The sequence below is a fragment of the Nilaparvata lugens genome, chromosome 10 (assembly GCF_014356525.2).
Source record: "Nilaparvata lugens isolate BPH chromosome 10, ASM1435652v1, whole genome shotgun sequence".
In the NCBI taxonomy this organism is placed as follows: Eukaryota; Metazoa; Arthropoda; class Insecta; order Hemiptera; family Delphacidae; genus Nilaparvata; species Nilaparvata lugens.
The window spans coordinates 35,666,799-35,722,683 of record NC_052513.1 but is presented as its reverse complement, the minus strand read 5'-3'; the positions used below and the strand labels follow the sequence as shown (position 1 = coordinate 35,722,683).

Sequence of the window (55,885 nt, the reverse complement as noted above, 5' to 3'; positions counted from 1 at the left end):
CGCTTTGCCTGTGCAAACGACCCTAAATGGGTTTAATAGTTTGGAGTAAACTTTGGAGAAAGCGACCCTAAGGGTCGTTTGCACACTCAAAGCGTAAACCGAATTCAATCAACTGGTGGATTACACTTGAAATAAGCAACATTATAACGAACAAGACCTAATATGGATTTAATCCAGTTTAAAATTAAATTTCATTTCGTGTGCAAACGGCATTAAGTCGTAAAAAATATTAAATAAAAATACTAAGAAATTGTCAAAAACTACAGATTTATTGATAGTCAGAAAGACTGGTTTCGGTTGTTACACCATTGTCAATCTCAGATAAAATAAACCAGTTTTATTTTATCAGAGATTGAAAATGGTGTAACAACCAAAACCGGTCTTTCTGATTATCGATAAATCTGTGGTTTTTGACAATTTCCAAGTATTTTTATTCAATATGAATAATTACCACAATATCAACTTCTCAACTACACAAATCGTGGAAAATATGTTATACTAACAATATTTGAAGCGAGCCGGGACGACGTCATGTCGAGCTGTATGGGCGAGAGGTTTGGCGGCCGAAAGCCGAACTTGGCGACGGTCCACTCGACGTAGACGGCAGACCCTATGCCCAACACATCCGACAGGGTGTTGCCTAGGGCGGCCGCCGCCATGGTCGACAGAGTGATCACCGAGCCCAGCGACATGTCGATGTAATCACCCTAGGCGCACGGAACAGAAACAAAAGTATTTCGATTATTTACGCCAGAATTTAGTAGCAGAAACCAATCAACAAATTCAATTCAATTCAACACAAATACTTGATAAGAATCAAAATACAAAACAATACAATAAAAAGGCTTCATGGTGGAGTGTGCTGAATATAGTCTGTGCAAACCTTAGTTTGCAGCATTGCTCCTATGGAGTACAGCGCTGCCAGATCTCACAGAATCCAGAGAGCCTATAAGCTAATTATGTGAGAGAAAGAGCGAAGATGAGAACATAGGCCGTTTTGATAGAATCAGTATAAAAACGGCAACAGTGTGCTCCTATTGTTATATTGAAATAACATTGACCATAAAGCCTCTTGCTGCAAATTAAGGTTTGTACGGACTATAGAATAAAAGGAGGAAAAATACCAAGCCAACTGTGGTTTCCCACGTAATAGACTGTCCCAGTCCCTGGGTCGATTTGTCCCTTTCACAGCATCAAGAAGCTACTATGCGTAGCAATAACATTTGATCATCCAGTTGATTTGTATCCAGCTAAGTTAACTAGCCAGCTTGCCGTAATTTTATAACCTATACTATAATAAATGAAAGAACTGGCTCATACACGAACGGGATAGGAAAATTATGTTTGAAACGTCATCATGTCTCAACTACTCAACTCATTAACTTGTAATTTTTCATATAGATTCTTAATTAACCGAGGATGGTAATAGAGCTATTTTCAATTCTTCAAAATTTCATTACGTCAAGTTTCTAATTGGACCCTTGCAGAGCAGGGGTTACCTGCTAGATAGGAATAAAGCAGTCAGGCATGCACAGTTGGCTTCCTTCTACCTCAGCCCTCCTCTGCACCGAACTACTACAGATCAGTCCACTACTTTAGCTTTGATCCTGGATCTAAATTGATCTCTCTTGAAGCCAAAGTTAATAGAGTTACCTATCACCAAAGTTGATGGAGTTGTTTTCTACCTTAGCATGATTTAATCTTTATCCACTAGCCTACATGATTATCAAATTTTAACTTTCTTTATCAGATTCATACTTCTTTAGAATTAATTTAAGAGTTAAAAGCAAATCTTAGTAAAGATATGTTGATCAATAAACCCTAATATTCCGTCTTTACAACTAATTTATTTTCGTACATAATCTAACACACATTCATTATTGCTCAATGACATGTGAAATCTTATTAAACTGAAAGTTTATTATTAGAATGATTAAAATAAGATTGAAGTTTGAGGATTTACTCACACAAATAATCATAAAGAAGTTGTCCAAAAACCCAAAGCCAATGAACGGACATGCGTTGTGAATGCCAACTGCAAAAAGCAACATGTTATTACACACAATAAAACACAGAAGGTGAAAGAAAAACCTAGTTAAGGAATATACAATAATAAGTAGTAATACAATAAAACAGAGAAGGCACAAACATTTTAATTACTGAATATACAATGAATGCAGTATTATTGTTTCCTCAATACAATTAAATTTTAGAAAGGATTATTTCAGAATATGCAATAAGTATTATTGATTTCTCCTTACAAAAATATTTTGACTAGAATAATTCTTTAGAATTGAAACTGGAGAAACCCAATTTTAATTTTTGAATGTAGCTGTAATAATAAGAAAATTCTAGATGAGCATCAAGACGATTCAACTTTATTTTATTTATAAAAGAATTATTCAAAGCATCATAAGAATTTGCTCTTATCAGACCACTTATTCAATGTCCCACTAATATAAATAATTGTTGGTGACAAAAAGATTTATAACTGAGATAAAAGCCTTGGAAATTGAAACGTATTTGAACGATAAGACAACAATTTCACAGAGTGATTATTTTTAAACTTGAATTTTTTGTTGACAAGTAGTGAGGGATATGAAATGTCTTAATTACTCTGGGTACATAATTGGTTAGTAAATTATTTCAAATTTCAATAGTATCAAATTAAGAGATAAAAAATGTGATAACATTAGTAGTGTGAATAAATAAATATTTACCTCTTATGAGTTCTGGTGTGGTTGGTTTAGGAACAGTCGCAGCTGCAAAACAAGGAAACAAAGAATAAAATAAAATATTGAATAAGAGATAGAATAAATTACGAAAAACTAGCTATAAAGCACAAAATAAATTTTATAGAATGATAATAATTGTTACTTGCCAGACTGAAATCAACAATTATTCACATAACAAAAATTTTGCATGAAAAGAACTACTAAGAGACATCATGTATAATATATTATGACATATAATTCAAAATATATGATTATTAATATAATGGTTGATTTTTCCTTAAATGAGAAATTCAGGCAACTTTGACTTGTCTGCTTTTTCTCCAGCAGATGATGAGAATACACATGGGATAAGCTCTGCACACACTCATAGATTTTTGTAGCTTCACGTATCCTCATAGATTCACGATATTTTGCCGTCCTAATGAATTCTATCAGATTAAACTTAACTTGACAAACATCATTCTGTTTAATCTAATAGAATTTATAAGGACAGCAAAATATCATACAAACAAAAATCTATGTGTGTGCAGCTAGCCTTACGCTGGGATAAATTTACTTGTCTGCTTTTTCCCTACCAAACGATGTGAAAACACATGGGTTACAGGAATTTAACTTGACTTGTATGCTTTTTCCCTATTATAAAATAAAGATTTCTACTTATACTGTAATGGAAAAAACCTTATAACTTCAGTAATAAGAAAGATTGACTTATATTATTATGAACAAACGTAGATCTCGATTTCGTTAATATGTTAGGCCGAAAAACGCATTTTGGCCATTTTGCGACTTATATGCTCATGTCCTGGCACCCTAGATATAATAAAATCAGTACCACAAGAAGTAATGAATGAACTATTCCCACTTCCTACTGGTTCTAATAGTTTGTTGAAAATATTAATTTTATATTTAAAAATATCTAAGCCACACTTGTCATGCAGTGTATTAGGTCTGTAAATGAATGAAGTTGATGTGTACAGCATCTTATATCTCTATGGTACCTTTCATTTTGACACCTGAAATGACCTGATGGGTCAAAATATGCTACATTTGTAATAAGTAGATAAGTAACCATAGAGAAACAATAGCGTAAGTAGATATCCCATGATATAGGGCGTTTATGTCGCAACTTTTACTGTTATCTCAAGTCGATTACTATCGATTATTGTAGATTTTTACTGTTCTGTTGGAGTGAGAGTGGATGAACGGCACAATATGAGAGACTACCAGCGTCACACACCTTTTTGGGAAAGAAATAAGTGGACTATCGGCTTGAGATAACAGTAAAAGTTGCGACATAAACACCCTATATCATGGGATATCTACTCAAGCTATTGTTTCTCTATGGTAAAACGGTACAGTACCATTTATTTAGAAAATAATCGATTGAACCGAATTGTGGATAACTTGGTCAACATTTTCCATGCATTTTTCAACAAAATAACTCAGGAAATTCTACAGAAAACTAAAAATGGTCAAAAACTGCAATGATTGTCATTAAAACTCTTACGATTCTCCTCTGATAAGTAGTTGAAGGACGTCATACAAGAGCAGCATGTAAAATATTCAACAAATCTTTAATCTGAATTAATAAAATATGTAGCTCATCCGTACAACCATAGATAAAGCAAACATAATAAGCTATATTTCTTGTCTCTGGTACAACATAGAACTAATTATAAACTAGTCCCAGTTATAAATGCACCCATGTCACATTAATTTACATCATTTTTCAACTCCGAAAATGTCAATCGTTCAATTGCGTTTAGCAATCTATTGAAATGGAATTAATTCTGTAAAGAACGAGTTGATGAAGAATTTCTTCAAATCAGTTATTGCTCGAAGTAAGTAACCTATGTGAAGTTCTTCTGCCCTTCTATTCTCCTACCAAATCTCCGAAAGCAAGAGACAAGCTAAGGCCCGACTGCACAAAAGCCGGTTAAATTTTAACCGTAATTAATTTTACGATAACCTATCAGAGAAGGCTTTTTTTGGAAAGACGGCTTCTCTGACTGGTTTTCGTAGAATTAATCACGATTAAAATTAAACCGACTTTTGTGCAACCGGCACTAACATGCTGTGAATCATGGCTGTAACGAGCATCTGCATCATACAGGTTATTACTCATACAAGTCAACAGAGAGGTTCAGATTTGCATTCACACAACACAAACACACGTCACTGTGTATATAGAAAGCTGTGCACTCGAGTCACCGCACTTCACTATCTAGTATCCACAGAGAAACCATCATAATTATATGAAATGCACGCTATGGAATCATCAGCCCAAAGAGTTCAGAGATTTGAAAATTGAAATAACGATACTAGAAAAAACTGGGTGATTTCTTAAGAGACAAACCAATATAAACCTGTATTATTCAAGAATCTTGAAAATACGGTAACATTTATAAAAATTAATATCTTTCAAGACATAGCATATTTATTATGTAGGTATGACATCGCTATTGTTGAAGAATAAGTAATAAGTAATTTTCCTATCTAAAACTACTACTGTAATAAAAATCTAGACATAGTGGCTTGAATTATAAGTGCCGGTTAAAGTTTAATCGTGATTAATTCCACGAGAACTAATCAGAGAAGCTGTCTTATAAAAAAGGTCTTCTCTGATTGGTTTTCGTGAAATTAATCACAGTTAAAATTTAATTTAACCGGCTGTTGTGCAACCGGCACTTATAATTCAAGCCACTATGTCTAGATTTTTATTACAGTAGTAGTTTTAGATAGGAAAATTACTTATTACTTATTCTTCAACAATAGCGATGTACTAAACTAAACTAAACTAATGCAGTCCGTCACAACTTTTTGTTTTCAACCATATTATTTGTTGATATAATTTTTTTTCAATTCATAACGGAATCTTTACGAATTTGATTTTTTATTTTGTCTATCTTACCGTATTTCCTCAGTAACCAATCCTCAGGCACTGTACAGTAGGAGCCTGTTGGGTCTACATCACCTAGTCTAGGTAAGCTGGTTGGCCGGCCGAATTTCGATCTCCAACGAAATGCAGCTAGCTGTCCTGTACAAACATAAATCGTTTTTATTTTATAATAATTCTTGTTAATAACTTTTATAATGATTTCTTAAAAGTTTATAATATCTTGACTCGAACTATGGACTAAATATGCAGTAATAAAATAGTTCAATACCAAACTCTTGAACTCCATACATAGGTTAGATTATTTCAGTACAAATTGAACTTAGGTACTTCAAGCATAGAATTTTTTGAACATTGGCCAATTCCAATTAGGAATTTTATCCTGCACTTTCAGTTCACAGTTTTAAAATAAAATTATGATTATGTCTATGAACTGTGATATTAAAATAACCTACTACTGGGTGCGGCAGGAAGGGTGGATGTTTTCAGAACAGATAGTATTCTGATTTGGGTAGTCGGATTGGGCCAGCTGAAGTGAACATGTGTTCGGTAGATCATACCATTTTTTCTAGTCATTGTTTAATCGGCATCATGGATTCGTGGAATGTGCAACATCGTGTGTTTACTTACGACAGTTTTGTGCGTAATAATGAGAGTATCATTACAGTTCAGCGCGAGTTTCGTCGTCATTTCAATCTTGCGAGAAATGAAAATGCACCCACTCGTAACACCATTTTACGTTGGGTAAAATAATTTCGTTCAGTAGGAACAGTAATGAATAAACGACCACCAGGGGCTCATCGCACTGTACGCACTCCACAAAATGTGGAAAGAGTTCGGCAAGCCATACTCCGTAGTCCTAATCGATCTGCTAGGAGACATTCTTCTGAACTGAACATCAGTGATCGGTCAGTAAGGCGTATTTTACATAAAGATCTAGGATTTCATCCCTATAAAATGGCCATGGTTCAGCAATTGAATCCTGGCGATTATGTAAAGCGGCTGAATTTTGCTCGAGAAATGAAGGCCATATTTGACCAAAATGAAAACATCATTTTGTTTACGACAGATGAAGCACATTTTCATTTGAATGGTACCGTTAATCAGCAGAACTATCGTTATTGGTCAGATGAAAATCCAAAATTAATGCATGAGAGACCATTACACAGTCCCAAGGTGACAGTTTGGTGTGCTGTGAGCAGTATATTTGTTATTGGTCCATACTTTTTTGAAGACGACAACGGGACCACTGTAACTGTAACCTCAGAACGTTATAGACAGATGTTCACTGAATTCTTCCTTCCTGAATTAAGAAGGAAACGTATTCCTATCGGGCAAGTATGGTTTCAGCAGGACGGGGCGACAGCTCACACAGCAAGAAATTCAATGGAAGCAATTCGGGCTGTTTTTCGTGGTCGCATCATTTCTCGGTTTGGTGACATTGATTGGCCTCCTCGTTCTCCAGACCTGTCCATGTGCGACTACTTCTTGTGGGGTTTCCTGAAGTCACGTGTTTACCAGCATAAACCACGTACACTTCAAGAACTAAAGGGAGCAATTCGTGAGGAAGTCGAACAATTGGCAGGGCAATGTTAGAAAGAGTACAATCCAACTTCCGAGAGCGGCTTGTAAAGTGCATTGCTGAAAACGGCCGTCACCTGTCAGATATTGTTTTCAAACATTAATTTTCTAAAATTGTAAAATAATGTGAATATTGTTCTGTAAATAAATGTTTTTTTTATGCATAGGTAACGACATATTACTTTTTTGAAAACCGTTCATCCTTTCTGCCGCACCTTGTATGATACACACAATACTGAAGCAAATATTTTTATAACATACTCAACAAATTGGTGGATAACCTACAATCTATTTCTCTAATGAAAATACTGTGAACATGACAGATAAATTCTGTGATAAGCTGAATGTAAAAGATTAGTGTTTCCATAAATGATATTCAGTTCAATTTCATTTATCATGTTATGCATCCTATATAATACAATATTAATAAAGGGCATAAACATCACATCATAAATACATTACAAATGTCACCACAATGTACATGTAATATAGTCTAAATAATTAAAAACAAAAAGAAGTTGTTAATAACTTATAACTTGGAAGTTATGACTTAGTGTTGCTACAAATTAGTGTCATATCAACTTATATTAACAAACGAATTCAAAAGAGCAAAAAAAGGAACAATTCCGGAAGAAAAAACAGTCAGTACCCTTGCAAAATATGTAGATTTCTGGTTAAAGATGATGACAGGGCAGTTGCCTGTGATTGGATGACAACCAATGGTACCACATCAAGTGTGTTGGAATAACCGACGACCATATGATACGATAATATGAAGAATCTGAGAAATCTAACAATGGCTTTGTGACGATTGCGACTTGCAATAGAGAAGCCTTGCATGGCTCAGGTAACTTGAACCTATTTAAAACAATAGCAAACGAGGACAACAATAACCCTTGGCAATTATCGTTTTAAAAGGTTGTGCAATTTCAAATATCTCGGCTCTGTCATAACAGTCGACAATAATATTGAGTCTGACATAAAAGCAAAACTAGCTGCTGAAAAAAGATGCTTAAAATTATGCTCTGATCCAATATATGAGATCCAAACCCCTGTCCAGGAAATTAAAAATACAAATATATGAAACAGTAATGAAGCCAGTTGTGTTATATGGAGTAGACACATGGTTTTTAACAAAGAAGGATAAAGATCTATTAAATATTTGGGAGCGAAAGGTTTTGAGAGGGATATTTGGCCCAGTATATGTTAATGGTTAATGGCGAATACGAACAAATCAAGAGCTGCGTGATTTGAACCAGAAATGGCAAATTGTCGACGAGATAAAAGTGAGTTTATTTGAGTTGGCTGGGACACGTTGAGAGGATGAGTGAGAGGAAGAGTTGTAAAAAGGGTCTTCAGAAACAACCCAGATGGGAGAAGGCTGAGAGGACGTCCGCGAAAGCTTTGGCTGGAGGATGTGGAGGATGATATTAGGAAGGAGGGTGTCAGAGGATGGAGACGTATGGCTGCCGATAGAGACGAATGGAGAAGCTTTTTGAAGGAGGTCAAGGCTCTGAATGAGCTGTAGCGCCAAGGAGTAAGTAAGAAATGAAAAAAATGACAAAACCAATCAATACAAACAGACAGCAGGGAGACAAAGCACAGATATTGATGCAATTTTGGGAGTATTAATGGAAGATAAATATCGGTATCGGACCTAAAAATTTAACTAGCAGCGACAAAGGTAGAAAATAGCAGACTTTCGGACGCATTTGCACGTAAGACTGATGTAATTTACAAACTGGAGAATATAATTTATGAATTTATACAGGGATACAGTACACCAACTTGGATTCAAGAAGAGACTTGGCACAGTTACAGCGATCTCAGAATTATGTAATAACATAAGCAAGTTCTGGGAGAAAAGTAAAACTGTCTCAAGTCTATTTATTGACCTCCAGGAGGCCTTTGACACCCTTTACCTTGGCCTGCACAAACGGAAACTGAAGATGTTGAACATCAAAGATAGAGCCCTGCATTGGCTGGAAGACTATCTTTCAAATCAAAAACAATATGTTGAGATAACCCATCAAAAGCAAAACATCATTATAAGCTACAAATCCTCATGATAGACATGACTGTAACACCAGGAATAGAACCAACATTGATCACCAGCAGCACAGACTTAGTAAATTCAGCAAATCGTCTGCCTATTCAGGGGCCAGACTCTTCAACCTTCTGCCAAAGGAGCTCAAGACAATACAGAACAACGGTATCTTTGCCACAAATCTAAAAACTACCCAACTATGAGGCCCTGCTATACCTTGGCAAAATACATAGATGACCACACATACCAACAACGCAAACCATGAATCCCCATTGATTGGAAAGAAAATCTGACAATTCCCGGGTCAATGACCATGGAGAAAACTACAAGTAGGTAAGTAACAAGTTTTAAAAAAGCAAACAGAGCAGAATTTTTTTCCGTTAATTTGTTAAAATAACACAAGAATGGATCTGCACAAGGACATTATTGGTTTCTCTCTGGTGTTCCACTGACGAGTGACGACCCAGTCTGGTGTATTGTGTGAGCCATGATGATACACTTTAAACATGAATTCTTTAATACATTTTAAACCGCAATTCAACTAATCAATGCATTGCTTTTTTAAAAAAAGATAAAATTAACTTAATGCTAGTTTATATTTTGTTATAAGTTTTGAAACATACCTTTGTACTCTGCCTTCAAGTCTTCCGATTGGAATTCTTGAAGAACGGTCATCAATGCATCTCTCTCATCTGTCGTCAATTTCATCACCAATGCATGCGCGTTTTCCTTCGTCAATGGAGGCACAGTTTCGGCCGGATCTGATTCATCTACAATTTTATTACTAGTTGTAGCAGTAGACAATGTGTAAGAAAACTTGGCGTCACTAACTGAACTGAATTTATCATGTTTTACCGTTGTTGTAATTTTTAGATTTCTGGAGAGATGTGAGTAACCAGCTTTTGATAGTTTTAGTGGATGGAATTTAGTAAATGGTGAAACATTCCTATTTAGAACACTCTTTTTGGAAAGAGTTGAATCGATCAACTTTACAGAAGTTAAAAGACGCACACAGTTTTTTCCACACATCATTGCTAATTGTTGATACTTCACTACATTAAAAGCTGTTGAATAACCTTTACTGAATAAAGGATACAAACTTCAAAACATCAATAAAATTGAAACGAAAACAGAAGAGGATAGTCAGTCACTGTGTTTGCTTGAAGAAATGTGGGATGAAGTAATTTAGTATTATTTAGAGGTTAGACATCTGTTTGGAATTCACAAATGATTGCATTTTGCATCATATGATTGAAATAACGGATGACATCATACCAGTGATCATACCCTAAAATCAGCTGTTTGCTTATGGCTTCCGTGCGTCCGTCTCGTTTATTGGTTATCCTGTTGTGTGTTATTGTATTTTTCATAAAAATTTATGGTGGTTATTGACGTTTTCTCAAGTGTATAAGCCAAGTTGAATTATAATTTCTACGTGGAGTGAAATTGTGATACAATTATTGTAGCATTATTTCAGGTTTATTTGGCTTGATACAGCGGTCTTTTTCCTAACCTAAATTCAACATGGCTGGATCATCGAGTGAATCTCAAACATCTATTGCTCGTAAAACATGGGAATTATCAAATAATATGGAAACTATAAGTTCGGTGGATGAAATTTATCGTTACGACAGAAAGCAGCAACAAGATATCCTAACAGCGAAACCATGGGAGAAAGAGTAAGTTTAATTTGGCGTATAGCTAGGTTAGTGCAACAACAATGAACAAACTTGATTTATAAATAAATTCCAGCCTACAATTAATAATATAATTATATAGTAATTATACAATATTATAATTATATTCTATAATTCTAATTCTTGTGGAATACTCTTCATAGATTATTAAGCCTTATCTACACAATTAAATTCTATCGTATTCTATACCGTATTTCAATCTTATCAACACAAATATTTAAAAGTACTGATAGTTGATAAATCTTTTGAAGTTATTCTTTCTAACTATATTTCATTTACTTTTCAGTCCCCATTTCTTCAAAGACATTAAAATCTCAGCACTGGCTCTTCTCAAGATGGTAATGCACGCGCGTTCTGGAGGTACTTTGGAAGTTATGGGTCTTCTTTTGGGTAAAGTAGACGCAAATACTATGATTGTGATGGATTCCTTTGCGTTGCCGGTTGAAGGAACCGAGACCCGAGTCAACGCTCAAGCTCAGGCTTACGAATACATGACTGCTTACATTGAAGCGGCAAAGAGTGTAAGTTAAACGCTACAATTAATAAAATATCATTAGGTAGGCGTACACCTGGTGTACGCATTACCGATATTGAAATTATTGAATATTTTTGATATCGATAATATTTACACTAGATATGAAACTGTCCCCAGATCAATTTTCAAGCTACGGAAATATAATTTTTACTATGGTAGGCTAATAATATAAAGAAGTTAAGTGGTTAATAATTATATATTTTGGTACATTACTTGAAGTTACCAGAACTAATATCAAGGTATCACAAGACAATTGAGAAGAGACATATAAATTTATGGCAGTTATATTAGCGTTATTCCTTATAACTTTTGTAAGATATATGAATTAATAAATAAATATAGATTAATAATAATGTAAGTAGCCCGTACGATTCTTCTTCCAAGAAATAGAATAACAAATATGATAATAGTTATACATACAGGTTTATTCTTTATTGATTCATACAATAAGTACATCATCAAAATGATAGGGCGAGAAAAAATAATGTAACCTTGTGCTATTCCTCTCCTAAATTTAGATAAGGTTACACATAGTCTGAAATAGGTAGGTTAAGTCTTGTAGTTCACTTCACAAAATTTTCAATCATTTTCACAGAGTAAATTTTTAAATTTAACTGCTTTAAAACCAAACATGAAAGAAATATTTCACATTATTATCACTAAAATAGAAAATATTCACCTATTGAAGAAATAATTTTGCATGAACAAAAAACAAACTAGATGTAGGCTATGATCATTTTTAAATTCATTAAATATTTGATAGCCACATGTCTGTTATCATGCCTCATCCACACTATCGCCCAGTGTGAACAAATGACGACGAGCGTAAGAATGTGGACGGCTGCTTTGCCAGCGCTCACATTCACTTGCCATCGCATGCCATAGCTCCAACATTTGTCGAGCAAGGCTACCTAAGCTAAGACGAGTGGCCAGCAGAGCATCCACAAAAGGTCACATTGCAGTGTGGATGGCAAGACCAACGTTGCCAAGCTTACCATCTCGGCGATAGTGTAGACTAGGCATTAGAAATCAAATCTTAAAGAAATTCCACCTCTTGTGTTGAGGTGGCTCTTAGCACAGGAAGAAATGGAGGAAAAACAGTAAGGTACAAATCAAATCAAATCAAATCAAATTTTATTTGCCATTTCAAATATAATACAAAACAATGATAAATGTCAAAACAAAGTTAAGCAAGATAGACAATCAAAGTATTCATATAAATAAAAACTCTGTTACACAAAATAACATAATAGGCAAATGTAATAAGCATAACATCAGTTGATGAAAAGTGAAATCCGCCTGTTTGTGGCGCATATATCTGTATGCACCTAAATAATAATAATTTCCCTAATATAATACTAAATTTGTTTATCCAATATATTTTTCTATTTTTATTTATTAATTTGTTAATATCTTGTGTATTAAATGTGCATACTTTCGCCCGTTTCACAGGTGGGCAGACAGGAGAACGCGATCGGGTGGTACCACAGTCATCCGGGTTACGGTTGCTGGTTGTCTGGCATCGACGTCTCCACTCAGATGCTCAACCAGAACTTCCAGGAGCCTTTTGTCGCCATTGTCATCGATCCCGTCCGCACCATTTCTGCCGGAAAAGTTTGCCTCGGAGCTTTCAGGACGTATCCCAAGGTGATTACCCGACTAATATTCCTATTATTTGCTGAAATATTTGTAATCGATGTACAAGTAGTTAGACTTGAATTTTAAAAACACTTATGGAGTGAAAGTGCAATTACATTGGCAGTGACGATCGTTTCGACCTGTTGTTGGTTATAATCAGACTGTAGGAATTCTGATGAACTGTTTGTGTAGTTGAGAAGTTGATATTGTGGGAATTATTCATATTAAATGAAAAAGACTAAGAAATTGTCAAAATCCCACAGATTTATTGATACTTAGAAAGACCAGATTCGGTTATAACACCATTGTCTCTGATAAACTCAGAGATTAGGTTTATCAGAGATTGACAATGGTGTAATAACCAAAACTGGTCTTTCTAAGTATCAATAAATCTGTGTGTTTTTGACAATTTCTTAGTCTTTTTCATTTAATTCTGATGAACTGAAATTCCTACAGTCTGATGATGACCATCAACAGGTCGAAACGATCGTCACTGCCAATGTAATTGCACTTTCACTCCATAAGTGTTTTTAAAATTCAAGTTTAACTACTTTTACATCAATTACAAATATTTCAGCAAATAATAGGAATATTAGTCGGGTAATCACCTTGTGATACGTCCTGTTTTTAAAATTGAAGTTTAATTTTAATGGTGAAAAAGTATGGATATGCAACAGAGTACAAGTATTTGTTACAATACATGTAGGGTGAAGTGAGGTGATTGAGGAGCACAGGGCTATCGGGGATACGCTTTTTTGAGTTGAAATTGTAATAATGAAATCGAAAGAATAAGATGATGCTGTTGTCAATACCACTATACTTGTTCAAAATTAATTTAAATTACAGAACCAGGTTTCACAGCAACACCTTCCATATCTTCAGCTGAACAAATATACAGTAGTGGTATTGACAACATCAACGTCTTATTCTTTCAATTATGTAGAAATACCAAATCATCTCTTACCATACAATCAAATTATATAAATAATGATATTATTATCAATTTATGTTTTCTCTATCTATTGATGTAATAAAAGTTGATACAAAAAAAAAATATTCACAGACGGGGAAAGAGTTGTTTGTTCTCTCTACATTTTTACTCTCGGAAAGAGATGATCCATAATTTTTCATTCACTTGCAGGTCAAATGGTGGCAGCATGAAATTTGAAAGTCTAGATTTTATTTCTGTCGTAATTTCAATTCAGAAATTGAATCAAAATTCCACTTGAAGTGCTCAGAAAGCTTTGCAGTCGTGATCCTTATTACACAATGAAATTTAAATCATGGGGAATTTGGGATCATGGCTGTTGGGGTAATGAATGCTTCAACTCGCGGAGTTGGTCTCCACCAACGGAAACGATACAATGCGTAGGGTAGAATTACTCTTGCTTACTTCCTTAAGTAGTATTCACATCAAACTCGGCAGCTCTGCAGAGTCTGTGGATGGATGGATGTAAAAAGATCTGTAGCCGGATTAAGCAATGCAGGTGTTCACATCGCCGATATCTGCCAGCCGACGTTTCCAAGAAAACTCTGCTGGCATGCAGATGTTTTCGAATCGCTCTGGAAGCGATTTTCTCCAGCCATCCGATCGGACGTAAAGTTCTCTCATCAAAAACCCAAATCGCGTAAAAATGGAGATAGAAAAATTATAATTTCAGATTCGGATTCAGCGCCTTGAAATTAATAATTTGGCTCGAGTTTGCTTAAAAAAATGAAAAATGAGGAATCGGCAGAGATCTTGAAGAAACGCCTTCTAAACATTACTAAAACTGAGAACAGAGCGAATGTTTTTTATGTGAATACAAAATCTGCGGACGATCAGATATCTGTGCTCTGTTGCTCTGCCACTCTGCATATCAAAATAGGTTGGTCTGAATACACCTTTACTCCCATGGCATCTATATCTAAGTTGATATTTGGCCGCACCAACAAACTGTCTCTTCGTAGTTGGATCCTAAGCATCTTTTTCTGTCGCTCCAAGTCCCTCCATGTCAAGAATAACTCTAAAATTCTTGTGTAATTTCCTACAATTTTGTTTGTTTGCTCGTTTGCAGGGCTACAAACCGGCCAACGAAGAACCCTCCGAATACCAGACGATCCCGCTGAACAAGATTGAGGACTTTGGGGTGCACTGCAAGCAGTACTATTCCCTGGACGTGACCTACTTCAAGTCGGCGCTCGACCGACGTCTGCTCGACTCGCTCTGGAACAAGTACTGGGTCAACACTTTGTCGTCGTCCTCACTGATCACCAATGCCGACTACACCACGGGACAGATATTCGACTTGTCCGACAAACTGGAACAGTCTGAGTCGTCGCTGGGTCGCGGCTGCTTCATGCTGGGAGGAACCGACCCGCATGACCGACGCACTGAGGACAAACTGTTGAAGGCCTCCAAGGACAGCTGCAAGACCACCATTGAGATAATACACGGGTTGATGGCGCAGATGGTCAAGGATCGCCTGTTTAATCATATCAATAAAACTGCCAAAGCACCTGTTTAAAGAGACTCCTGTTTAAATCCACGGTTTGGTGGTTAAAGATCGGCTGTTTAATATTATATCAATAAAACTGCCAAGGCACCCGTTTAAAGAGACTCCTGTTTAAATCCACGGTTTGGTGGTTAAAGATCGGCTGTTTAATATTATATCAATAAAACTGCCAAGGCACCCGTTTAAAGAGACTCCTGTTTAAATCCACGGTTTGGTGGTTAAAGATCGGCTGTTTAATATTATATCAATAAAACTGCCAAGGCACCCGTTTAAAGAGACTCCTGTTTAAATCCACGGTTTGGTGGTTAAAGATCGGCTGTTTAATTATATTAATAAAACGGCCAAAGCGCCCGTTCAGAGATACATCTGTTTAAATTAACTGAAAACGTTTTTCTATTATTGTTTTGTGGAGTGAATATTGGTGGAGCAGATGGTTAAAGATCGGCTGTTCAATCATATTAATAAAACGGTCAAGGCGCCCGTTTAAGCCTCTCTTCACACTTGGCTACGCTATACTGAAATACGTCCTTTCTTCAATTGTTGAATCCTTCAAGCTACGTATCTGTCCCGTTCACATCAGCGAAGCGTAGCTTTTGATTTTGTGACAAAGGATGGCTACGTCGTCCGAAGACGTATTTCAGCTTAGCGTAATGTGAAGAGACCTTAAGATACGTGTAGCTAGAAATTATGTCTTCGGTAGACGTAGCCGTCCCATCTTCCCAATGGTAATCCACGCTACGCAATTTGTCCCGTTCACAACAGCGTAGCGTAGCTCTCAGCATAGAAAACGCATTTCTAGCTACACGTAGCTGGGTGTGTGACGACCTTCAGAAGGACACCTGTTTTAAGTGATTGGAAACTTTTTCGATTATTGTTTTTTGGAGTGAATATTGAAGTGGAAGTGTTGTAATGTGGTCACTAGGCATTCAATATTTTTGTACCTTCGTCTTTTTTCTTTAGGGCTACTTTTAATATAAATCTCAGTACCCTTTTGAATCATTTTGTCACAAAATAATCATGAAATACTGTTCATGATTATCTATCACCATTTTTGGAACATCTACCCCAATTGTCAAGCAAATCAATTCTATAAGAGTATATTTAATTTATACAAATTAATGGCTGTCCAAAGAAATAAAAAAGAACAAAAGGGTACTGAGATTTATATTTTTATTTTGTACCTTTTTTAACATCAGGCCAAACAACTAGAATAAACACGTCATAGACACTGTGACCTGTTAAGTATAATACAACTATAATGTACAATAGTATTGACTGTCTAGGGGCCGCTTAAGGGTGTTGAAATGACTAGTGATCAATCATTCTTTCTGACTATATGATAATTAGTATTTACTTATTGGAATTGTGTCCTGTTTCAAAATATATGTGTATGTTGTTTCAAAAAGTTATTAATATTCTTTTGGTTAAAACTGATACAAGCTGTAAAATGATATTCATGATTGACATGAGATGTAACTTTTTAAAACTACTACTCCAAAAGTTTCATGCTATTATCTTCTCGTTCTAAAATTGGAATTCAGTTGAACAATTTTTTTAAGTCAAATATAATCAATAAATCTTGTCTATTTCTATGTGTGAATTTTTTCTCTACCTTGATACATTTTGTTCTAGCTACTGTAATGTGTGTTATCCTATTCACTTCAAACTGTCAGCATTCCTTGGGAATAACATCAATGCTTCCCATTGATCTAATGCTGACAGTTTGAAGCGAATATCACTGTAGCTGCTGTTGACACATACTACGGACTAAATAGATCTATTTTTTACTTTCCTTGCACTATTACCATAGGTAAGGAAAGTATTGCTTTCCGAAAAAAATTAAGGTACCCAAATTCCTAAATTCTATACGTTTCAAGGTCCCCTGAGTCCAAAAAAGTGGTTTTTGGTTATTGGTCTGTATGTGTGTATGTGCGTCTGTGTACACGATATCTCATCTCCCAATTAACGGAATGGCTTGAAATTTGGAACTTAAGGTCCTTTCACTATAAGGATCCGACACGAACAATTTCGATCAAATGCAATTCAATATGGCGGCTAAAATGGCGAAAATGTTGTCAAAAACAGGGTTTTTCGTGATTTTCTCGGAAACGGCTCCAACGATTTTGATCAAATTCATACCTAAAATTTGAAATTTATTTGCCAAAAAATTCATACATTACAAAAATTTGAAATAGACAAGTCTAACAAAAACATAATATCTTAAACTGAGAAATAACATAGAATAGAACTTGACTAATCATGAAAACCTAAGATAAAAGTAGAATTTTTTAGGCGCCACCAGCAAAAGAAAAAACATCTTGCCCGCTGGTGGGAGTATTAAATAAATAAATAAAAAGAAAATCAAAAACTTGAAAAATTAGATCAACTAAAAAGAATAAACGAGTAAATACATAGATATCTTAAAAACTAAGGAGAAACAAAATTAAATGAGAAACAAAATTAAATGAGAAAAAAAATTTTTAAATGAGAAAAAAGACAAATCAAATTGGCACTACCACCATTCCGCTCCCAGTGAAAAAAAGAACCTCTCCTTAATCCAAGTATCGATCATTCTATCTTGGACTTTTAATTCAAAATCAAAAGGTAAAATATTTATAAATCTAGTGCTCATATACATGATCTGTCTTCTTAGAAAGCTCAACTTTGAATCGTGGATAATATACTTCAAAGATGTGTCAGGTCTTAAGTTATAAAACAGTTTATCAGTTCTGATAAATGTATCTTTGTTTTTCACAATATGTTTAAGAAGTCTTTTGAAATAAAGTTGCCTTATTGTCATTACATTAAATTCAATAAAGAGTGATTCACTTGAATATAACCTAGGTTTTTTTAAAATTGTCTTAATAATGTACTTTTGAATCAAAAATAAATTAAGAAGGTGAGTGTCATAGGCTCCACCCCATACAACTAAACCATATTGAATTAAAGACTGTACAAAAGCATAGTATATCATCCTAAGACTTTCCAAGTTGAAAATGTTGTTAATTTTGTAAAATTTATAGTTTGCATATTTTAGTTTATTGCAAAGGAAAGTTATGTGTGAACTCCACCTCAAATATTCATCTATTATTACACCCAGATATTTAATTTCATTAACTTTTTCAATAGATGGGCAGTCACAGGTGAGAGTGTCTGTGCAGTTCAAATGCAGCTTCATTCTAAATTCTGCATTTGGTTGACCACCTGCATTTGCAGCAAAATTTATGAATTTGGTTTTTGAAATATTAAGACTAAGAGTATTTGAGTCCAACCATTTTTTGACTATATTCATGTCATCCTCAGCAACTTTAAAAACATTGGTCCAACTCTCATGCGAAAAAATTATGGCTGTATCATCGGCAAAAGAAACTATTTTACCATTATCAAGACTGAGTTTAAGGAGATCATTTACATATAAGAGAAAAAGAAGAGGGGATAAAACTGTTCCTTGAGGCAATCCAAAAGGGAGTAACCGCACAGCACTCTCACATGAATTAAAATTGTTTAATGAAAGAGTTTGCGACCTATCACACAAATAGCTTTTTAACAAATCAAGAGCAATGCCTCTTATTCCTAGATTTTCTAGTTTTTTAAATAAATTATCATGGGGAACCGTATCGAAAGCCTTCGAGAGATCAAGAAAAACAGCTATTGTCTTTTTATTTCTGTTCATACTGTCAATTACTATCCTCAAAAAATGACTTAGTGCATCTTCTGTACCTTTGTTTGTCTGAAAACCGAATTGATTTGTTTCAAGAATATCATATTTAATTATATAATCAAATAAGCGTTTTTTTAATAATTTTTCAGTTATTTTAGCTAAATTACTAAGTAGACTTATAGGCCTATAATTGGAGGGATCATTCCTATCACTTTTTTTAAAAATTGGCTTAATTCTGGCAATTTTGAAATGGCTTGGGAAAGAAGCTTTAGTGAAAATAGTGCTCTACGGACTTTTCGTTTATGATTTCATTTACTTTTTTCCAAAGCTTTTTAGGATTACCTTTGCAATTGTTTATTTGATTCTTGTAATATATTTCCTTAGCCATCGATATAAAATAGTCATCGATAAGCTCTATCAACTGCCACAAGTCCCATATCTGTAAAAATTTCAGGAGCTCCACCCCATCAATGCAAAGTTCGATTTTAGATTTCCAATTATCAGGCTTCAGATACAATTTAAACAAAAAAAATCAAGTGGAGTAGATTGAGCATGAAAATCTCTACAATTAATGTTTAGTAACATTTTCACCTAAAATTGAAAATAAGCTTTAAATTCGAGAAAATGTGATTATTCGATTGAAAATTATTGTTGATTCTATTGAATCATTCACTATGAAGAGATAGCAGACCTCATGTGTGTCTCCAGCGTTATTGCCCTGTCACCAGCTGGCTCAAATCTTTCAATAGTAGACTTGAGATGCGCGGGAACACTAGCGTCAGGTGATCAATTTTCATAACGGCAAGGAAAGTTGTGTGAGTGCGCCACACCAGATTTTTTAAACAAATATTCTAGTTTATAATAGATCAATAGTTATTCATTAATAGTTGATAATATTACAAGTAAACTGATTTCAAGAGAAATTTACAAAATCCAATAGTACCAAGCCAAGAAAGACCTAAGTTTTCTTGATTAAAAAATTCCCAAATCTATTCTCTATTAAAACAATCTGTTCATGATTATGACCTTTTTGGAACATCTACCCCATTATCCAAGCAAATCAATTCTATAAGAGTATTTTATCTAATTTATACAAATTAATGGCTGTCCAAAGAAATACAAATACATTATTGCTACATCGAAACATTTATTTCTCATTTGAGACTATTGTAACTGGATAAACAAACAAATGCAATGATTATTATTCTAAAATTACAATATTCAAGTTATTTGCAATATTATTTATTACAGATACAAGTGTTGATCATTACAGTCTGAATTACAAATCAATCAAGATTTCATCTCAAACACTACATTCCTTATTAACCTTTGCATAAATTTTTGTTACATCCCAGAATAAGATACACATGCATACAGTTATATTTCTTGTAGAATTTGGCTGAACAACTTAATGATGTTTTAATACTTCATCATGAAAGAACATATTAAATAAATGAATTATGAATGTTACATCCCAGAATAAGATATACATGCATACAGTTCTATTTCTAGTAGAATTGAACTGAACAGCTTAATGATGACGATTTGATACTTCATTATGAAAGAACGTATTAAATGAATTATGAAAGTTTTGTGGTGAGTTTACCACATGAACTTACTTCTCATAAAATTTATTATTTTCACACTTATTAAATCTATTTCAAGACTAATATGACATGATACTACTGGCAGGATACATTCATTTACATAAGCATTGGATTGTTGTGCAATTTTACCTCACTATTTATAAGATGCAATGTTTCTCTAAATGTATACAAATATTAAAAGGTAATAGATATTTAATAAAAATTGTAGAAGTTGGTTTTATAAGCACCTTGGAGTATTATTAGTATAGACAACTTAACTTAATAAACTTGTATTTCAGGTACTGTAATGAAAAAACGATTGAAACATGAAAAAATTATATCACAAATCTTGATAATAAAATAGCTGAATGAATTTGGAAACAATAGTTCCCAGAAAATATTAATAAACATGAAAAAAATATGGAAAATGTAAAATACTGTAAATCAGGTACAATATTTGATATTGATAACAGTCAAATAATAAATTGTTATGACTAAATAAAACATTACTAAAACTTTCTTTTGAAAGAAGTAGAAGTGAATAATTAATTCTACATTTTTTATAATAGATATTGGTAATTCAGAAATTATTATTTTTATTCGAAATGCCAAGTAATTATCAATTAAACGTATAAAATACTAGTATTAAGCTGACACATTAGTTCACTAGATTAAATGACTAGATAAGATTTATAAATTGACTAGAATGATTGAAAAAGTCTACGATTTTCGGCTTTTGGAAGTTATTAAGTTGATTGCTTGCTAGCTAATCTAATAATACTATCAATATCCAATTAATATGTTAGACCAATATTAGACCACAGACGTTTAGTAGGGGGATTACTACTGTGCGGGTATTTTAGGGAAAGGTATTGTGTCTTACATTTAACTACTGTATTCCGGAAATTACTAAGGGTGAGATTTAAGTAGATCTACAGTTGATAAATTTACTATTATTATGGCAATTATTCAGGTAATTGCTATTTAATGGAAATCTAGGATTAAACTTGTTTTTACTGTTCAAGTCTAATCTTGGTTTTACGGTAAGCTAGGATTGAAAGAGTTCTCCCCCATCAATTCTAATATTATTTGGTAACATTGTACAACCATGGTTAATAATGTAGTAATTCAAATCAAAGACTTACCTATAATGGTAATTAGAAATTATTACCTTATTGGAAGGGATACATCAAATGCTAAATAGAAAAGGTTTAGAAGAAAGTTTGGTTACAGATTTTTGTTAGACCAGTCGCAAGAAGTTTCCTTATTTTCGTTGAAATCGATTGCAGTTTAGCAGTACCAGGTTTTCGGTTCTTCTTCCAGGTACTGTCAGAAATCCACACGGGCACTGCAAGTTCAAAAAGTTTGATTACTGTATTTGAAATTTTTCAAATTTTTAATTCTTTAGTAAGGTTCAAGTTGCAATGACAATGGTATTTGATTAATGGTCCCCCTGGACCCCGACTGGATCGTCCAAAAATGAGATCAGCGGGCTCGCTTCGCTCGCCTGAATGTAGGCCTCAGCGGAACCACTGTACCGAATTTGAACGTTTTATGTCAATTTGATCTCGAAAATTTTAGAAAACGTAGAAAAACACCTGTTACTATATCGGTGTATCTTTGGCGAACAAAATTCTTCCACCTCAGCTAAACCTATGTACCTACTGAATTTTTTTAAATATATTTCCATCAATTATTGAAAAAGGTGAGAAAACGCAGAAAAGCTGAGAAAAACGTTGGAAAAACGCTAATTTTTGGCGTATCTTTGACGTTATTTCAAATTCCTTCAAACACAACATTATAACACCCCAGCTGAGCTTCTGTAGTAAATTTGAACATTTTCTGTTCATTTGTTCTTGATAAAGCTGAGAAAACGCTGGAAAAACGCAGATTTTGGACGTATCTTTGGAAATTTTTCTAAATCCGTTCTTAGTGCGCCTCTATAGGGCCAACTGAACATACCTACCAAATTTGAACGTTTTTGGTCCGGTAGATTTTTAGTTCTGCGAGTGAGTGAGTCAGTCAGTCAGTGAGTGAGTGCCATTTCGCTTTTATATATATATATAAAGATTGAAAAATATTTCATCTCAATTATAGAAATTTATAACTTAATCAATGAAAAATATATTTCCTTGACGAATAAAATATAATTGATTATTATAAACAATAATTAAAAGGTAATATTACATCAGATATACTGGTATCTGCTATCCTTTGTAGAAGCATATGTAAGGCAGAGAATCATCAACGCTGTTCTCATATTTTTCTCCACTGCCATTGTAGCGTGGACCGCACTATAGTTGAATAGTTTACAGGATGAATTAAACAGATCTAATATGTTGATCAGATATGATTCGAACAAAAGTAAATGGAATATCGTCGGCTGGGTTGCACTAACCCAGGTCAATTTTAATCTAGGACTAGCGCAAGGTAAAGCTTTCAAGACCATGAAATAAAAACAATATATTGTTCTACATCAATGATTATTGACTACTAGTAAGTTAGTAATACTTATTCAAGTGATAAAGAAAGCATATTGGCTCGGTTGCACAAAATCTGTTTTTAAAAATTTTAATCGAGATTAAATGCAACGATAACCAACCATAGAAGTCTTCTTTCCTAAATAAAAACCCTTCTCTGATTGGTTCTAGGGCATTTAATCATGATTAAAATTCAACAAGGTTTTGTGAAACCGGGAGTAAGTTTTTTATTCCATTGTGGACCAATTCTGCAACATCCCTGATAAAAGTGTTGAATTTATTGAAAGTTTTGGTCAGTTGGTGCTTTGTTTATCGCACAAATCTCAACTGAATTTCATAAATGTATTAGTTTTATTCCTTATATAGAAGCAAGGGAATAACTTACTTCAACTTGGGTCCGGCGTAGGGAGGAGGACTGGGTCTTGCACCAGGGACTGCTGCCGAGGTAGAACGATCACGAGAAGACAACCTGAAAAAAATTGAGAAAAAATGAAATTTTAATAAATAAAAAATCTGAAACCATCAAAATTTAGAGATAAACTGAACGTTTGAGTGTATTGACCATAGAGAAAATATAGCATAAGAAGATAACCCATGTTATAGGTAGTTTATGTTCCAAATTTTGTAAACTCAATCAGATTACTGTTGACTATTGTATAAATTATTTCGGTTTTGACGGGTGAGTGTAAGAGCAGCACAGTATGGGAGACTACCAGCGTCACATAGCTCCACGAAAAACAACTACTTGGACTATCAGCTTAACAGTAAAATTTGAAACAGCCTCATACCATGGAATATCTTCTTATGGTATATTTTCTCTATGATTTTACATATCAGCTTGAGTTAACAATGAGATTTGAAACAGCCTCATACCATGGGATATCTTCTGTTGCTATATTTTCTCTATAATTTGACAATATAACAATAGAATACATACTAAATGAATACATGTTCAATTAGCATTATAGCACGAAAAGAACTGAATTTATTCATTCTTTATTCATTTATACAATAAGTACATTATCAAAATGATATGGAGAGGAAACATAAGGTAAGGTTGGACAATTCCATTCCCAAATTTAGATAACACATAGTCCGAAATAGGTCAAGTCTTGTAGTTCTTCAATTCACAAAATTTTCAGTCCTCAAGTATTTTCACAAAGTAGATTTTCAAATTTAGATGCTTCAAAACTAAATGTAGAAGAAATATTTTACATTATTGTAACTAAAAATATTCATATATTAAAAATATAATTGATAAAATAATCAAATAGTTTTATTTTCACTGATACAAGGAAGCGCGAGTTCTCACCGTGGACTATCCTTGAGAAGAGTGGCATCATTGCCGGTGCGTGAGCTAGACAGAGAGCGCAGAGTGCTGGTTGCCCGGTGTACTGCGTCGTATTGCACCATCAGCACATCGGGAGTGTCTTCGTTTCTCTTGCTTCTACAACAGAACACAACAAATAAAATGTATTAATAAATACAAAATATTGAAATCTTGGAATAATTAGTTTTACTTTGAACTATCAACAATGGTTTAATGGGAATTATTGATGTTATTCATGAGGAATACTGACAATTTGAATACAATTTATTTAGAAAACTCTTCAAATTTAAATTTATTCACATGAGATTCAAATGTGAAGTTCCTGGCATATATATAACATTTTGGGCTTAGTTACCATTACAATTTGAAATATTAATAGTACAAGCTGATCTTAGTTTTCCTCTTTCAGAATATTTTATATTTTATTATTGATCATTGTGTTTATTGTATTGACAAATAAATGAAAACAAAAGAATAACTTCGAGGAGATAAGCCCAGAATTTAAGAAATAGAGTTAGTGAAACAAACAATTTTTACACGGTGTAACACCCAACTTCAAACAACTATCAAAGCTGAATTAGCTTATAACTCGAATGATAGTCAATAAATGAATCTAGAAACTCAACAACTCATAAACTCCAAAACCACTCCAGAATTCAGAATTTTGATTCAGATTCAGAATGAATCCAGAATTCAAACTCACCCCTTTAGTTTTCATGAAACCATATAACTGTTTAGATAAATCTAAAACCCAAATTAATGAATCAACAAACTCAACCAATAAACTCCAAAACCACTCGAGAAACCCAAAATTAAAAACCAACCCTTGGCAGCACACATAGCCTACCTCCAACAATCTTCACAAATTGTAAACACTGATTCAAAGAATTGACTGGATGTATCATCTTCCCTGCAATCAAATAGAATATACAAATCTAAATCTATTCATAATGAAGTTATAATATGATGAAACATAACATCGATGTCTATATTCAAAATTTCACTGTAGAAGATTACTAATTTATTAAAAATTGATATACACAATACAAATTTGCTTCCAAAACTTCATGACTAAGTATTATTTTCATAGCAACAATGAACGAATAACGAATTAAGAAAAAAGACTGACCAAGAGAGAAGGAAGAACAATGAAAGTGTGTGAGAAAGGAAAAAGGAGGCGAGTGAGTAGTGGGAAAAACCAGAGGATAGGAAGGAAAAACATATTTAAAAGAAATCACCACGAAAATGAGTGAGAGATAATGATACTCTCACAAATAATAATAATTTGAAGGTAAAGAAACAGAAAAATGAATATAATTAAATCAGAATATATAATCATATAAAAAAATGAATATTATACGCCACAAATTAATGCCTTACTCTTATACCCTCAACCAGCCTATTACATTGGAAACCAAGGTTGGCTAGGTATTGCACTTTTCTTTCCTTTCAGCACACCCCACCATGAAGCTTGTTTTCTGTATTTTATTAGAAATTTGTAATTTGATTGTGTTTATTTTTGTATCTTGTGTTGAATTGAATGAAATTATTGATTGATTGTTTAAATGATGTGTAGAACAACGAGATAAAGAAGATGTCAATATGACAAAGAGGAAGGAAGAATAGAGGAATGATCCGGAGAATCAGCAGAAATGTAAGGAAAATGATTAATTTATAAAAAGAAGTACTGTAGAGACAGAGGAACAACTATGGGAAAGAGAATAAATAGAAAAAAATACAACTAGGGAACATAAGAAGATTAAGAGGGTTGGAAAAACAACAAAATAAGAGAAGAATAGAACAAAGAAAAAGGAAAACAACAAAAAGACGAAAAGGGTTTGTTTTAGGAGAATAGTAGATAGCATCAACTTACATTCCCTCATGATGGAAGCAGAGTATAGTCGACAGAAGTATAGCCAACATAATCATGATAACCATTGGGAAGAATAGGATGAGCGTGAACTCTGATACGTAGTTGCGCATGGGCAGATCGAGCCGGGAAGGACGGATCCACACGCTGTCCCAGCGCACATAGTTGGTCGAAAGTAGAACGCTGTCGTGCTGCTGTGAACCGGTCTGGTGCTGCAAACTGCCCCCCGGTAGAGATTCTGTCATCGATTGCTCCACCTGAAACCATTCAAAATATAGAAAATCTGGTAAAGCACACATTCACCCGGTTGCACAAAAGTCTGTAAACTTTTAATACCGATTTAATGCCACAAGATCCAATCAGAGAAGCTATTTCTAAGAAACCCTTCTCTGATCTTGTGAAATTAAATTATGATTAAAATTCAAGAGGCTTTTGTGCAACTGGGCCTCATTCTACTTTCCTTGCTATGATAACATTTTTCTCACACTGTAATAATATTCATTGAAGATTCACACATCAAGCCTTGAATGCTTTCAGCATAAAATTCTTTACCTCCTAAACTAAAATATTTTCAAATTCAATTTAGATATAATTAGTGGTTAACAATCGCAAGGAGGAACTTAATGCTTGAAATATCTAGAGGTTTACTCAGTTTCCCAGCTATTTCAATAACGAGTGCTTCAATTTTCCCAGTTACAGTTTCCAGTAGCAACATTGAACAAGCCTATAAATGAGCAGATTACTATGGTCAACCGCACGAAAATAGTCCAATTGAAATTTGAACAGATGAGTGCAAAGTTGCCAAATAAGAGTTCATCACAGCTGATAAATGAGAATTAATTACTTTTTTATCATACACCTGACGAATTGGCAACGTCTATGGGTGCGGAGGGGTTGAGGATTGGTACTCAGCCGTTCCAACTTCCGTTGGACTATTTTAGTGCCGTTAAATCTAATATAATGCGACATTATAAAATGTACTTTAAATTTTTAATTTTGTTGGATTTCCATTATTTTGCTGAGCATCAGTTTTAGGGAATTGGAAATATTCGATTCTCTTGTGTTAGGATCAAAACTAAGAGAAGCGGCGAAGATGGAGGTAGTGAAGAAGGTAGGCGAGAGTGTTAAAAACTACGGCATGTATCTTGATGTGCCCGCTTCTTTCTAACTTCTACCCTACTTTTCCCACTTCATCATGTTTTGACACATTTGAATACAAGCATTACTTTCAAACCCTCTCAGCTACCTTCACCGCTACCCTTAACACTCGTCACTCCACCAAGTTTTGACACATTGAAGAGATGCATTACTTTTCTCTCTCTTAATTACCTTATTCCTTTGCCAAACCACTTTGTTTTGACAAATTTGAATACATGCATTACTTCCCAGCATTCTCAGCTATCCTCACCATTCGCCACACAACTATGTTTTGACACATTTGAATACATGCATTACTTTTCAACACGTCAAGCTACCTTCTCTGATACCTCTACCTTCTCCGCTACCCTCTACCTTCGCCGCTCCACAATGTTTCGACCCTTACAGATCGAGTACTAAATTTATTCTTCTATTGATTCAATGATACAACATCATTATTTTAAATAATTTGGTGGAGGATGAACAAGTACAATAATTTGAACAGGATATCAATAAACAGACCAACTAATCGGAACTGACCAGTCTGAAAGTGCACCAATCCAAAGTGAAGCCGCTGTCACGCAGTATCCTCTCAACCGAGGTGCGCTTGAAGCCACGGCAGGATCCCAGCTTCCAGAGGGGACGCACCTCTTCCTGCAGCTCCAACAGCATGGCTGAGAATTTCGCACGGCTGCCAAGTCTCAGCACAACTCTGCATGATAACAACCGAATATTTCCCAGTGAATTAGTATCGTGGTATTAAAATATAATTATATATTTGTATGGCCTCTTGTGATATTGAATTGTTCGTTTTCATATTTTATTTTACCCTTAATTGATTCATACAATAAGTACCGTGCATAATAAAAAATTATTGATAAAAATAAAAAATTAATACATTATTATTAAAAATATTGATTTCTAGGAGCAGATTTGACACCTAGTGAGATTGGCCACCCTGGTCTAAGGGCCAAGCCACACAAAGTGTTTTTCCAGACATTTTCAGACGAGTTGACAGGAAAGCTCTCCGATAATCTGATTATCAGCTGAACGTCAATGCTAATTGAATCACAACTATGTAATATAGAATGTGGTAGATAAGGAAAGGTGGCAGCAATGCCTTCCAATCATTTCCAATCAAAGACCTTTCAAAGAGATATAGACCCACAATGCCTATGCCTTCCCAATGATAGCTCTTACTTAAAATTGAAGGCCGCCATTGGGGTATTTTAGCACGAGATATTATATCTATATATTTGTAGTATTATAGATTACAAAGGCATTGGTATGTAATAATCTTATAGGTTGCCCCCTCAATGGCCGATTTCAATTCCAAGTACGACACTAGCGCTGCATGTGAGTCTATGCATCTTTAAGGTCTTTGTTTCCAATGGCTTTATCTGTGATTAGTGAACCTGAGAATCAATTATAATTTCGTGGTCAAGTGACAGAGTGGACATTACTGTCCAAACTTCGCCAGTTCATCAAATAAAAAAGTCAAGACATTCTATTACAATGATTACATGTATTTACTGTTCGTATGATATCATTTACTCACTCAAGAATTTCTTTATAAAGCATTTCATTTCTGAATTACTGACAACTTGAAGTGACACTAGAGCTATCGCCTATCAATTCCATTCGGCTGAATTGAAGTATAGATACATTTTGCGATATAGATAAATGTAAGGCTCAACTCACACTACCTCGACTCAACTTGTACGACTCCAGTCGAGGATACTCCAATCTCTCGCCCTTATGACTTTCTTGCTCATTGTCACTACTTCAGTTCCATGCTACTCCTTTTCTAACCTCACATTATTTAAAATATGAGATACAATTCGTCACTTTGCGTATGTAACAAATTTTATAATGATTATTATGAATATATTGCTTATCTAAAATTATAAAACATCACTTTCATAGAACATATAATCTCAATTTCTTCAAAAATGCACGGTACTATGCATTTCAAGTCAAGGCTCGACCAACATGTCGAGTCGACTCTCGACTCAGTTTCACAGTCGTGAGGTCGCAGAGACTAGAGTCGACTGGTCTAAGTGTCACCATTTGAAAACACATGCTGCGTCGAGAAGAGACTGGAATCGCAGTCTCTTCTCGACTTGAGTCGCGTAAGTGTGATTTGAGCCTAAAGGTACATGTGAATAATGAAGCTCACTTTAGATAGAGTAGAGTTATACAGCATTTCTACATGGTTACTGAGTTCAGAATTCGAGCTGTGTTGTGTCTGACAAGTTGAACAACTACTGATCTAAGATGATGATGATATTGATCTATTGATCCATAATTATCATTAAATTATTAAAATTATGTAATATTTCCATCTGTAACTATTAATTGATCCGGTACAATCCCTATCAACCTACCCTTCTCCCTCGTTGGGCTTCAAGGGCAACCTGGCTCCCAGCTGAACAGCTGATGCGAGGAAGGTCACATAGAGGTCGGCTGCACTCTCCGGCCACAGCTGCAGTCGAAACACGTCCAACAGCTGATTGAGGCGCTTCTCGTCAAACATGTCCTCCACGTTCAGGTTGTCGATCTTGATCTGAACCTCATGTTGGGCTGAGTCTGTCGACAAACACGAATTAAAAATGAATGTATGAAATGGCAATATTTAATGGAAGAGACTTGTAATTCAATGATTTTATGCAATATACTATAAATGGATTACAATACATAGGCCAAGTCAATATTAGGAAAACTGCAATTAGACTTTCCATTCTGTAGGCTGAGCAAGAAGAAGGATTGTTTTCCGATGAAAAAATGTATAATATGAACTGAATCTTTCTGATTAATGGAGAGAGGAGTCTCAACGTCAGGAGCTTCAGGGCACAAATCAAGAAGTGGTTAAGTTTCTCTTTGCATATCGCATAGAATCTCGGCATGTAGGGAAGTAATAGCGACTTCAATTATTGAAATTAGTAAGTTATTTATATCAAAAATCAAAATATTTGAAAAAACTCACCAGGTTTCTCGACAACATTCATATGAACAATGCGCCTTCTAGTCTCATAGTTTCTTTTGTTGAGACCGATAATTTCCACCTGGAAAAAATTACAATAGAATTTATATTTTTAATAATAAAATCATCAAATTGAGTCCAAGCATTCTAGATTACTGGCTAGTAGAAGCTGAAATTGTTCATAATAGTCTAATCAGGCAATGTGTGACAGATGGATTCATCAGAAGTGTCTTATATTTGTGATTAGCTAAAATGACTCGACCAAACGCTGATACTTATGTTTGGAGTATTGACAGTAAAATATTTTTGGACTTAATCCTATTTGAATTGAAACTGATATTAATCTGAATTTGGGAAAGGAATATTATACGGTTTGCCTGTTCTTCCTCTTTCAATATTATTTTTATGATAAGAGAATTATGTACAAATGAATGAATTGTCTAGCCAATAATTTAAAATGGGTGGACTCGAGTTGATTAAAATGAATTGATAAGTGGATAATATTGTACTGAACACTACCTAAACAAAGATAATATTAATCCATAAATATAAATACTTTTATAATTTATAATCAATATAAAAATAAAATACAAAAGATTCGATCTTTTTTTGTTTTTATCAAAAAATCTCAAACTGTTTAAGCATAAATTTGTTTTTTTTTTTGTTTTTAGCACACCAATCTTTTAGCACAACAAATCGGTCATAATGCTATATTTTATAGTTTCCTTGTCTTCAAAATTAAATTTGTTTTTTTTTTTTTTGTTTTTAGCACACCAATCTCTTAGCACAATCAAATCATTCATAATGTTATGTTTTATAGTTTCCTTGTTTTAATGAGAGTACAAGAAGGCGATGCAATAAAGAGAAACAGTAGTACCAACCATCAGGTCTTTTTGAGTTTTAGGTGGCACCCCATACAGGAAGCCAGTCCTGTGACGTAGACTATACATGTAGTACATCCAGGGCGGAAGGTCTGGAGCATCCAACAATGAAGGGTGGTACGAGAATTGGTTCCTTGAATCTGTAAAAATAAGTAAATGCACTTAGAGTGGGACTTGAATTTTATCATAGAGAACATTTTTACATCTTAGAAATGTTATGATCTTGGAAAAAATACACTTTTGAAAACAAAAATTTTGAATTGAAAACAAACTATTATTATGCTGGGACTGAATTATTGTGCTTGGGACTGCTTAATAAAACAATTTGCACCTATATTACGATTCAAATCAAGCTGTGAACACTGTTTTTTTTTTTGTTTTTTTTTTTGTTTTTATCAAAAAATCTCAAACTGTTTAAAGAATTTTTTTTTGTTTTTATCACACCAATCTATTAGCACAATCAAATCGGTCATAATGCTATATTTTATAGTTTCCTTGTCTTCAAGAGAGTACAAGAAGGTGATGTAAAAGAGAGGAAAAAGTGGTACCAACCATCAAGTCTTTCTGCGTTTTAGGTGGCACCCCATACAGGAAGCCAGTCCTGTGACGTAGACTGTACATGTAGTACATCCAGGGCGGAAGGTCTGGAGCATCCAGTAATGAAGGGTGGTACGAGAATTGGTTCCTTGAATCTGTAAAAATAAGTGTACATGCACTTGAAGTGGGACTTGAATTTGATTATAGGGAACATTTTTACATCTTAGAAATGTTATGATCTTGGAAAAAATACACTTTTGAAAACAATAATTTTGAATTGAAAACAAACTATTATTATGCTGGGACTGAATTATTGTGCTTGGGACTGCTTAATAAAACAATTTGCACCTATATTACGATTCAAATCAAGCTGTGAACACTGTTTTTTTTTTTTTTTGCTGAGGGTGATGTCCACATGAGTTCTAGGCTTGTTCGTGAGCAATAAGGCAGATGATAATGAGAGATGAATGAGCCAACATTTTTAGGTGGGTTCCGAGCCACTGGGAGGCGATTTTACAACTCACAAATCATATTTAGAGGTCTTTTTTCTTTAGGACTACTTTTAATATAAATAAAAATATAAATCTCAGAACCCTTTTAAATTATTTAGTCACAACATGTTTCGGATATTAATGCCATTTTCAAATGATTGAAGTAATAGAAAATCATGTTGTGACAAAATAATTTAAAAGGGTACTGAGATTTATATTTTTATTTACCTATTTATAGAATTGGGCTCAAGCGGTGGAGCGTTGGTGTTATTCATAAGGAATGCTAACAGTTTACAGTAAGTCTTATTGTAAAACTTGGGTCTGAAGACCTTTATTTTCAGGAATGGGGTATGTTTCATAGTAACTTCTATAAAGTCATTTAAAATTGGTTGAAATTGGAACAGTATTTGACAATATTATGTGCAGACACATAATAGGGAAGGCATTATATAGTGTATCCAAATCCAAATATCCAAAGTCGTGATCAGGGCCAGGTCTTCCTGGATAGATCGTGTCAATTAAAAACATGGCACATAAACTGTAGGCAGCGTCACAGTCCAGCAAAGGTTTAGTCGAAAAAATCCTCTAACCGGTAGAAGCTCCTTCCAACAAGCCACTTTGACAATGAGCTTCTGAACACATTGACTGGGCGTGTACTTACTGAGTTCGGCAGGCAGTTGAATATTCGCACCGCCAAAACAGGAAAACTGTCCTTCACTCTTGACAGGCGACAGCGCGGCACATCCAAGTCAACCTCCCTTCGAGTTCTATGTGAGTGCACTTCCTCCCTTCTAGCAAATGTGCAGATGTTTCTCCTGACGTGTAGGAGCGATGACCATAATATATGTACATGCTATGAACTGTATGTATGCCCAAACGTTGGAATATGGGCTGACAGTGTGCATCATACTCGCTAAACGTCATTACACGAAGTGCCTTTTTCTGGAGCAGGAGTGTGTCCTTCACTTGCGCCGAATGTCCCCATATCAAGATGACATACTGTAATGTGGCTGGCAAATACTGCATGGTACCGTACAGCATCAGCAGGCGTTCAACACTAAGAGTAGTCTTCTCATCTTCCGATGTAGATAAATCACTCTTGAGAGCCTCTGTAAATTGTGATGGTCTAATATGTAAACATACCTACCAACAACTTCCGATTCCATATGGCAAGACACTCATAGTTTTAATATAAATTACCCTATATCTAAATCCTGAGAAGAATAAACCTTTAGTTTCCAGACCTAAAGATATTTCCAACTTGACAAACGTAGGTAGGCCTAAGCCATCCAAGAGTTGTTTACAGGGTCCTAGAACTAGAATCTAAAAATACAATATAAGGATTATATTGACTAGGATGTTGATTGAGGTATATCTTTAAGACTGCTGCGTAATATCAAGCACCATTTAAAAATTTAAAGGAATTTAAAAATGCATTCTAACTTATACGCTTACTACCTTAAGATAAGTACTATAGCTAGAGTTCTAGATGGATCTTATAAATCAAATTCTATATATTTATTTCAAGACGAAACTGTTGAGTTTGAATTTTGGAGATATATCCTCAGACAACAAAAAGAGGAATACTTACACTCGGAAGTCCAATTGAAAAAGCTTGGCTCAATTGGCATGATGAAAACTTTAGTTGTATGAATCTGTTCAGCATTTATCATACCCGGAAGGGCGATGCCCATGAGAAGCAGAAGAATCATTTTCTGGCTGGAAAACAATGAAATAAAATTCAGAAGAAAGAGGAACAAGCAATACTTTTACTAAAAACCAACCTAAAAGTGGACAAGGTACAATGCAACTGCAAATTTTAAGTACTTTCTCCAGTTTGAGTGAGTTATTTAAAGTTAGAAGGTTTGATAATAAATATTTGAATTGACTATAGCCTAACGTAGATGAAAAACTTTTATTTGCTGTAATTTAAAATGTTATATTGTATTTAAATAGATTTGCCGTCACGTTAGAAAATATAATAATGTTCAAATATGTTTGACTAAATTATTAATGACCCATCAAATCTATAAAACATAATTTTATAAACTATTATTTGCACTATTCATTAGTTTGTTTGTTTATACATTTTTAGGTAAGGTATCAAACCAATCTGGTATCGTATGTAATTATCTCAAAGTACAAAAGAATAATCCAATATTACCTTCTTTAGATGGCTGATGGTCTAATAGAACGTTAAAATTGACAATATGTGAGGAAAATACTCGAATTATTGTTTGAAATCATTATTTTGATGGTATTTACGGCTCTGAATAGAGCAAAAATTTACTTCTGCTAGCCCTGGCTAGCAGACGACAATACTGAAAGCTGCAACAGATGATTATCCCGGGATAATGGGATAGATGAGAAATAGAATATTATAACAAAATTTATTGAATAATTTCGGTTTTAGAGATTCAATAGTATTGTTTTAATATTTTTATTTCATTTTCTCATTGATAATAACGTTTCCAGAGAATTTCCTAAAAAGTTCTACTAGTGCAGGCAAGCGCGATCAATGTGGCATAAAGCGGCAAAAATTCAAATGCAACTTGTAGTTACGCGTGAGCCAATATTCTGTTTCCAAAGAATTCTATACCCTATCTAAAAACAGTGATTTTAAATTCCCAATTCAAGAAAATGGAAAAAATTTATTTTCAATAGTTTGAACTATATATTTTCCTTATTTCTAATGTTGAGCGTGGTTTCTAATAAATTTATTAAATGACTGGATTATGAGTACCTAGGTATTGCAAATCAAGTATTAATAGCCTAGAAGGAGCAAGAAAAATTTTGTTCAACTTATTCAATGAATTATTCTGATTTCATACTTACTTTGATATCATGACTAATGACTCATCAGTCCAACTAGGATTTTGAGATTTTAATCATGAAAAAAGGTGTCAAATATGTAATAGTTTATCATAGATATTCACATACCAACAAAAAGTAGAAACTGAAACTGCCAGGGTTTAGCATAATCTGTATTTTATCAATATCTTATTTCAAGAATATTTATCATTTTGCAGTTTCTGAAAGTTGAATGAGTCGTTCAAAATATCTCCATCATACCCATATCGCCAAATATACCCATCATTTGACACAAAAATTAAAGAAAAACTGGTCTTTATCATTTCTGTTTGATAAGTAAAATACTATATAAAAGATAAGGATTATGACAGCACGCAAAGGTCCTACAAAACGTGAACATCAGAAACTAAGTACCGTACAAAACTGCTAAATTCTTTTCAACACAACATGCGGGCTAAGGTACCATACACACTATAATTTTTCACAACACAACTCAATGAAAAACATTATCATTCAATCTAACCGATAAACTCAATAATGTACCAAAATGTCATTCAATTTTATAAGAAGAATATACAGATAAGTTATCTGATCTTCCTCATTTTTGTAAATTACCACGGTCTATTATTAATATTTATACATGTACTGTTCACAATTTTTTTGAGACCAATCACTATGTAAGAAAGTGCTTCTCATCTTTTTTTTAAAAACATTTTTTACGATTCTTGCTTGATAGAAGATCTACTTTCTCTATAACCGGAAATGCTAAATGATCCTATACTATATTAATCTTCTTCCTATAATTATTATCTGTAGGAATCCCAGCAGCAATAAAATTGAAAACAAAAAACAAATCTTTTTGAGGAGGAAACAATAATGCAACTGTGGATTTCAGGATTTGGCAGCCATTGCGGATAAGGCATGGTAGTGCAGAGTTAAATTTAAGCTGGACTTGGCATCGCTCCAGCCATCTGGGCTAATATAGCGCCGACATGCTTTAGAACAGTTTCTGTGGGCAGAAAATACCGTAATTATATTGTTTTTATTGTTCAATTTCCGATCGCAATGGTCAATGAGTCGACAACTGTCATGGAAGAAGCGAAGACTTCTAAGGCGAGACAGAAGTCCGCAAAATCAAGTAAGGTGTGCTAAATGTTGAATTCATTTTGTATAATATCCATCAAGAAGAAACGAGTACACATTATTAAAATTCATTCTGTCTTATTATTTGTTAACTTTTGTTATTGGAACCTGTATCGTCTCTATCATTAAACGAGAATATTTTCATAGAATATATGAAAAGTTGAAAATTTTCTCTACAATGAGATGAATGAAATAAATATTGTATTACATAACTGAATGGAATATGTGTTATTTATTATCATTTAAAAGTGATTAACTTCAAACTGTTAATATTTTTTATAATAATATAACGACATCAATGCTTCCCATTTAATCTATGCTGATCGATAATCCAAAGTGAATATCTACCTACTTCATAATTTATTCGCATCCACATGTTGGGAATAGGAGTGTTTTTTTAATGAACTTTGTTCGAATTGAATCATAATAATAATTATTCTAATATCATTATACACTCATCGATACTGATTGGTAATTTTAATAATAAAATATTTCAATATTAGCTTAGAAATACTGTGTAGTGTAGCCTACGGTGTAATATTAGCACAAAAAAATCTAGTAAGAATTTTTAAACTAAACATCCAATCATAAAGATCATAAGACACCTATTGTAAAAATCAGTTTTTGCATCAACTATTATGGTGGGCACACACCAGTTGTTCAAGACAAGACTAGTCACGATTAGTCACAATACTTCACATAGTTGTTGCTTATGAAGCAACACACACCGATTAGTCATTGCAATTGGACATGTCTTCATAAGCAATAACTATGTGAAATATTGTGACTAAACGTGTCTTGTCTTTTCTTGACTAACTGGTGTGTGCCTAGCCTTACTTACAAAGTTTCTGATTATCTCTAACCAAAGTCTATTTTATTCCTAAACACATTTTATTAAAAGAAACATATTCCAACACTAAAAAATGATTTGATTATATCTTGATTGATTTTATTTAAACTGTCAGCACTCCTGATAGATAACATCAATGTTTCACCTTTAAAACAATACTGACAGTTTGGAGAGTACCTATTTTACTACAGAAGTTATTGTCAGCTAATGTAAAGTAAATCTCAGAATAGAATTTGTCAATTATCAGTTGCGATTGAAATTTTAACGTCAATTTTCCAGAAACCAAACTACAATCGACATCAAAAGAGAAACGGGAACCGAAACAAAAAGTAAGGAAAGAGAGAAGAGACCAGGAAGAGGAAGAAGATGACGGCAGACAGAGTCCATGGGTGGATCTGCCCGATCTACTTTTGGAGAGAATTTACGATCACCTCACTATTAAGGAGCGCTTTTATACGTCGCAGGTTTGCAAAAGTTGGAATCGAGGGTTCTATATGCCCTTCTCATGGTCCACCTTTGTTTTCGACGAGTACACACTGACAAGACGCAGGTTCAACTATTATTCTGGGTGGCAGGTGGGTACCAATTTATGAAAATTGATTAAAATAATTAAATAATAAATTCAAGTAAACACTGGATGACCATATACCGAGGTTGATTATTATTCAGGATGGCACGGTACGATACCAAGAAAATACAATTTCAGATTGAATTCAGTAAACTTCAAAGTATAAGAGTAGATCAGTTCAAACGCAGTTCAAAGTCATTAAATACATTCTAGACCACCTCCGCAAGCAACAATAATTTCTTTCCACCATAGGCAACGCTATGAGGTTCACTTCCAACTGTTAACATTGGTTGGATAGGAAAGAAGTTTTTCTATCATTTGATATTTCATTTTATTATTTAATAAAATAATTTACAGCAAATAATAACAATATAAACTAAATAATGTCTTACTTATCAAATATATTCAACTGTAACATTACACATTTTATAAAGTATCTCTTTTCAATTTGAGACAAAATTAAGAGTAAGAAAAAGTTTTGGGCAATAACCAGATTTTTCTTTTCTATGAATATTGTAATTGTTCGCGTCATTCAATAAATAAGCTAATACAATTTAGGCTTATATTCATGTTCTTTGGATTTTTCAGTACCGTACATTCTAGACAAGGTGACACGCATTATAGAGAAACTGAAAATCAACAATAGATGTTATTTATATAAGGAATGATTGATTGATATGCTGCATTTATTTAAAATCTAGGAGAGTTAAGGGGCAGCCGGCCCTCTCTCTTACACTAAATCCTCCGCCAATACAATTCTATGTTAGTTAGTTTGTTTGTTTTCAATAGCTTCCTAAAGACTCTTATCAGAACATAGGAATTGTCAGAAACAATAATTAAAACTAAAACAAAACATAATTCATAGCAAAAATAGATGATTGATTGATTTGCTGCCTTTATTTGAAACCTAGAAGGGTGCAGCCGGTCCTCTCTTACACTTAAATAAATGCTGACAGTTTGAAATAAATCTCACTATAACAGCTACAATATAATATGCTTGTTGTTTTCGTTATTGACTATTGTTGAAAATAAATTTATTATTTTTGTGTATTGTAGTACATTCTGGACCACCTTCGCACACAGCAGTGCCTGTCGACTATTGGCAGTGCCATCAGGGTGCTGATCTTCCGGCCGATGACCAACTTCTACAACCTGTACGAATTCATGAACATGATCTCGTTCTACGTGGAGCGGCAGGCGGAGGATGACAGCTGGACTCAGTCGTGCGGCATAGCGGCCAACATCCACACGCTGCACTACACGTTCCCCTGCAGTATGCAGGCTAGGGACGAGTCGGAGCGGGAGAGGTTGTATGGCACTGGAGGTGAGGAAAGTTGCACGAAAGTTGCAACACATGAGCTGCACTTTATATATAAGGTTAGGAATGAGTCGGAGAGGGAATGTGGTTGTATGGGACTAGAGGTGAGGAAAGTTGCAAATAATGTTGCAAGATGGACTAGGATGGGTAGGATAGGGAGAGGTCGTATGGGACTGGAGGTGATGAACGGTGCACAGAAGCTGTAAATAAGAGTAATATATATGAGTCGGTCTATTCATCGGGTGATGATCAAGGAAGTTGTAGATCATTTGATCAAAAGTTGAATCAGGATGATATAAACTTTGGTTTGCACCACACATTGTTTCTCAAGAAGAAATTGCTGTATTGTACATAAACATAGCTTTCCTTACATACAGACTCGTTTCTAGGTGAGGTCATGAGGAGTATAATTATTATAAATTTGCATATATTTCACCATTGTTTGAAAAAACAAGGTTATGGCATACTTATAACATATCTATCATTTTTAAAAACATAGTTATAAAAATTCATGCCAATCTAATGATTAACTTACTATAAATAGAAATAAAAATCTCAGTACCCTTTTTTGAAATATTTTATCACAAAATGTTTCAACATTGATGCCATTTTCAAGTGATCATCTCTCGAGTGACAATTTTCAAGTGATTACTTGAATATTGCATGAATGTTGGAACATGTTGTGATAAAATGTTTCAAAAAAGGGTACTGAGATTTTTATTTATACTACAAGTAGTATAACAAATTTCTGAACAGAAAAGATACATTAACTTACTCTATGAATTATTCAATATTCAAGTAGGTCCTGAATCCTTATTCAGAAATCCTGATTCAGGATCATTTTATAAAAAAATCATGAAAGCAAGTTATTTATGAAATTAATAACATATTCTCATCAACTATACTATCTAGAAACAATGGAGAAGTATAAAAAAATATTGTAGAATAATTCTCCTGACCTAGAAACAACTCTGTGTTTAAGAAAGGTCGTGTGCAATACAATTTCTTCTTGCGAAACAGCTTATGGCAATTTCTTTTGCAAGACACAAGACTATAGCCTACGTCTATGTGTAGGGGTGACATAAAAGCTATTAATATAGTACTAAAAATATACAATTTATGAGTACTAAAGCTATTAGAGTACTCTTAATATAATCACAGAATACAGCTTATAGAAGTTTTCTCTGACATAATGTACTGTATTTTACATTTTTCTCAGGTAAACTTCTAGCAGCCCTTAAACGCCTGATGAGCAACCTGAGTCCCTCGCTGCGTCACCTGAAACTGGTCGACCTGATGCTGGACAACAGTGAAGCTCTCCACCTGTTGGACCAGTTCTGTTGCGACTGCGCAACCTCTCTGCGCACCCTCATCCTAATCAATGCCACCAAATATGTGTGTCCTCTGCTACATGTGGGATGTTTCCTCAATTTGAAGGTCAGTGAAAAAAAATAGTCCATACGAAATAGGATAGGGAAAGCTCACTAGGAGGTTCATATGAAAATGTTTCTTCAATTTGAAGGTTGGTGAAAAACAAAATAGCTTTATATGAAATAAGATAGAGGAAGCTGATTAGGGGCTTCATATAAAACAGATTTTTGAAAAAATAGTGCTTTTTCTACAATGGACCAGTTGAGGTTTATATTTTTCCCTATTTTAATTAGTTTCTGAAAATTGTGTTAGAACCGAGAATAATTTCTCAATTTTGTTATGAATTATTTATTATTTTACAAAGGCGACTTTCTAGAAGTATTTAAAGCCTAGGTGATGATGATGGGATGAATGATAATACAATAAAGGTAGAGTTATGAATAAGTGGCTGAGACAAATTAAAGTCTTTTCATACCTAGCACACCACCTTCCACACATTCAAAATGTTGAAGATTTCTGCTGATTATCAATTTGATAGAATAGAAAAATACTTTGGTGCATGTCATCAGAACATAATTATAGAATCAATGTTAGAAAACGTGTCTCTTCACCACTTCATAGTATCTTTTGTAAAATGGGTGTAGCTGTTAGTGAGAGTTGCTATAACACCATACAAGTATAGAATAGTTGACATTTATTCAATGAAATACGGTAGTGTTTATATTGTGTGTGTACACTGCACATAATTATTTATATCAGCCAAGGAAATTACTAAAAGTAATTTATCAGCTTGAATTTGTGCATGCAACGACAGCAGGGCTCATCTGTACCTATTCTACAACACTTCTTTTTCTACACTCTTCACCTTCCATTTGTTTGTGCCTATATTACATGAAAACCCATGAAATTCACCAGGTATTTTTTACATCTTCTATCTCCAGTACACCACAACATGTAGCTGATTGGTTTGATGTTGTTTGCTTTATTTTACTATTGGTTTAATAATATTTTGTACTGTTAGTTTTTTAATATTTAATCTCAAATATTTCTTGGGGTAAAATGGCCATAGACTATCTATCTTGCAAAAAGGTAGCTATACTAATAGGTCTAAGCCATATGCTAAACAACAATAATAATAATCTCAAATGTGTATTTCTGTGTTCAAATTGATTCAAGTGTATTCTTTCAGACACTAATAATCAGCCCGCAAAATCTGAGCGACGACATAGTCTACCTGCTAAGCGAGACCGGCCTTCAAGACCTGCACATAATTCAAAACCGGTACACACCACTTGAAGTTCCCGCCGTTGGCGCCAAATGCTGGCGGGAGTGCGCAAAGCGTTCTGCGCATCTATCGGTGCACCTGCGCGTCGAGTCAAAGCGAGAGAGACAGCTGTTATGGCAGGAGGCGGCTCCCGTGCGAACGGTGCTCTTCAGCTCGCCGCAGTGCAAGGTCAGCAGAACCGCTTACTTTTTGGATTACCTTTGTATTTTTTCATCTATTTCCCATGTACAGATGAATATTATTTTATAGATGAATAATAATAACTCTTTATTGGAAATTACAGAACAAAACTTGCAAAATGAAAATAATAAAATAAAACAATTTTAGCATGTTGAGCATAGATTGTAGAATGGTCAGTGTTGTAGCTTGCCACAATGGCAATGGTAAGATAATAAAATATAAATCGATTATAAAATATAATTATAGTACCATTTTTTAAATTGTTAAAATAATATATTGGAAATACAAATTATAACTATTATATAAAATTATATTATAAAGTTATATTCATTTTATAAATAAAAATAATTAGCCCTGAATTCATACATTCTAATAAGAAATTAATTAATAGATGCAACACCCTATAGCATAGAGGAAAGTTCTAAAGCTCTAGCTTTTGGGGTGAACGAGCTCAACTCTTTATGAGTGCTCTGATATTCCTAGTTTGTAATGTTCAGTTCTGAATTTGCACTCAGAATTTTAATTTTATCCTCGGATATATGATGATGTGTCAAATACTTTAAATTGTAATTCAATTAATTACAATTTGACAACCTGTAAAGTGAAAAGTTTCTTGAAATAAGTTTATTTTGTTCTGATTCTGTTATTGAAATCAATGAATTTAGAATACATTTTAACTTTATAAATATCAGAGTAGAGAGATGAATTTTTCAATTGATCAATTGGAACAATTTTCTCATTTAAAATTTTTATAGTATTCTGAATGATGAGTTACAAATCCATTGCAATTTTCCAGTTGACAACAGAATTAATATTGAAATGTGTGGACCTCTACGGAGCAAAACTAGAAGTTTTTGGCCACCTGGGCATACCGAGATTTCACCAACCTGAGTCCTTCAACGAGCGAAACGATCCGTTTCTGCTGCTACTCTGCAAAATGTGTCCTAATCTTCAAACTTTGGTAAGCATTTGAAATAATTTTCATCACACATCTGAACAATGAAACTAATTTACTAAAACGTCTTGATGTGTTGCCACGTTTTCAAAACAATCTATCCATTAGAATTCATTTGTTAAGTATCTTGGAGATTCAATAATATTATATTTATTTTCAATCATAAATAGAAAAATAATTAGTTTGAATAGCAACAGTACTGTTTATTGAATGAGTATAAACATTAAAGAAATAACTCAAGTTGGATAGTTGAATGACTTCTTATAGCATCAATGCACTCACCGTATTTTTTGATCATTCATTTCTTCTTCTTCTTCTTCTTTGGCTGTGCCTTTTCCCATTTAAATAGGGTCGGCATTCCTTCCTCTTAGTCTGCCTCTCCACAAAGTCCTATCCAATGCTTCCTCTCTCCTCCAACCACTCTCCTGCAAGTCAGCCGCTTTCTATCTCCCCACCTCTTCCTAGGTCTACCTCGTCCTCTCACACCATCCAAAACTAAATCCTGCACTCTTCGTCCAACATAATCCTCCTCCCGTCGCTGTACATGCCCAAACCACGTCATCCTTGCCTCCTACATTTTCTTTCCCAGTGGTCCAACTTTTACAGTGCCTCTAATCAATTCATTTCTTATTTTATTATTTCTTCTTGTAGCCCCACACATCCATATTAACATTCTCAATAATCATTTAATAATCACAAATAGGTAACTGAACTAAAAACTTATTTCTGATTTATAATGGTCTATAATTTCTAGTATGTAATAATTGTGATATGAAATATTTACTCACCAACGACATCATGCTTTTGAATAGCATGGGATTCATTTTCAACTTTGTCAAACTTTGCAGATTTAACCATACAACAAAGAACGTATGTATTGAGCTGCTTTAAAACAGATCATAGAAAATAGATTACTCTGTTATTCATAATGTCACAAAGTAAAATTGTGACGAGAAAATAATAAATAATATTATTGAAAGACGCTCGGCTATCAGCAATGCTAGCCGACCGCGGAGATAAGGGAGGTACCGATGGCGCACCATCTTCCGCGCATCAAGACGATTTCCACCGCCTCTGGCGGCGGCTCAACTCCATCCCCTCCACTTTGGGGGAGTATTTAAAGGCCGGACGAGCCCCAGACCACAGCATTCCGCTCACAACCTTCCTGCTCCTGGTACAGCGGCCCGTTGGCTGCCGTACGTCCCTGACCTCCTGCCCTGGTACAGCGGCCCGTTGGCTGCCGTACGTCCCTAACCTTCCATCTCCCTAGGGCACAGCGGACCGTTGTCTGCCGTCCCTGTCCTCCCATCTACCTAGGGCACAGCGGACCGTTGTCTGCCGTCCCTGTCCTCCCATATACCTAGGGCACAGCGGACCGTTGTCTGCCGTCCCTGTCCTCCCATCTCCCTAGGGCACAGCGGACCGTTGTCTGCCGTCCCTGTCCTCCCATTTCCCCAGGGCACAGCGGACCGTTGTCTGCCGTCCCTGACCTCCCATCACCTAGGGCACAGCGGACCGTTGTCTGCCGTCCCTGTCCTCCCATTTCCCCAGGGCACAGCGGACCGTTGTCTGCCGTCCCTGACCTCCCATCACCCTAGGGCACAGCGGACCGTTGTCTGCCGTCCCTGTCCTCCCATTTCCCCAGGGCACAGCGACCGTTGTCTGCCGTCCCTGACCTACCATTCCCCAGGGCACAGCGGACCGTTGTCTGCCGTCCCTGTCCTCCCATCTCCTAGGGCACAGCGGACCGTTGTCTGCCGTCCCTGTCCTCCCATCTACCTAGGGCACAGCGGACCGTTGTCTGCCGTCCCTATCCTCCCATTTCCCCAGGCACAGCGGACCGTTGTCTGCCGTCCTGTCCTCCCATTTCCCCAGGCACAGCGGACCGTTGTCTGCCGTCCCTATTCTTCCTTCTCCCCAGGGCACAGCGGACCGTTGTCTGCCGTCCCTATTCTTTCCATCCCCTCAGGGCACAGCAGACCGTTGTCTGCCGTCCCTATTCTTCCTTCTCCCCGGGCACAGCGGACCGTTGTCTGCCGTCCCTATTCTTCCTTCTCCCCAGGGCACAGCGGACCGTTGTCTGCCGTCCCTATTCTTCCTTCTCCCCAGGGCACAGCGGACCATTGTCTGCCGTCCCTATTCTTCCTTCTCCCCAGGGCACAGCGGACCGTTGTCTGCCGTCCCTATCCTTTCTGTCCTTCCTTTTCCTACTCTACTGGAGCGGAACCGAGGCCGTAAGGCCGATACAAAATTACATCAAAGTGGTGTCATCAGAGAAGAGAGCGACCTTCACGCCGTCAGAAGCACCAGGAGGTGCTGTTCACGCCAGCTGAGGCACAAAGAAGAAGGAAGAGGAACTTCGACTTGCCTCCTTTCCCCGCCCACATTACGACTGAGCGAAGTCATCCAGGAGCAACACCTGGGTATCAATCACCCACCTCTGAAGCTACTCAGGGTGTACGTGATAGATTGGCGCCCAACGTGGGGCACGAGGCAACGAAGTGAGAATCATGAGTGAACAGGGAGAGTCTGATTCAGATGCTCAACACCAGGAGCTGACAGAGGATCAGTCGGTTGACGACGTAAATCCTGAGGTGATAGCCGACCCCAGAGTTTCCTGGATCTATAGATTGAAAAAGGATGAGGCATTTAATCTTCTACAAGATTGGGGCATAGTGTCATCTGGAACACTTGCTGAGTTGAGAAAGTTGTTAGTAGAACAACATAAGAAGATGGCTGTACGTTTTCCCAGCCCAAGACCTGGAATAGTGAGCAGAAGCAGTGAGGAATCCGGACACTCAGCAACAGGTACTCATGCTGAAGTTGGAACCAACATTCACACAAACCCCCTCATGGACCCAGGGGCGGTATGTGACAAAGTAAGAAGCTGGAGACTGTCATTCGATGGCCAATCAGATGCTCCCAGCTTCTTAGAAAGGCTAGACGAGCTACAACAAGCCTATGGGCTCACTGGCAACCAACTACTAGTCGCGCTACCTGAATTACTAGTTGGTAAAGCTACCTTATGGATGCGTAATCGTCGTGACCAGTGGAAATCATGGGACAATTTTGTGACAGATTTCAGATCACGCTACTACCCACTTACCTATGAGGAGGACCTCGAGAATCTAATTCAGGCAAGGAAGCAAAGGGAAGGTGAATCGTTTGACGAATTTCTCGAAGATGTACTGACACTCATGAGGCGTCGAGGAGGTTTTACAGATGAGAATAAATTACAGAGAGTGTATAAGAATCTCCTCCCACAGTACAAATTGTATATTCGGCAATCAGATGTTCATAGTATCAACGAATTGGAAAAATTCGCGAGGGAGTATGAACAAATAAAAGCAGAGGAGAAACAGAATAGACAGAATTCGAGAGTTCACATGATTGAGGACACGAAAAAGATTACAAGGCTCAAGGTTGAGACAGTTATAACCCCTACTAGTAACAGACCATCTCTTAGTGAGTCTGAACCCATGTGTGGGCAATACAAGAGACCGGGGCACTGGAGATCACACTGTCCCGATATCCCACCATGTAAAAGGAGCGGAAAGAGAGCACTGAAATGTGTCTGTGATGTGCAGAAGGAGAATAAAACTCCGAACAAGACAGCAGTGATGCGAACGGCACACAGGATTCCTGTGATTGAAGAGTCATCAAGTGACAACAGACTATTCATTACTGTGACAATCGGTGGTAAAAAGTGTCGGGCATTGCTAGATAGTGGCGCTGAAGCTAATTATATGAGTAATGAGGTTTATGAAGTTCTCCAAAAAATAGGGATGATAAGGAAGGTACCAACTCATCACCACGCAATATTAGCTGATGGACGATCTACCCCATTGAATGGGAAGCTGACAACTAATGTAACTATAGGACAAATCACAGTTCCACTAGTGGCATCTATAATGGAAGGACTTGAACAAGATCTGCTATTAGGCATGGAATTTATGCGTAAAAACAGAGTGAATATTCACACATTCACAAGAGAGGTGGAGTGGGATCCTCCCCAATTGAATCCTTCAAGACAGCCAATTATGTTGCGATCACCCTTATTGGGGAGTAGGACAACAAAAGTCCCAACAATATCAGCTGTACAATCCGAATCTCAGGACAACAAGGATCGCGACAGAAGGACGTTCAAGCAGGATGGTTTGAACAGAGTCGAACCCAATGCCTTGATTGATAGCAAAGCAGAGTTGTCATATGTTCCAAGGCAAGCATCCTGGGGCAACATAGTGATGGATCACAGGAATGAGATGACTGACTCTGAACGCCAGGCCACGATTCATGCCCCAGCCACCAACACAAGTGGTGAATCCGAGAGGGATGTGGAAGAGTCAATACCACCCCCTACTGTCATGGATGTGGAGGAGTCAATACCCTCCTCAACTGAAATGGATGTGGAAGAGCAAACGCAGTCTTCAACTGAAATGGATGTGGAAGAGCAAACGCAGTCTTCAACTACCAATGAAGTAGTCCCACCGTCCCAGGAACCCAGACCAGGCCCCTCTCGAAATATGGATCCAGTGCTGTGCCACCGCAACACAACATCAGGCAAGCGCAAACGGGCCGGCAAGCCATGCATAAAAGTCCGATTATCGAATGGACGATGTAAATATGTACCTGTGGACCAGGTATAGATGAAGCTCATAGTGAGTGTCATACACCTCTGAAGGTGATGACTGAGAGGTGTACACCTCTTTAGGTGATGCCTAGATGGCTCACGCCTTTTAAGGTGGTGCCATAGAGGGCTCCGAACACCCCCCCCCCCAAGTAGGAGTGGGGTGTCACAAAGTAAAATTGTGACGAGAAAATAATAAATAATATTATTGAAAGACGCTCGGCTATCAGCAATGCTAGCCGACCGCGGAGATAAGGGAGGTACCGATGGTGCACCATCTTCCGCGCATCAAGACGATTTCCACCGCCTCTGGCGGCGGCTCAACTCCATCCCCTCCACTTTGGGGGAGTATTTAAAGGCCGGACGAGCCCCAGACCACAGCATTCCGCTCACAACCTTCCTGCTCCTGGTACAGCGGCCCGTTGGCTGCCGTACGTCCCCGACCTCCTGCCCTGGTACAGCGGCCCGTTGGCTGCCGTACGTCCCTAACCTTCCATCTCCCTAGGGCACAGCGGACCGTTGTCTGCCGTCCTGTCCTCCCATCTACCTAGGGCACAGTGGACCGTTGTCTGCCGTCCCTGTCCTCCCATATACCTAGGGCACAGCGGACTGTTGTCTGCCGTCCTGTCCTCCCATCTCCCTAGGGCACAGCGGACCGTTGTCTGCCGTCCCTGTCCTCCCATTTCCCCAGGGCACAGCAGACCGTTGTCTGCCGTCCCTGACCTCCCATCACCCTAGGGCACAGCGGACCGTTGTCTGCCGTCCCTGTCCTCCCATTTCCCCAGGGCACAGCGGACCGTTGTCTGCCGTCCCTGACCTCCCATCACCCTAGGGCACAGCGGACCGTTGTCTGCCGTCCCTGTCCTCCCATTTCCCCAGGCACAGCGGACCGTTGTCTGCCGTCCTGACCTACCATTCCCCCAGGGCACAGCGGACCGTTGTCTGCCGTCCCTGTCCTCCCATCTCCCTAGGGCACAGCGGACCGTTGTCTGCCGTCCCTGTCCTCCCATCTACCTAGGGCACAGCGGACCGTTGTCTGCCGTCCCTGTCCTCCCATTTCCCCAGGGCACAGCGGACCGTTGTCTGCCGTCCCTGTCCTCCCATTTCCCCAGGGCACAGCGGACCGTTGCCTGCCGTCCCTATTCTTCTTCTCCCCGGGCACAGCGGACCGTTGTCTGCCGTCCCTATTCTTTCCATCCCCTCAGGGCACAGCGGACCGTTGTCTGCCGTCCTATTCTTCCTTCTCCCGGGGCACAGCGGACCGTTGTCTGCCGTCCCTATTCTTCCTTCTCCCCAGGGCACAGCGGACCGTTGTCTGCCGTCCCTATTCTTTCCATCCCCTCAGGGCACAGCAGACCGTTGTCTGCCGTCCCTATTCTTCTTCTCCCCGGGCACAGCGGACCGTTGTCTGCCGTCCCTATTCTTCCTTCTCCCCAGGGCACAGCGGACCGTTGTCTGCCGTCCCTATTCTTCCTTCTCCCCAGGGCACAGCGGACCATTGTCTGCCGTCCCTATTCTTCCTTCTCCCCAGGGCACAGCGGACCGTTGTCTGCCGTCCCTATCCTTTCTGTCCTTCCTTTTCCTACTCTACTGGAGCGGAACCGAGGCCGTAAGGCCGATACAAAATTACATCAAAGTGGTGTCATCAGAGAGAGAGCGACCTTCACGCCGTCAGAAGCACCAGGAGGTGCTGTTCACGCCAGCTGAGGCACAAAGAAGAAGGAAGAGGAACTTCGACTTGCCTCCTTTCCCCGCCCACATTACGACTGAGCGAAGTCATCCAGGAGCAACACCTGGGTATCAATCACCCACCTCTGAAGCTACTCAGGGTGTACGTGATAATAATATTGACAATAATAAGTAAAAGATTGTCCAGAGTCTACAATAAACGATGATTACGAAAATATAGGTTGTTCTATCATCTGTCATCACTAATTATTAATTAACATATCGATTCACATTTTACACCACATATGAATAAATAAATGTTTATTTTCCAAAAAACTAAAACTACTACATTAATTGAAAAAATATTAGATAATTGAAAATGAAAATGAAAATGAAATTTATTCTCCTTTTTCTTATACAAACAAAAAATTACAATATTTTATCTTAGAATTAAACTGACAGCAATTGTTTATAGGCGCTGCCAGTATCATATATTATAATTACATATTTCTATCTAATTAGAATTAGATAGATAGATAGATGGCCTATTAAATAGATAGAATTACATACAATAATTGATTTCAAAAATTTCTTATAATGTTTCTTCTACATGACAGTGTTTTCTGTGTGGAAACATGATATATTCACAATAATATGATTTTTCATCAGGCCATTCGCGAACGTATCTCCACAGCCACCATCCTACTCCTAGCTGAATTCAGTAAAAATTTGCGCAATTTCTATGTGCGTCGTAACGCAGTGATCCTGCGCGCTGATTGGCCCAAAAATCCCGAATGGTCGGACGAATTCTACTATTGGCTGAGGAAGACTTCGCGATCCTACGAGCTGACCGAGAAAGAGGTGTCCCATAAACTGGGCTACAAATGGACTATGCTTGATGATAAGGAGTACAAACGAGTAAAGCCTATTGTCGATACTAATAACTTTTTGTGATACAATAAAATGTTGTTTATGATAATTTGGATGTTTTTTTAAATAGTTTACGGCTATCTTTTGTGGTTTGTTGGTTCCTTCTATTTCCTACATAATTGTGAAATATCGTATACGGTATTATTTTTGTATTTTTTCGTTGGGGCTACTCTTGAATATAAATAAATAAGTACCCTTTTTTACACTTGATAATGGCATCATATATAGCCGAAACATGTTGTGAGTATACAATTTTTAAAAGGGTACTTGGATTTCTATTTTTATTTATAGGTAATATTTTTTTATGAAATCTAGGAAGAAGTTATTGCTTATCATAGTTCACTAGAGTAAGAGACGCTTCAAACTGTATAGTTTCACTGTATGACCAGCATGCCTTGTTAATAACATCACCGTTTCTCACTCAACCAATACTGAAAGTTTGAAATGAATCTGACCACAGAGTGATAACATAGAGAAACAATAGCATAAGTAGATATCCCATGGTATAGGGCGTTTATGTCGCAATATTTACTGTTATCTCAAGCTGGTAGTCCACGTAGTTCTTTCCTGTGAAGCTTTATGACGCTGGTAGTCTCTCATATTGTGCCGTTCATACACTCTTTCCCGCAAGGGACTCCCCACCAACAAAGGCCATACGAATTTACTTTTTTACCCGGTCAAAACAGTAAAAATTGACAATAATCGGTTGAGATAACAGTAAAAGTTGCGTACCATGGAATATCTACTTACGCTATTGTTTCTCTATGGTGATAATCTCTACGTTTTAATGGATAATTGACCTAATTTTTTTTCCTTCTTGAAAGATAGTTTGGTTCACATTATTGTAGGCTAACTGAAACCTGATGATAGCTTGAATTGTGGATGGGTCACATTGATGAAACTGGCTTATATTGAAGCTATGGTGTAACATAACATTAAACCTGATGGTTCTCTCAAAATGTACCTGCTGTTAATTGACATTGTACATCCACAGAAATTGCAATTTATAATTAAATAACCATGAGTACTAGCCTATTTATTTTGAAGAGAAAGATATGATAATTATAATTAATAGATTACATATTAAAAATGGGATTGGTGATGTAGTTACTGACATTACCATTATACATCAAGTATAAACACGAGTATGGTACCTGGTATTTATGTTAAGATAAGTTATCAATTTATTCAACACAGTATATCATACATGTAATACAATGAACATTTGAATGTTGTAAAATATGCTGTAAGTCTTTTATTGAAGAAATAATAAATTTAGGAATAAGGAGTTTGAAATAAACTCCTAGCCTTTTTTCATTTTGACAGTCCCGATACGGTATAGGAAGACCTCTTTCATCATCAAAAGTTTTGTAAACTTTTCTGAATAGAATGTATTATATTAGAAAGCTCCCCAATAATCCCAGCTAATAGATTATTGATATCATTAAGTTGAAAATATATTGACATTAATTTCCTGATTTCCGACAGCCTAAGTTATATTATATTTTTAATATATTATTGTATTTAGGGTATATTATTCACATAGTTTATATGTCAACCCTATGAAAAGGACCAAGTCAGTTCCATTTTCTGACACATTCAATCCAGATATCTAGTTATGATTAAGGAGAGAAGTATGAAGTACCATATCTAGTTTTAGAAATGAAAAACCATACCGTACCGTTCCAAAAAAAAACTAATTGGAGCTGAGAATTTAAAATTATTCGTGAAGTGGGATAAAAATTGACATATATTTGTAAATAAAAAATACAAATAAATTGAGATTTTAAAATAATAAAACCCAATAACAAAGGAGCGGCTCTGGTACCGTAGGCCTACGCTAATTTAAATTTGGCGGCTTTTGAATTCCCGGTTCATGACTTGTTTTCATTTCATTAATCATTGGATAAATTAATTATTGAAATCAAAAATAGATTAATTAAATTATTCAAATAAATTAAAATAACCTGAATTGATATTTTTTCTATGTAAATATTGGGAAGCTTAACCTTGCCAAATGATAAGACAATCAGCTGGGCTTACTGAATCAATCGACCTAACCTTTCTGCTAAACAGTGGAGAGTGAACAGAGAAGGACAGTACAGTAAATTTAATCAAAATTTGAAAATTCTATAAAATTATTTGTCAAAAATGTCAGCTAATGTAGCTAGGCCTGTAGTACGACAAGTCAAACCTCTTTTATCGTTGGATAAAGAAGAGGCAAGAAAAAGAGCACTGAATCTGTATAAAGCTTGGTACCGTCAAATTCCCTACATTGGTAAGTAGTATCTTCACTTAGTACTCTTGATCACTGTTTAGGTTTTATTTTTAACGCAATTATTACTTTTTCGTAGATTTGAAACAATGAATGTAGAAGAAGAAGGCTAATTTATTGATGACACATCTCAATAACTTAACCATGTTTGTCTCTCACTAACAAAAATGTTTAACCTGAAGAAATGCAACTACTTTCCTTAATCAAGGTTCAAGAATTAATTTATAAGCTGTCTAAACAATTTTGTAAAGTCTGTAAAACACACTCATTAAAATGGTCGTAATCATAATGTTCATTTTACTGTTTGTGTTCATGTATAATATTCACGTTTTAGTGTTGATTGTTCCTCTGTATAAAAATAAATTTACGTCATCTATTGATACATTTTACATCAAAATAAAACTTCAAACCCCTAATATTTAGAATTGATCTGCAACGCAACCATGGCTACCTAATTTAGGCTAAAAGGGTTTGATGCAATCCGTCTGCTTGGTAAAACAAATCACTGACGTTAAGGTGGGGTGTACTGATAAAAATAAAAGTAAGATAATATTTTCTAAACATGTTCATAGAACAAAAGGCAGAAAAGAGAGTGATTTAAAGAAAAAAGAGGGTATAAAGAAAGAATAAAATCTATAGACTTGGAATTAAAAGATATTTATGACTTTGAATTTAAGTACCATCTTATAATATCAGACTCAGATCCTCAGACTGTAAGTAGATACTTCTTGCATTAGTTTTGCTGCCTCTTCTGCTTGCTGCTTTTTGTGTTTGATGTGTATTTTTGTTCTTGACCTGTCTTATGACAGTTTTTTATGTTCTTGACTTGTTCACTTGTGGCCATACTTATGACCACGCCATGAACAGAAACTCATTATTATTATTATTATTATTAACAAGTTATTTTATAATAACTTAATCTCTTATATCTTTAGCAGAAATGATAATAGCCTACTGTAAGACTTCAATAATTTATCTTGTCTTGGAATGTGAAAGTATTATTCAATTATTCTCTCTTTATTTCAGTTCGGGACAACACCATTCCAAAATCTGTTGCACAATGCCGAGCCAAATTGCGTGAAGAATTCGAAAAACATCGCAACCTGACTGATATCAGAGTTATCGATATGCTGGTTATCAAGGTTAGTAATGAAATATCAAACTTATTTACATATTTTGCACCCGTAGGTCCCATTACACATTTATATGTATACTCATATATTTGTTGATTACAGATGTTTGATTTTTCTTTTTGGTAATCAACTATTTAACACTGGCCTAATAAGGAATCAAATCTCTGATTGGTTTTTTTGCTGAGGGTAATGCTCACTCATGAGCTCCAGGCTTGTGCGTAGCTTATGAGACGGATGATGATGGGAGATGAGTGACCTTAAGGTGGATTCCTAACCACTCCCACCAGGAAGCGATTTAAAAACTCATTAATGAAATTTAGAGGATTCTGCTCTTGTGCTTTTCAAATCACACTTACAACGGGAGTAGCAGGCACATGGCCCTTAACATAACAATAGTTTATCTGCGACAAACCCCAAATAGTTTATCTGCCACAAAGCCAATCGCTTCCCAAAGTTTTGGTCTACTAATTGTGATCATACATAAGACATCATACAAAAAGTATTTTTTACTCAAATAAATCACTTCAATTAACAATTGTGTTATTTGAAAAATATATTTTTATGAATATACAATTAGTTTTGAAGTAGAGTGAAATATTAATTCAACTGTAGTGAAACTGTCATTAACAGCAGTGAGACTCATTCCAGAATGTCAGCATTCCTTATACAGTAATAGAAGTAAAATCAATTTTTCCCATTCAACCAATGTACACAGTTTGAAATAAATATTTCTACATAGAATTGGAACGTGCATGAACCAGCTATAGTAGTTTATTCAATACTGTATAATTAGATACTCAATGCTTCACAAATTCAGAAGCGTAATTGAATATATTTATGTTTACAGGGCCAGATGGAGTTGAAATCCTGTGCCAACAAATGGTCTCAAAGCTGCCACGTCATGAACTTCTTCAAGGAGTCCTACGAACCAAAACCCAAAGATTTCCTGTCGAAATTCATGGAAGGAAGAGTTTGAATTTGCAATTATCTCTTGTTTCTGCTCATAGAACTAGATCAGTCAGACGTGGTTTGATATTTTGTAAATAGAGTTATTAATTGATGCTATAATAAAATTGGTCATTTCAAAGTTTATCAGTAGTAGTCTTTATTGTGAGTAATTCTCACTTTTCACAAACATCTCCGAAAGACTGTTATAAACAGATAAATATTGGCATTCACTTTCCATAAATATTAGTTAAAGTTATTAGCTTTATTGACGTATACTTTAGAAGTGAATTACAAAGATGAAAATGAAATACCAAAAAGTAAAATAGATTGATGAAGTGAGGTCTTAGATTCAAGTCAAGTCGACGGTTTTGCATTTATCTTTATGTTTGTATGTTTATATATATGTTCCGCATTACCGGCGAAACGCGGCAATAGATTTTCATGAAATTTGACAGGTATGTTCCTTTTTGAATTTTGCGTCGACATGTTACAAGTTTTTTTTTTGAAATTTTGCATTTTAAGGATGATAAAAAAGGAAAAGGAGTCTCCTTCGATGGCAATATTACCGTAAAAATCAAACTATTTAATTATTCACCGTAAATCAGCTGTCGAGTGGATTATTAATTGCATGCAATTAATACCTCAATGTAACTTGGTAAAAAATAATCTGCCGTGTGGACTATTAATTGCATGCAGTAACGCATGCAATTAATAACTGAATAGTATTATTTTTCTCTCGACCTTTCTTCTGATTTGAACTCGGACTGACAAGTTACCAGTATGTCTTGAAGGAGATTAGCTTCTGATGCTAGCATTTTTGATACATCAACCTCAACAGCCATTAGCCGTTTACACACCAATATCTCGCCGACATGACATACAGGCAGGATTCACTCCTATGGACAGTTTGAGAGGAGGCTGTAATTTATAACTGCGCGAGGTCTACTGTTCACAGAACTACTAGTATTGTCAATTTTACTATGCATCTCAATTCAAAATAACTACAGTATATGAATTACATTAACGCGTTGAAACTGTTCTGCCAAAGATGTGTTGGTTACAGAGTATCGTTTAGAGTAAACGATAGTCCAGTTATTTAAAGTGTACATTCTTGTGGAATTGACAATATCAAGCATTCATTCATCGTAATTAGATGAGTTCCAAAGATATCAAGCTTGTGAGATGGGGTTATAGTGGGGATGCAATGTGCGAATGTGGAATGACTCAAAACACCTCATGACCT

At 35.8% G+C, this 55,885-nt stretch overlaps 5 protein-coding genes across 9 annotated transcripts; 3 read left to right on the top strand and 2 right to left on the bottom strand.

The window, feature by feature from the left end:
- Positions 1-470: 470 nt before the first annotated feature.
- LOC111064413 lies at positions 471-10,477 on the bottom strand. The gene is made up of 6 exons (XM_039436002.1): positions 9,883-10,477; positions 5,647-5,772; positions 4,243-4,251; positions 2,721-2,762; positions 1,968-2,035; positions 471-707 (listed from the first exon to the last, which is right to left on the bottom strand). The coding sequence occupies exons 1-6, from the start codon at positions 10,289-10,291 to the stop codon at positions 471-473; spliced, it is 891 nt and encodes a 296-aa protein (XP_039291936.1). The 5' UTR covers positions 10,292-10,477.
- An 86-nt stretch (positions 10,478-10,563) lies between these two features.
- Positions 10,564-17,216, top strand: LOC111064412 (COP9 signalosome complex subunit 5). Its single transcript, XM_022352137.2, has 4 exons — positions 10,564-10,938; positions 11,243-11,477; positions 12,944-13,138; positions 15,187-17,216. The coding sequence occupies exons 1-4, from the start codon at positions 10,784-10,786 to the stop codon at positions 15,634-15,636; spliced, it is 1,035 nt and encodes a 344-aa protein (XP_022207829.1). The 5' UTR covers positions 10,564-10,783; the 3' UTR covers positions 15,637-17,216.
- A 4,964-nt stretch (positions 17,217-22,180) lies between these two features.
- LOC111064414 (epsilon-sarcoglycan) lies at positions 22,181-34,909 on the bottom strand. 4 transcript variants are annotated; one of them, XM_039436724.1, is made up of 11 exons: positions 34,745-34,909; positions 34,172-34,299; positions 31,553-31,692; positions 30,675-30,753; positions 30,076-30,277; positions 28,229-28,400; positions 26,555-26,808; positions 25,529-25,591; positions 24,664-24,798; positions 23,737-23,820; positions 22,181-22,219 (listed from the first exon to the last, which is right to left on the bottom strand). In XM_039436724.1, the coding sequence occupies exons 2-11, from the start codon at positions 34,290-34,292 to the stop codon at positions 22,201-22,203; spliced, it is 1,269 nt and encodes a 422-aa protein (XP_039292658.1). In that variant the 5' UTR covers positions 34,293-34,299; positions 34,745-34,909; the 3' UTR covers positions 22,181-22,200. The 4 variants fall into 4 exon arrangements, with proteins under 4 accessions (XP_039292658.1, XP_022207832.2, XP_022207833.2 ...); XM_022352140.2 differs by lacking the exon at positions 31,553-31,692 and adding an exon at positions 32,105-32,244 and having other exon boundaries at positions 34,745-34,889; XM_022352141.2 differs by lacking the exons at positions 25,529-25,591; positions 31,553-31,692 and adding an exon at positions 32,105-32,244 and having other exon boundaries at positions 34,745-34,903.
- Positions 34,910-36,362: 1,453 nt separating this feature from the next.
- On the top strand, positions 36,363-50,335 carry LOC111064417. Of its 2 annotated transcripts, none has more exons than XM_022352143.2 (7): positions 36,363-36,529; positions 37,664-37,959; positions 39,009-39,276; positions 40,490-40,707; positions 41,831-42,094; positions 42,903-43,067; positions 50,026-50,335. In XM_022352143.2, the coding sequence occupies exons 1-7, from the start codon at positions 36,457-36,459 to the stop codon at positions 50,308-50,310; spliced, it is 1,569 nt and encodes a 522-aa protein (XP_022207835.2). In that variant the 5' UTR covers positions 36,363-36,456; the 3' UTR covers positions 50,311-50,335. The 2 variants fall into 2 exon arrangements, with proteins under 2 accessions (XP_022207835.2, XP_039292655.1); XM_039436721.1 differs by having other exon boundaries at positions 36,408-36,534.
- Positions 50,336-52,276: 1,941 nt separating this feature from the next.
- Positions 52,277-54,786, top strand: LOC111064418 (NADH dehydrogenase [ubiquinone] 1 alpha subcomplex subunit 6). Its single transcript, XM_022352144.2, has 3 exons — positions 52,277-52,564; positions 53,588-53,703; positions 54,542-54,786. Exons 1-3 carry the CDS (start codon positions 52,438-52,440, stop codon positions 54,668-54,670), a joined length of 372 nt encoding a protein of 123 aa, XP_022207836.2. The 5' UTR covers positions 52,277-52,437; the 3' UTR covers positions 54,671-54,786.
- The last annotated feature ends 1,099 nt before the right edge of the window (positions 54,787-55,885 follow it).

Bases quoted from the DNA above. Each gene is read 5' to 3' on its own strand.
- LOC111064413 (XM_039436002.1), bottom strand. From the start codon at position 10,291: ATGATGTGTGGAAAAAACTGTGTGCGTCTTTTAACTTCTGTAAAGTTG. The intron at 2,036-2,720 runs GTAAATATTTAT...TGCTTTTTGCAG, and splicing joins CACACCAGAACTCATAAGAG to TTGGCATTCACAACGCATGT. The intron at 708-1,967 runs GTGAGTAAATCC...CCGTGCGCCTAG, and splicing joins ACTTCTTTATGATTATTTGT to GGTGATTACATCGACATGTC.
- LOC111064412 (XM_022352137.2), top strand. From the start codon at position 10,784: ATGGCTGGATCATCGAGTGAATCTCAAACATCTATTGCTCGTAAAACA. The intron at 10,939-11,242 runs GTAAGTTTAATT...TTTACTTTTCAG, and splicing joins GCGAAACCATGGGAGAAAGA to TCCCCATTTCTTCAAAGACA. The intron at 11,478-12,943 runs GTAAGTTAAACG...CCCGTTTCACAG, and splicing joins ACATTGAAGCGGCAAAGAGT to GTGGGCAGACAGGAGAACGC.
- LOC111064414 (XM_039436724.1), bottom strand. From the start codon at position 34,292: ATGATTCTTCTGCTTCTCATGGGCATCGCCCTTCCGGGTATGATAAAT. The intron at 28,401-30,075 runs GTAGGTTGATAG...GTTATCATGCAG, and splicing joins AAGCCCAACGAGGGAGAAGG to AGTTGTGCTGAGACTTGGCA. The intron at 24,799-25,528 runs GTAGGCTATGTG...GTTCTGTTGTAG, and splicing joins ATTTGTGAAGATTGTTGGAG to AAGCAAGAGAAACGAAGACA.
- LOC111064417 (XM_022352143.2), top strand. From the start codon at position 36,457: ATGGTCAATGAGTCGACAACTGTCATGGAAGAAGCGAAGACTTCTAAG. The intron at 36,530-37,663 runs GTAAGGTGTGCT...TCAATTTTCCAG, and splicing joins ACAGAAGTCCGCAAAATCAA to AAACCAAACTACAATCGACA. The intron at 43,068-50,025 runs GTAAGCATTTGA...ATTTTTCATCAG, and splicing joins GTCCTAATCTTCAAACTTTG to GCCATTCGCGAACGTATCTC.
- LOC111064418 (XM_022352144.2), top strand. From the start codon at position 52,438: ATGTCAGCTAATGTAGCTAGGCCTGTAGTACGACAAGTCAAACCTCTT. The intron at 52,565-53,587 runs GTAAGTAGTATC...TCTTTATTTCAG, and splicing joins CCGTCAAATTCCCTACATTG to TTCGGGACAACACCATTCCA. The intron at 53,704-54,541 runs GTTAGTAATGAA...TTATGTTTACAG, and splicing joins TCGATATGCTGGTTATCAAG to GGCCAGATGGAGTTGAAATC.